Source organism: Diospyros lotus, chromosome 4 (assembly GCF_014633365.1).
Source record: "Diospyros lotus cultivar Yz01 chromosome 4, ASM1463336v1, whole genome shotgun sequence".
In the NCBI taxonomy this organism is placed as follows: Eukaryota; Viridiplantae; Streptophyta; class Magnoliopsida; order Ericales; family Ebenaceae; genus Diospyros; species Diospyros lotus.
The window spans coordinates 729,323-801,411 of NC_068341.1; the positions used below are offsets into that span (position 1 = coordinate 729,323).

At 35.1% G+C, this 72,089-nt stretch overlaps 3 protein-coding genes across 3 annotated transcripts; all 3 read left to right on the forward strand.

The window, feature by feature from the left end:
- The first annotated feature begins 18,984 nt into the window (after positions 1-18,984).
- LOC127799094 (probable F-box protein At5g04010) lies at positions 18,985-19,731 on the forward strand. Its single transcript, XM_052332826.1, has one exon. It carries the CDS (start codon positions 18,985-18,987, stop codon positions 19,729-19,731), a length of 747 nt encoding a protein of 248 aa, XP_052188786.1.
- Positions 19,732-40,164: 20,433 nt separating this feature from the next.
- LOC127800069 (cytosolic sulfotransferase 15-like) lies at positions 40,165-41,560 on the forward strand. Its single transcript, XM_052334476.1, has one exon. It carries the CDS (start codon positions 40,223-40,225, stop codon positions 41,216-41,218), a length of 996 nt encoding a protein of 331 aa, XP_052190436.1. The 5' UTR covers positions 40,165-40,222; the 3' UTR covers positions 41,219-41,560.
- A 4,239-nt stretch (positions 41,561-45,799) lies between these two features.
- Positions 45,800-52,223, forward strand: LOC127799095 (cytosolic sulfotransferase 14-like). The gene is given in 3 exon segments (XM_052332827.1): positions 45,800-45,940; positions 51,361-51,725; positions 51,728-52,223. Coding segments are annotated over 3 exon segments (1,002 nt in total).
- The last annotated feature ends 19,866 nt before the right edge of the window (positions 52,224-72,089 follow it).

Genomic DNA, 72,089 nt, shown 5'->3' on the forward strand with positions numbered 1-72,089 from the left:
GATAAAAACTTTAAATGTAATTAATTCATTGATTACAAATGTAATTATATATAAAAGTTAATAACTGCATAATTATAAAAAAATAAGCCCCAATTTTTTAAGTTAATATTTGTTTGCATCTAATTAAGTTAAAATTCATCTTTAAATTTCCAAAGCGCCTTCTTTGGTTGATTGCCGCAGTTATTCTTGTTTGAATGGGCAGGCAGGCAGGCAGGCATATATGTAGCAAGTCGACGGTTTTCTTCGATCCTATAAGTATTTTATTTATTTATTTATTTCTCTTCGTAATGTTTATTTTAAATAATTGTTGTAAGTATTATTATTCTTTATGTGATGCTATCATTCATTCTATATATTATTTTTTTTTTATGTTTTGTATTTTATTTCTTTGGTCTCTTTTATTGATGTAATAATTGCTTAATACCTAATTATTTGGTTATTTCTTCTGGGTTGTTAATTTGTTAAATTATTTTCCTTTTGTTCGTGATTGTTTTTTATTACTATAATTTGTTTTGATTGAAAGAAATAATTAATATATATTTTAGAAAACAAATTGTTAATTTGCTACATAGCATATATTTTTATATTTTATACTTTAGAAATAATATATATATTTGTTGCGGAAGACAACTAATCCAAAACAGAAAAGAGGTTAAAGCAATATATAATCAAATCAAATAGATATCGAACAAACCAGCCAAGAACATGATAGAGCAAGAGAAACTCCCTGTAAATAACTTGTCAAGGCTCAGATCTGGGTCAGTCCAGATTATACCACTAAGGTAACACCAAAATAGGGACACCAAGCCTCGCGGAAGCTCACAAGGGACAAGCCACACAAGACCCCCAAATCGGAGCTCTAAACCCTCTCGGCCAGACCATCAATCTTCTCCCAAAACCACACAGGTAACGTTCACCACAAGATCCACCAAGGAACAAGAACGATCACAGAGATATGAGACGAAGAACAGTACTCGAGAGTTTACCTCAAACGGATCTGTAGCGCCAAGTAAATAGAGACTACTCACCGACCGACCATGGGCTTCCTAAAGGAAAGGAAGATCACTCCAAGAAGATGAGATCTGACCGAAGAAGGAAAGAACCAGCTTACGAATCTCAGCCATCGAAGGAAAAGATCGGGAGAGCAAAGAGAGGAAGAGAGAGAGAGAGAGGCCGTCAAATGAGGGCAAAGAAGGCAGAAAAGATGCCTTTTATAGGTGGTACTAGGGGACGGTTGTGAAGGGCCATTTGGCTTGGGCTACCTTAAGCCTTGAGCAAATGGGCTCAGCCCATTTCTACTCCAAAGGCCTAATTAAGGGCTTATGGCCCGACTTTTAATGGGCTGCCAATGGGTGGTATTTTGGACGGTACTTCAATCCCGGGCCAAAGCCTATGAAGATAAACCCGAATATTTCGTCATAGCCTTGGGCCTCTTTGGGAAACAAAAAACAACAAATCTCCACCTGATTCCCAAAGAGGCCAGCAAACACAAACAGAAACATGTATAGCAAGATGCAACATAATGCAGATGATGCATAAGCAACTATCAAGTAATTTTGCCAATGTTAAGTAAATCTAGGCAGCTTTTAAATTTAGCCACAGGCAAAATTTTAGTTCCCATATCAGCAGGATTATATTCAGAAAGCACTTTTTTCAATCTAATAATGTTTTGAGATACAATATCACGAATAAAATGCAGTCTCACATCTATATGTTTGGTGCGTTCGCGAAAAATAGGATTTTTACATAAATGAATTACAGATTGACTATCAGAGAAAACAGTCACATTTTCATTAAGAACACATAGTTCATTTAGCAATCCCTTAAACCACAGAGCTTCCTTAATAGCCTCTGTAGCAGCAATGTATTCAGACTCGGTGGTAGAGAGGGCAACAATATGTTGAAGCTGAGACTTCCAACTAATGCATGATTCACACAAAGTAAATACATAGGATGATGTGAACTTCCTATTATCTCTATCACCAGCATAGTCTGAATCAGTAAACCCTTTTAATATCACATTATTAGACTTATGCTTATATATTAATCCTACATTATAGGTGCCTCTTAAATACTTTAATAATCATTTCACTGCTTCCCAATGATAGGGACCTGGGTTTGTCATAAATCTGCTGAGAGTACTAACTGCATAGGCTAGGTCTGGCCTAGTACATACCATGAGATACATGACAGAACCTATAGCATTTGAGTAAGGGATTCTATTCATATCAGGAGATGCCGAACGTTGAAAAAAGGAGACGCCAGACGTGACCCTGCACTTGTGGCACGCCTCGAGCCAAGTGTGGTTGTTGGAATGGTGACTAGCACAGCCCTATAAGAGACCTGTATCTGCATGAGGCAAGCCACACTTCTTTGAGCTCAGTCTTCTCTCCTTTGTGTTGTTCTCCGATCAGGTACTCTCGTTCCTTTTGTAAGATTCATAATTTTGTTTTATTTCTCTTTTACTATAGTTCTATTTTAAAAAAATGGATCTTCAGCTCTTGAAAATTCGCAAGTACTATCCATCTCTCCCACAAAATGATTTAAGAAAGATTTATGCCACTAGGTGTGAAAGACTTCGAATGTTGATGTATAAAAATATCCCTGAGGATATTCGCTGGTTAATTGAAGCAAAAGTTCGATTTCTTGGCGAAACCTCACCTAGTTTTAAGCATTTTCCAGGATTGGGAAAGAGTAGTTTTTCGAAAAAAAGAAGAGCGAAAAGATTAAATGGTTGTCACAAATGTGCTCGATGGACTTGTAACACACGATGCAAATCTGTGGGGTTTACTTCCATAAATCGAGATGATAAAATTTGTTTCATAAAGGATGGGCTGAGTAAGGAGTCTTTGGATGATATCCGATTGACTCTTGAGACGCATCCGTGTGGAATAGTGCAGCGAGAAATTCTTGCTTTATGGACCCAATTTAGAAGTGACCACCAACGCTATAGTCTTGGGAATCTGACTATAATTGACCCTGTTTGCCAATCTATAAGAAAATTGGATGGGAAGCCTATCCCCGCTTCATAGAAGGTGTTTAAGCCGTTTCTGGACGTAAAACCAGAGGAAGATGTGAGCCACAATCACAACTACTTGTATATACGCATGATTTTTGTTTATGTTTATTTATTGTTGAATTTCTATGTAGTTACTTTTGATTGCCAAACCTCTTTAACCAGTTCTACTTTCAGGACATACATAAAGAACTAACATAAATGGAAGGCCAGCCAGTTCGTCGAATCAATACCATATGTGTACTATGTGGCTCTCAACCTGGGAGCGATATTTGTTACACACTTGCAGCAAGCGAACTTGGCATAAAATTGGGAGAGAGAAAAATTAATTTGGTCTATGGAGGGGGAAGTTGTGGATTGAATGGATGTGTTTCACAGGCTGCACATCTTGGGCAATCATATGTGGTAGGTATTATGCCAATCCCTTTGGCTGATCCACAGATTTCCGGGTACACACGAGGTCAACTTATAAGAACGACTTCTATGTCTGAGCGCATGGCTTGTAAGATTTATCAGTCAGACGCCTTCATTGCTTTGCCAGGAGGTTTTGGTACACTTGAAGAAATCTTTTGTATAATCTCCTGGGCCAAGAGCAATCTCCATACCAAACCCATTGGACTTTTAAATATTAACCATTTTTTTGATGGGTTGCTCTCTTTTCTTGATCAGGCTGTGGAACAAAAGTTCATTTCTCTTTCTGCAAGAAATATTCTCATTTCTGCATCCACCATTGAGGAGCTACTAGAGAAATTACACACTTATGTTCCACAGCATGATCCTTACGAGCCTCGAATAGACTGGTCTAAGGTAATTGGAAGCAAGCGCAAAAGGGGTCCGATTAATTTAGATTTATCCCTCTAAGGAGAGCAAGTCTATGATAACATGGCTGAGTAAGGAGTACTTTTCTGTACTCTTGAGACGCATCTGTTTATTTTGACTTGCATGAATTTTTTTTATGTTTTGTTTTAAAGAATTATGGAATGTTGTTAGGCAAGTCTATGATAAGATGGCTGAGTAAGGAGTACTTTTTGTACTCTTGAGACGCATCTCTTTATTATATGACTTGCATGAATTTTTCTTATTTTGATGTGAAAAAGAAAAAAAATATAAAAAATATATGTAGGGTATTCTCACTTGTTTGTTGAAGATTTAGCAGTTCACAATAAACTTACAGACTCGTGGAGTTACAGGTATTCCTAACAAACCCTATTTTATTACTGCAATTCAAGTTGGGGGGAGTAAGGTATATTTATGAATTATCTAGTCCATGTTTAATTGTGAATTTGTAACTGCATGCTTGTAGTTTTATGTGAATTATTTACTTTTATCTACTCCTATTAAAAATTAAAAAAAATTGTGTGTGCTTTAAATAATGTTATCCCTAAAGCTTTGGAGTTATAAACTGATAGCTAGTTGAATTTGCAGTATGAATCATGAATGCATTAATTTCTTATTTGAAAACGTACATGTATGGGATTAGAATAAGTGATTTGCATGCATCAGAAGTTCAATAATTAGAAATTGGTTTATCGGTCATAAAGTCAAAGGCAATGGTAATTAGCACATTGCATGATCCCTTAACAGAAGTGGAGACTATTACCCGAGTGAGTGTTTGAGCCTAATGATCATTAATTCTGAGTGAAATAACACTTATTCTAAATGCGCTTTATTGTTGATCTCATATTTTCAATAGCTTCAAAACATCAATTTGCTTTGAATGTCTAGTATGATGGCGGATGAATTTGGCTGATTTCAAACTCTGAATTAGTTGACTGAGTAACATCGTTTTATAGAAGCATGATCGGGGATCAATTTCTTTCAATTTGAACCTATTAACCTTTTTCTTTCTTCACATTAACCCCCTTGCTAGCCCATTTGAGCTGTTCTTAGCATAATTCCTTTCATTACCCTCGTCTAACCTAGAACCATATGAAGTTTATCCAACCTGGTGTGTTTTTAGGAATCAGTCTATCTCGGTACTTTCATATTAAAAAGAAACAAAAAAAAAAAGAAAGAAAAGGAAAAAAAGAAAAAATGGAAGTTCTCTTAGCTTTTCAGCACGAGTGTTTCAAAATAAATGCTGAAGAAAACAATACGTCCAATTTGATATTAGTGTCAAAAAAAAAAAAAAGAGAAAAAAAAAAATCCCGACACACCATTTGCACACTTTACCCTTTTTTTTGACAACCCGTATTAACCTCATAGCCCCATTACAACCCAGTCCGGTCCCTCTTGATGCTATAAATCATGTGATCTTAGAATTCGAGTTCAGAGTAAAGAATTCTGTTTAAATTCAGAAGTTATTTATCTATGGCATTATTCCAGTCATGAAGCTATGTTAAATTCCCTATTCTTTCATGAAAATACGTTCTTTGTATTTGGGACGACACCGAGTTTGAACTTGTTTTACATTTACTCTTAAAACGGTGGCTCCCTTGTGTGTACACCCGAGGAATAATTTTTTTTTATTTGAGGAAAAATCCATAGTAAGGTTTGAAGTCGAAACTTCGAGGGAATAAGGTAGAATAATGATCATCCTAATTGCCATTCCTAAGATTGTATAACCTTTGACCGAAATCTAATTTAGAATATTCGACTGTATGACAGATGGCTTGTTCTGTTCTATGTATTTCCGTTTTGAATTTGAAATTTTTATATTCATGTGATTATTGTGAATAAATCTGGCCAGTGTAAAGTTTAATTGCTATGGGACTAGCAATGTTTAAGTTGGGGGGTGTGATTAGTGATCAATTTTGTAAAAATTTTATTATAATTTCACCCTTATTTTGATCTTAAAATAGTTTAAATTGAATATTATTATGCATTTTGTGATTTTGTGCATGTTTAAAATATTAATATAAAAATATATATAAAATATATAAAATATAAAAAAAATAAATGTAATATATATAATAATATAATAATATAAAAATATGGAAAGCCCAGGCCCAAGCCCAACACAAGTAAGGCCCAAGCCCAAGCCCAACACAAGGAAGGCCCAAGCCCAAGCCCAACACAAGGAAGGTTCAAGCCCAAGCCCAACACAAGCAAGGCTCAAGCCCAAAAATATGAAAAGCCCAAGTCTCACAAATTGATGACATCATCGCTTACATCATGGGTTGGAGTGACATCATCGCTTACATCATGGGTTGTAGTGACATCATCGCTTACATCATGAGTTGGAATTACATCATCGCTTACATCATTAATTAGATATTTTGTATTATTAAATTATATAATTGAATAGTTTCCATTACATTTTCTAGCCTATAAATAGAGCACTTAGGGTGCATTTGTAAGGATTGGATTTTCTTATAATGAAAGTATAATTTTGATCTTTAGATTTCTCTCTTAAATTTTTAACTTTAGTTTCTATATAGTTTTGTTCTTAGAATTTTTCTCTTAAATCTTTAACCTTTGTTTCCATATAGTTGTATTATGTTATTCATATTGTCTTTTTATTATATACCGCCTATATGGTCGGTTCAAAATAGTCTTTCAATTATTGTCTTTCAATTACATACCGCCTATATGGTCGGTTCAAAATAGTCTTTCAATTATTATCTTTCAATTACATACCGCCTATATGGTCGGTTAAAAAATAGTCTTTCAATTATTGTCTTTTCATTATATACCGCCTATATGGTCGGTTAAAAAATAGTCTTTTAAATACTGTCTTTTAATTCTCGTTATTTAAATTCCTGCCAATTTATTTTAAAATGAAGATGAGTAGCTAAATCCATTCTTGGGTTAAGGCAAGGACAGTGTCCAACGCCAATGATTCCTAAAGAAAGCTGCGCTTAAAATATGTAATATTAATCTGATTCAATTTGAGCAGTGTGCGTATAGTGTATCTTTAAGTTTGGATTAGAGCATAAGCCTAACTTAGAATTTTCATGCCACGTATGGAGATTGCTAGATCTGGAAATGTTTTCATACCCAAGCCTAAATGATTAATCTATATCTATAAATTCTGTCTATGGAATATAGTTCAATTTATGGTAATTGCTTAACTTAGAATTTCCATGCCATGTATGGATATTGCTTAAACAAGAATTATCATTATCTTGAACTAAATTTACTAACAGAGCTGTAAAACTTAATTCAGATGAATATTGCTGATCTTTTCTATCAAATTGGGAATTAATTGGTTTTGACACTGAAATTATCTTGACCCAAGCTACTTAAATTCAGTATTAGTTTAGCTTTAATTATTGTCTTTAGATCATCTTAATTACCTCCTAAAATCAAATATCGTGTGATCTTCATTTTCATCCATAAATAATCTCCTTGTGAATCGACTCGGACTCACCGAAATATAAATTTAAAATTGTACTACACGCACACTCGCACACTGGCGAGTATAATCGCCCTACACTTGCTTTAATAAGAGGATTGACGTTAGATGAATTTGGTTGTAGTTTTGATAAATAAATGTGCAGGGTAGTGTAGCAGTCAGGACTGTTCTATGCCTAGTAATTCCATACTCCTTGCATAGGTTATCAAAATCAGAATTGCAAAATTCTAAGCCATTATCAGTCCTAAGGTATTTTATTTTCTTGTCAGTTTGATTCTCTATTTGAGTTTTCCAGTTTTTAAAACTTTTAAAAGTTTCTGATTTATCTTTTAAGAGAACAACCCAAACTCGCCTAGAGTAATCATCAATCATAGACAAAAAATACCAATTACCACCTGATGTGGGTTTTGACGCTGGCCCCCAAAGATCTGAATGAATGTATTCTAAGGCTCTATGAACATTAGAGGAGAAAGATAGCCTATGATGTTTTCCTAGGACACAATGATCACAGAAAGGGATATCAGACACAAAGTCCTTACCTAAAACACCTTTATCACTTAGCAACTTAAGCCCTTTAACACTCACATGTGCTAACCTGTTGTGCCACTTGATAGTGACATCAGGATTGATTGATGCTATATGGGATCCTAGATTATTAATTACCTCAGCATTTAATACATAGATCCCATTTCTCCTTACCCCTTTACATACTACCATTGATCCTTTAAACATTTTTAACACCCTATTTCCAATTTTTCCAGTAAGACCACTCTTTTCTAATTCTCCAACTGAAATTAAATTTCTAGCCATTTCAGGTATATATCTAACATCTTTTAAATTTAAGACATAGCCATTGTCTAACTTAACAGAGATGTTTCCTACCCCAATGATTTTATATGCTAAGTTACTGCATACTATGGCATGCCCACCTTCAGATTCATGCAAGTTTTCAAACCAATATTTTTGTGATGTAACATGAAATGATGCTCCTGAATCTAAGATCCATTCATGCATGTATGATTTTGCAGCAACATTAATTTCAGTGGAATCAGAATCTAAGAGCATGTAGACTTCACTAGGATCATATGAGGTTACTACATTAGCTTCTTCTTGATCCTTACCTTTTTCTTTATTTTTATTTTTCTCTGCATAGCAATCTTTAATAAAGTGCCCAATCTTACCACACCCATAGCACTTTTCCCCTTTCCTCGGTTTTTGGATTTGGACCTACTTCTACCCTTTTTCTTACTACCTCCCTCTTGATTTTTAAATTGGGACCTACCTCTCATCATATGGACCTCACCATGCCTTTTCTCATGTTTAAGTTCCATTTCTTTACTTCTTAAAGAATCTATAATAATTTCAGGTGTTAAGGTATCCCTACCATACTTAATGGCATTTTTTATTTCTTTATAGATATCTGGAATTGCATTTAATAAGATCATAGCCTTATATTCTTCAGATACTATTTCACCACAATTAGTGATATCTTGAACTAATTTGTTGAAGACATCTAAATTGTCATCTAGATCCTTAGAGGGGTCAATCTTAAAACTGAAATTTTTTTTCTAACAAATAGAGTTTATTTGGTGTAGACTTCTTTACATATAATTTTTCCAGTTTTTCCCATAGCTCTTTAGTTGTGTTAAGTTTTCCTACCTTTCTTAACACTAAATCAGAGAGGTGTAAGATTATTGAAGTGTATGCCAATTCATCAGCTTCTAGTTTTTGTTCTTCTTTAGTACCTTCAGGGTATTTACCATCTATGGCCTTAGATACCTTTTGTTGTACTAAAATTCCCTTCATTTTTTGTTGCCAAATAGAAAAGTCCCCCTTCCCATTGAAAACCCCTAGTTCAAAATGTGTAGTCATACTCACTAAGTATATGAATTTCACACAAAATATGCAGCCTAATTAAATTTAATACAAACACACAGTTTTAAATTAATTCAGGCAGCAAATTCTCAAGAGGTTAATAAAACAGAACTGATCAAGACTAAACAGAGTAGTGAAGACTGATTTACAAAGTAATCAGTATTATAGATTTGCACACAGCCAAGAATAACTGATATCACACACAGTAAATTATCAGAATGCACTAGGAATGTATCGGCAAAAAAAAAATTGAGAACAGTAACAGCAGAACAAATAACTAAAGCTGATACAAAATTTACCGAGCTAGATCTCAAAAGAGAGATCTAGAATGGAATCGGGTCGGATCTCTCGAGCCTGCCAACCTTCACGCGCCAAAGTCTGTCACTACACGCGCCGTTACCAGCCGGAGTGTAGACTGGCACGCGCCGGTCAGGGCGAAGCTACTCGGACTGATGATCACGGATCTGGGGTTGGTTTACCCCGAATCATTCACTGCACAAAGCAATAGGAGTTAACCGATTCGGGTTTCAAGTAAACCCTAGAACCACTTACCGTGAAAAAATCGATCGAAGAAACCAGAGGGCTTTTTCGATTAGGGTTTGATTTTGCACAACCCAAGATCCACACAAGGCTCTGATACCATTTGTTGCGGAAGACAACTAATCCAAAACAGAAAAGAGGTTAGAGCAATATATAATCAAATCAAATAGATATCGAACAAACCAGCCAAGAACACGATAGAGCAAGAGAAACTCCCTATAAATAACTTGTCAAGGCTCAGATCTAGGTCAATCCAGATTATACCACCCAGGTAACACCAAAATAGGGACACCAAGCCTCACGGAAGCTCACAAGGGACAAGCCACACAAGACCCCCAAATCGGAGCCCTAAACCCTCTCGGCCAGACCATCAATCTTTTCCCAAAACCACACAGGTAACGTTCACCACAAGATTCACCAAGGAACAAGAACGATCACAGAGATATGAGACAAAGAACAGTACTCGAGAGCTTACCTCAAACGGATCTGTAGCGCCAAGTAAATAGAGGCTACTCACCGACCGACCATGGGCTTCCCAAAGGAAAGGAAGATCACTCCAAGAAGATGAGATCTGACCGAAGAAGGAAAGAACCAGCTTACGGATCTCAGCCATCGAAGGAAAAGATCGGGAGAGCAAAGAGAGGAAGAGAGAGAGAGAGAGAGAGGCCGTCAAATGAGGGCAAAGAAGGCAGAAAAGATGCCTTTTATAGGTGGTACTAGGGCACGGTTGCAAAGGGCCATTTGGCTTGGGCTTGGGCTCGGCTTGGGCTTCCTTAAGTCTTGAGCAAATGGGCTCAGCCCATTTCTCCTCCAAAGGCCTAATTAAGGACTTATGGCTCGACTTTTAATGGGCTGCCAATGGGTGGTATTTTGGACGGTACTTCAATCCCGGGCCGAAGCCTATGAAGATAAACCCGAATATTTCGTCATAGCCTTGGACCTCTTTGGGAAACAAAAAACAACAATTTTTATTTATAATCAGGTATAAACTATATGAATATATATATTTTTATTTATAATCAGGTATAAACTTTATGAATATATATTTTTCTTTATTTGTTGCTGCTGTGCTGCAAATTTGTTTGAATTATGTTGACTGATTGAAATAAGTCAAAAATATATATTTGTAATGCCAAAAAACCATATATGTGTTTGTATATTCACTTACATATTATTATTACACACACACACACACATATATATATATTATAAAGTTTTGGCAAACCCCAATATTATATATTATTATTACACACACATATATATATTTTATAAAGTTTGATTGAAATACTATATATTTTTATTTATGTTGCCTGCTATTGCCAAATCCACTCGTCAAAGTTTTGACAAATCCCAATATTCGATTGTTGATTTGGTGATCCATCTTGGCCAAGTCACCCTTGCTATCTTTTCCCCACAACGACTATCTCAACGTTAGTGCAAGTTGATTTGTCATTAGAAAAGGACCGTCATGTAACATATATCCACATATCAAAGGTCTAAGCGATCGTCAGGAAGGGAAAATCGGCTAGAGAAGACAACCAATAGACATGGTAGCAGCGGCAACCAGCACAACCAGGCTACGATGATGACTAGCAGATGTGACAGTGGTGATGGCCAGCAAAACCATCAGCTAGCTAGATTGTTTGGCGATAACAATGATGGGAACAAACGCAGCACGATCAGGGTTTGTGATTATTAATTTTGAGATTTTTTTATTAACGTGTATTTAATGAGTGATATTGTGTATTTAATTATTGATCTGTGTATTTGATTATTGATTTTGTGTATGCGTGTGTTTGATTATTGATTTATGTATTTGATTATTGATTTTGTGTATATATATTTCATTATTAATTTTGTGTATGTATATATTTGATTATTTTATGTATTAAATGTTCAAAGATAATTTCACAATTATATTATTCCCAAACAAAGTGTGATAAGTTATTTAAATTAGAGATAACTTTGTTAAATATATTTATAGTTTTTTTTATACAAAATTACATATTAGTGAATTATCTCATTACAGAACCAAATCACATAAAATTTATATCGTATTTTTTAATTTTTTTTAATTTGATGCTTCCGATCGGGTTCTAAAAATGGTTATCAAAGTTACGCAGTAAGATTATTTTAAATAATTTTGTTAAATAATTAAATATTATTAAATTTTAATACTATAATATTTATTGTTAAATTATAAAATAGATAATAATTTTTTATAATAATAAAAATTATAAGTAAAATAAAATAAATAGAATTAAAATTTATTAATAAACTGTTATACGTTATTCCTGCATCGCTCCTTGTGGGCCAGGCTCAGTCCAATGGGCCGACCCAATTACCAAGAACCTAGAAAGTCCAGGCGACCTTGTCAAAGAGAGCTCATAAACCACTGAAATCCAAAACTCATAAAGTAAGCATTCCGCGAGCTCCCAGTAAAACCTATAGCAAGCTCTTAACGATCGACTGACGAGCTAGTAGCAAAACCCTCAGTTCGCTTGATCGCTCAGGTCGCTGGCCTAAAACCGCTAGGTCGCATAAGTGGTAAAACTACCGAAGAGTCAGAGGTAGGGACTATTCACTTTTTCTGCAACAGCCCATGCCCCTCGTAATGAGGATTCCACTCCCGATTTTGTGTAGACGATAAGGGCTGTTTGTCCCCCATTAGTAATCGTTGTATTTCTATATGTTATCTAAATTGTAAAGGCACCTCAATATAAATAAGAATCAGAGATATCATGAGGGGCAAAGATAGAAATAATAATCATACATTGCCATTCTGAAAGAATAATCAGAGTGCGGTAGTGAAATAGGTATTGTTCTGGCCGAACCACATAAAAAATTCTAGTGTCGACTCATGTTCGAGAACTTTGTTTTCTTCTTCTTGACACTTTGGACTTATTCACCGCGGCCCAAAAATAAATCGGGGTCGGCTGAAATTGAACGTCGACATAAACAAATAAAATAGGGATACAAATAGAGGGTAGAATATTGAGTGTGATTGGAGTAACCACAATTTTTGAAATAAAAAAAGAATGAGGAGTGAATTATTTATAATATAATATAGAGTAGAATAGGGAGCGTGGTTGGAGATAACTTAACATATAAGTTAGAAAAACTAGATATAAAAATATTTTTAGATAAAAATATTTTTTATTATATTTATTAAACTTATTTACTAATTCTTAAAAAATTAGTTACATGTTTTCTAATGTATTTTAAAATATTTAATAAAAATTTTAAAATACTTTTTATATTTGTCTTGATTATTTTATATCTTAATTTAAAAAATATTTTAATTTTATTTTAATACAAAATTATGTTGTTGATTTTAATAAATACTACTTAATAAACTATTAAGAAAGCACCACGTTTAAGGCACGGGTATAAATAAAAAATGAAGTTAAATGAAATATCTTAATAATACATAAACCAATTAATGGTTTCGTACTGTACCTACAGCGACGATGCAGCCAACATCGTAGTGGAATCTGGACAGCTGATCAAAGCCTGAAAATGACATACTCTAGGCCGTCGGCATCTCCGACCAGGAATCAGAAATATTGCCCGTATGGGCAGCTCAGTTGCTCAAGAAGGAGGCACAAAATATTTTTCGTGATAAATTTTGGATCAAAACCGATGATTGAGTCTCGCAAGCGGCAATGTGGGGTACCTCTCTCCAAAGTGAGGGGACTCCTTGTACGCGGTGAGGTCGAGTCTAGCCACTGCGTCCGGCTGAGTCACTATGATTAACCTCCCCCACGTCTTGTCGGGCTGGGTGTGGGGGGCGCCCGGAGTGAGCGATTTCACCTTGACCAAGGAATCAGAACTATTTATGGCAGAGTTATGATGTGGGATTGGATTGGAGGTAAATAGATAGATAGGACAGCCGGGAAAGGATAATAAAATATTAGACATGTGCCATTTTGTTTGAGTGCGATTTTGTTCACCCTTTTTAACGGGTGACCATCACCCTCAGTGTTTTAAGAATAAAAAATAATAAAACGACAGTTAAATATTATCTTTCATGCAGTCGTTCTGTTATTTTTAACCCTCAACATACTGAGAGTAATGGTCAACCAATTAAAGAGGTGAACAAAATCGCACTCATTTTGTTCACCATGATTGACTTTAGTCCAGTTCGAAAACGTTATTTTGGTTCCCTATCTTATCCATCACCCTATTTCTCTCTCCTCTCTCCTTTCTTTCTGCTGACTCATTGATCGTTGCTTGCCTTTGCTGCCTCCTCGACCCACTACGCAACAACGAGGTCAACGAGTTGACAGTAGCAAGAGGAAATAGAGAGAGAGGAGAGAGAAACGACGAGCAACGTCACGGCAGCGAGGTGGGATACAAGTACATTAGAATCACTTCCAGAGTACATGAAAGTATTTTACCAAGCAATCTTAGATGTTTACACAGAAATTGAGGAGGAGACTACAAAAGAAGGAAAACCCTACTATGTACACTATTCAAAAGAAGCTGTAAGACTAAGACCTATATTCTTGAGTTGATTGGATTGACAATATATATATTGACATGGATTGCAAGTACCATATAGTTAGATGTGGCTTAACAATTAACATGCCATTGTATTCTCGTCAGATGAAAAAACTTTGTTGTGCCTATCATGCTGAGACGGAGTGGTGTCACAATAGTTATGTCCCCACAGTTGAAGAGTACCTGAAGGTTACAGTAGTGAGTTGCGGCTACCCATTGATTGCAACAATTAGCTCGATTGGCATGGGGGAGTTTGGGACGAAGCAAGCATTCAATTGGCTGTCAGAAGATCCTTTGATTCTTACAGAATCATCACTTCTTTGCAGGCTCATGGATGATATCACGAGCCACAAAGTAAATGATGACCAGAATGATAATTATAATAACAATATTTCTTATAGAACGATTAATTTGTGTGCTTTTTACTTGTTTCGATTTGAGCAGGAAAGGGAACATGTAGCCTCAGCAGTGGAGTGTTACGTGAACCAACATGGGGTTTCAGAACAAGAAGCAATAGATGAATTGAGAAAACGAGTTTCCAATTCATGGAACATCATAAATGAGGAGCTACTCAAACCAAATGCATTCACTTCGATGCCTCTCCTGACTAGATTTTTAAACATGGCTCAAGTCATGGATCTCATATACCAAGAGGAGGATGGTTACACAAATGCTCATCTTCTGCGAGACTATGTGACCTCTCTTATAATCGAGCCCACTATCATGTGAGCAGAATGGGCATTAATAATAACGTGTAATATTAATCTGTTTCCATATGGGACAACTAATAATGTATTCCCATTTTTACTCCGGTAGCTTAATGTGTGGTACCTATATTACAATAAGGTTTTTCTTTCTATATATATATAATAAATAAAGCAACAATATCATTATGCATGTCGTCATAAATTACTAGTGTATTAATTAGTCATGCAGTGTATGGAGGCACGAACTTGTGGAATAGAAACAATGGGACTAACAAGATTACCACGTCCAAATTATTGACTGAATGGGAGCCTTATGACCTCTTATTTGTAGCATTAAGTTCCCCTACTCGAGCAATGAAAACTAATCCTCGTGAAGACAAATTAATATGGTTGCAGTGGTGGTGGGTTAGCTTTAATTTGATGGTAAACTCAGCTGCTGTTAGCTGGTATTTGATTTTTTTTATTTATTATATTTGTCAAATAATTATATTTCTTTTGGTACGTACAAACAATTGAATTTTAAATATAAGAATTCAAATGAAAAAATTTAGACCGTGAATATTTGAAATTATAAATTTCAAAAGACATGATTTGGAAATCCTATTTGAACACTTGGCACATTTCATATTTAATTATGCATTAGGAATATAAAAAATCACATCACATATTTTCGGTTCGCAACCAGTGCTGCTGGCTCAAGGTATATGCCCCTGAGGGCTATGCTTAAGGCCCCTAGAAATGATAAGAGCAGGCAAGCAAAATAAAAATTGGTTTAATTTAATAAAAATTGTATCACATAGTGTATTTATCATATCGATAAAAACTGTATCCTGCCTAAAATTTCTAGGCGGGATCTTTTGGGCATGGCTAGAATTCGAGAAGCTCGATTGGGCTAAAGATCTTGCTTAGCCATTATGCACTTGACCTATATAAAAAAATAAAACTCTAATACGTTGTTGCGGAAGACAACTAATTCAAAACAGAAAAGAGGTTAGAGCAATATATAATCAAATCAAATAGATATCGAACAAACCAGCCAAGAACACGATAGAGCAAGAGAAACTCCCTGTAAATAACTTGTCAAGGCTCAGATCTGGGTCAGTCCAGATTATACCACCCAAGTAACACCAAAATAGGGACACCAAGCCTCACGGAAGCTCACAAGGGACAAGCCACACAAGACCCCCAAATCGGAGCCCTAAACCCTCTCGGCCAGACCACCAATCTTCTTCCAAAACCACACAGGTAACATTCACCACAAGATCCACCAAGGAACAAGAACGATCACAGAGATGTGAGACGAAGAACAGTACTCGAGAGCTTACCTCAAATGGATCTATCGCGCTAAGTAAATAGAGGCTACTCACCGACCGACCATGGGCTTCCCAAAGGAAAGGAAGATCACTCCAAGAAGATGAGATCTGACCGAAGAAGGAAAGAATCAGCTTACGGATCTCAGCCATCGAAGGAAAGGATCGGGAGAGCAAAGAGAGGAAGAGGGAGAGAGAGAGGCCGTCAAATGAGGGCAAAGAAGGCAGAAAAGATGCCTTTTATATGGTGGTACTAGGGCATGGTTGCAAAGGGCCATTTGGCTTGGGCTTGGGCTCGGCTTGGGCTTCCTTAAGCCTTGAGCAAATGGGCTCAGCCCATTTCTCCTCCAAAGGCCTAATTAAGGGCTTATGGCCCGACTTTTAATGGGCTGCCAATGGGTGGTATTTTGGACGGTACTTCAATCTCGGGCTGAAGCCTATGAAGATAAACTCGAATATTTCGTCATAGCCTTGGGCCTCTTTGGGAAACAAAAACAACATACGTAAACACATTTATCTTTAGAGACTACTAAAAGTCCCTTTTTAACTTCTTTCTGATTATTAATTTAATAGTTGGAGATTATACAAGAGTTTGGACGCTCAACAGTCGACATATTTGATGATCATCCTCCCGAGGATCATCACCTATAAACAACACCTGTCCAATAAATTAAGTCCCTTCTCCCCATATAATACTAACAGAAATAAGTTATTGATCAACCACACTTCCACCACTACTATATATGTATGCTTTTTGTTCAAGAGTCTTGTATCTACAGTCATCAAAAGATTAGTGCTCATGTTTCGGCTGTTGATACTTCAAGAACTAACGTGCCAGAGTTTCCCCGTGAAGTAGCAAACTTTTTCCTCCTAGCATTGGGGGAGACCGTTTCTTGCAATGTCTGAGAAACCCAATGGTATAATTGAGGACATAAGGGAGTAATTTACTTATTGAAAACTAATTATTAAATGCCATTGCCATAGCAAATACAGTATAGCCGTATGTGTTGCTTTTCTTTCCTTTTTATTTTTGTTTAATTGTCGACTGTCATTAATAAAGAAAATGAAACAACCAAACAAAGCAAAAGACTGAGGGAAGTGTTAATTATACGTACATACATATATATATATATATATATCTTGCTAGCTAGTTCCTCAGCTGAAGAATACACCTTGGTTAATATTACTTAATGTGGACTAGAAAATCGACACCACCATGCAATAACACTTCATAGGACTAAAAGAAGAAGCGAGGAGGGTGACAAACCTGTACAAAAGCGAAACTTGATTGATACAGCGCAACGGTTGGGCATGTCTTACCATTTTGAGAAAGAGATGGAACATGAGTTGAAGAAAATATATGGTGAATGGGATGACAAGGACAATGATCCGTATGGTGTTGCTCTCCGGTTCCGTCTCCTAAGACAGGAAGGATATCGAATCTCTTGTGGTAATTAATCAACACTTCACCATATAGGTCATTAAGGTGGCATGTCTGGAGCACAAGGTCATATAATAATTTAGCAAGCTCATGGACTAGAAACGAGACATGAATGAAGAGATCACAATACGTTATTTATACAAATAGAGTTTTTACAGGTACTTTGAAGGATTATTTTGTTCCTTTCTCTCCTCTCTCAATGACTATTTTGTTATTTTTTTCTCCCCAGCAACCTCTCCTTTCTCTCTCCCCTTCCTCTCGCTGTGGTCGCCACATCCTCGCTGCTGCAACTGCCGCCGACCCTTTCATTACCATTCTTTGCCTTCGCTGCCTCGCCTCTTTTCTCCACTACAACCTCGTCGTTTCTCACTACTACAACCTTGTTTTCTCGTCGTTGCCACCTCATCTTCTCACCATAATTAATTAGCAAGTTCATTAAGGTGGCATGTCTGGAGCACAAGGTCATATAATAATTTAGCAAGTTCATGGACGAGAAACGAGACATGAATGAAGAGATCACAATATGTCAATGAAGTGTCTAGCATGCATGCTGACTTTGTATGAGGCGTCATTTCTCAAGGCAGATGGAGAAGAGATCCTTGATAAAGCTCTGGCCTTCACATCCACTCACCTTTGACAAGTCAAGGTAAAGCCCAACATCTGCCATATGAAAGTATATTCACGCCCTAAGCAGGCCTATCTGGAAGGACTTTTCATCGAATTTGTTGTAGTAGACTTAAAAGAATTTTTTTTTTTTTATCTGGTGACTCTTTAGTAAATGTACAATAATACTTCAAGAATTTCTGATTGCTTGAATATTTTACTTAAGTGTGTTTGAGAGCATTCGGGTACTTAGATAATACAAACGTCTAGATGTCTCAAAAAATAAGTTTAGAGGATATAGCAGTATCTTAAAGCAGTATCATTTTAAGATATAACAATGTCACTTTTAAAATACAAAAATAAATGATATAATTTAGACAAATTTCAAAGATAACCTCTACCTTATATTTATTAATTCATAAATTATTATAAATATTTAACAAGCTTACACATTATACACTACAATGACATCCATTGTCGTTCGCACACTCTTAAAAAAAAAAAAAAAAAAAAATCTTCATTTTGTCAATGACGCAGGGCCCAGGCAGTCAATTGATAAAATCTTCATTTTATTACGTGGTCACTGCAATATCTTCTGGCACAACGCGTGTCACCATTAATTAATGTGGCATCTTCTACAACTACAACTACATATATATATATATATATTACAGGGTTCTGAACCCAAAGCGATGTCGATGGCTGCAACAATGTGTTGCCGATCAAATAGCTCACCACCGCCATGGCATGTCGTTGTTCTGCTCGCTGGCCACCTTGACCCCGAAACGCTAGCCATGGCATCATGCGTATGCAAATCGTGGTTCCTTTGCATGTCGTCGGACCATCTCTGGAAACCCATTTGCAATTCCCAGTTCCCCTCCCTCTCCAGTCTCCATGTCCACGCCGCAGACTCCGCCGTTTCCTACCGCCATCTGTACGCTCTCGCCCGGATATCAGCCAGGCGCCGCCTTCAGAAGCCTCCGAAGCCCCGTCTTACGCTCGCCAACCTCATCTTCACTATTGACGCCCACAATGAGGACGATTCTTGTATTTTCAACGTAGTAAAACCGGGCGCGGAACTTAATACCGATGCCGACGGCGTATTCCGGTTCGACATAGACGTGGACGATGAGAATCTCTGGGCGGTGGAAGACTTGGATGGGTTGAAGATTACGTGGAACATGGTGTTGGAAGGGTTTAAAGGGATGTTCACAATGATGGACTACTGCAAGGGCAAAGGCAGCTTCTTGCCACGGACCGATGGGTGGTTCTCGGCAGAGCTTCCGTCGCCGGGGTGCTGTTCGAGCCTCTCTGGGAGTGGGTTTGCGGCGGATTTGAGGTTAGGGTTGAGGCGAAAGGGTGAGAAGGGGGGCAAGATGACGGTGGCGATGGTGGGAGTGGCTGTGTTGAGCGTCGTTAGCTGGAGATATTACTTTTAAGTTTTTTTAGATCAATTTTAATTTGTATAATTATTACTTTTAAGTCTAATTTAAATGTATTTTTTTCAATTTTGGTTGCTAATTTTATTTTTTATTAAAAAATTTATTTAATTATTCAATTTATTAAAATAGTTTTGGATAAAACTGTAAATATAGTTAATCCGTTGATTACATAATAACAATATAATTATAATTACTAATTAATGTAAAACCGCGCTTAAGATTATTCTTATTTTTATAATTATGATTATAATGATTTTAAAAATCATAATCTAATGAATAGTGACATTCAAAATGTTTCGCCACCCGCCTTGACCCGAAAACCCTAGCCATGCATGGCTTCTTACTTCTGCAAATCCTGGTTCTTTTGTATGTCTTCCGGCCATCCGTGGAAGTAAATTTCTAATTCTTGGTTCCCCCCTCTCTCCGCCCTCCGTGCCTCAGACGCTGCTGTCTCCAACCGTCGATCCTAGCTCTCGGCTGGGATATCAGCGAGGCGCCGCCTTCTAAAGCCCTGGAAACCCGTTTTCCGTTGACCAATTAATCTTATTTTCACAATTCATGTCCACGACGGTGACGATTCTTATATTCCGAATGTTGTAAAACCAGGCGCCCAACTTCAAATCGATGCCAAAGGCGTATTCCGGGTCAATATTGATGTCGACGATGAAGAGCCCTTGGCGGTGGATGACTTGGATGGGTGGAAAGTAAGTTGGAATGTAGTATTGAAATGGATTGACGAAAGGTGTTAATTAAGAATGATGTGAGGACTGACAGTTGCTTATTGTCGTCTAATTCCCGTCGCCGGGGTGCGGTTGGAGGGTTGCCGGGGGTGGGTTGGCGGCGGATATGGGGTCAGGGTTGCGGCGGGGAATCAAAGGGAAGATGACAGCGGGATGGTCGGAGCAGGTGTATATATTAGCTAGGCGTGAGCATTGAAAGACAAACATGGGACGTATTTTTTCAACAAAATGATTTCCTATTCTGTGTATTATATTAAAACAGTTCTACCTGCGTATGCATGCTTTTGACAAATGACATTATATATTGACAAAATAAGGCCACATGTCAGCTTATGGTGCAGTATTTTTCCGCCCAAAAATACAACACCCCTCCTATCAAGGAGTGAACACGAGTTCACCTTGGTTAAAAGGAGTGAACAAAATCGCAGTCAATTTCTCCTCCATGCAACATACATCAGAATTCATTTAATTCTTCCCTTGGACGACTCCATTAATATTACATTGAAACTACCAACTTTATTTCCTCGAAATGAATGGCTTTCTTTGTTGAAAATTATCAGTTTTGTGGCCAATCAATAAACCATTAGACGTGACTGTCGCACAATTACTATTCATTGTGATTACCAATATATATATATATATATATTACTGTGAAATTATTTACCAATATATATATTACCATGAAATTATTATAGAAAAAATATTTATTAAGATATATTTATTACATACACGTTTTCACGTATTTTGTTGGGAATACGTTTATTTTATGCAATTGTTGTAAGTATTATTCTTTATATGTACTGCTATCGTTATATATTATTTTTTATATTTTGTATATTTTAGTTCTTTGGTGTCTTTTATTGATGTAATTGCTTAATATCTAATATTTGTTTATTTCTTCTGGGTTGTTTGTTAAATTATTTGTCTTTTATTCGTGATTGTTTTTGATTATTATAATTTGTTTCGATCGAAAGAAATAATATATATTTTAGAAACAAATTGTTTGCGACATAATATATATTTTCATATTTTATACTGTAGAAATAATATGTATTTTAATTTATAATTAGGTATGACTTATATGAATATATTTTTATATTATATACTGTGGAAATAATATATATTTTTATTTATTTGTTCTTGTTGGGCTGCGAACTTGTTTGCTTTATGTTGATTGGTTGAAATAAGTTAAATAAAGGGTGAAGGATAATGCTATTGGAAATTCTATTTGTAGCCATCTTTTTTACTCTTCATAATCATTAAAAATTTATTTATTTTTTTATTCTTTGCAACCATGTTAATGACTTTTTGCGGTCAATTTTTTTCAAAAATATCCTCTTCTATCACCACACAGCGATCCCCGAAACACATCCTCAAATCATCTTTTATACACAGATACATATATATATATATACATACCGTAACTAATACAAAAATTCTACAGAATAGAAAAACAATATAAGTGTTTGCTGGCTCTTCAAGAGTCCAGCGCTTCTCTCAAACTCAAGTTGAGCAGGATGCAATTTTTCCTCCCCTTTTATTCAACGGCTTTTATAATTTAAATACAACAAATCTTTGAAGAAAAATAAGAACTACTAAGCTAAAAATAAGGAAAAAAATTACAACCTATTTCCACTATCAACGTTTCCCAAATAATAAGGAAATAAAACAGAAATGGCATCTGAAAAAGTAACAGTCTTATGATCGTAACATACACACACATAATGGCATGGTGGATATATAAATACACACACGCGCAGACATACACACACATATATATATACACACACACAAAGTGGGCATGGCGGCCATAGCCGCCCCATAAATTTTAATTTTTTTATTTAATATTTTTATATTTTAGTGAATTTTAATTTTTTTTTATTTTTTAGCGACGGGGTTGAACCCGTCGTTAAATTTGAATTATTTTTATTTTTTAACAACGGGGTTGACCCGTCACTAAATTTTAATTATTTATTTATTTATTTATTATTTTTTAGCGATAGGTGTGTTCCGTCGCTAAATTTTAATTTTTTTTATTTAATTTATTTATTTATTTATTTTTTTTTTTACTTTTTAGCAATGGGTCAGCCCTGTCGTTAAAAATAAAAAATAAAATTTAGCGACAGATTACTCCCGTCGCTAAAAATAAAAAAAATTAAATAAAAAATTAAAATATGCTAAAAATAAAAAATAAATAAATAAATTTAAAATTTAAAAATTAATAAAAAAATTAAAATTTAGCGACAAGGTCGACTCCGTCGTTAAAAAAAAATAAAAAATAAAATTTAACGACGGGTTACTCCCATCTCTAAAAATAAAAAAAAATTAAATAATAATTTAAATTTGCTAAAAAATAAATAAATAATTTAAAATTTAGATATAAAAAAATTAAATAAAAAAATAAAATTTAAGGACCGGTCAACCCCATCTCTAAAAAATAAAAATAAATAAATAAATAAAATAAAATTTAGCGACAGGTTACTCCAGTCGCTAAAAATAAATAAAAAATTTAAATTTACTAAAAATAATAAATAAATTTAAAATTTAGATATAAAAAAATTAAATAAAAAAATACAATTTAGCTACGGGTCAACCCCGTCGCTAAAAAATAAAAAAAAAATTAAATAAAAAAATTAAAATTTAGTGACGGGTATTCCGTCGCTAAATTAAAAAAAAAATTAAAAAATTAGCAACGAAAATTTCGTCGCTATCCGTCACAAATTAGCGACGGAATAATTCCGTCTTTAAATTCCGTCACTAAATATAATTTTTCTTATAGTGCTAAGTGATTGCATAATATGGGTGGTTAAACATTGAAAATGAAAGGTAAAATTGAATCTTTGCTTGATACTATTTTAGGTATATTAAAAAGTGGTTACTGAGAGTAAAATCGTGGTTAGGAATAGAATTTCCCTAATGCTATTTGTACATCTAAGATGATTTGAAAATACCATTTTTTCCCTTTTCCTTCTTCCCTTAATGATCATTTTGCCCTTCTCTCCTCTTCTCTATCCTCTTCTATCTTTTTCTCCTCTCCTCTTCCTCAAGCACCGTCTCTCGCTACCTCACCGTCGCTACCCGTCGTCTACCCCTCCTAGTCCTCGTCGTCTGTCGTCACCGCCTCACCCTCGTCGCGCTATATCCTCACCTAGCAGACGGCTGATGCATGGCTGACCACCGCTATGAGAGGGAGACGACCAGGTAAGAATGCAGCGGGCAACAAGGGCAAGCGTAAGCGGCGATCAGTGAGGTCAGCGGGTGGTGGCGGTGGGTTAGGAGAGAATGCAAAGGTAAGTGGTGGGCATCGAGTGATAAGTGCGAGGCAGCAACGGAGGTGACGGCAAAAGGAAGGCTATGATAGGTAGTATTGAAGATGAGAGGGGAAAGAGATGAGAGAAAAGAAGAGAATATCGTGAATTTACCGTGATAAGTCCTCAATTTCTCGCGAGAACATCATCTGTAAATCTCTCTGTAAAACTCTTCCAATACGAATAGTGTGACCCTGAAATATCGAAGAGAGTCATTGTAACGCCCCGCTTTCTGAGCGCGTTAAAACTCAGGACAATTCTAGGATAATTTAATTTTTTTTTTCAATACTACTAAAACTAAACCATATCATTACTCTTATCCATCCCAAAATTTTCATACATCTATCTTGAATGAAAATCATCATAAACATTAAATGCGGAAACTAGAATCGAATCTAACATCTTAACATTAATCATAAATCAATTCTTACATTCTCATGAACCATAAATAAGGTACATCATCATTAACTATAAAATGAGACTATACATCATCATTCCCCAAAACGTTCAAAATTCGAAATAGCAGAATTTAAATACATGGATTACATAACATACATTCAACTCATCATGCACTTTACTAAGTGTCATTTCATGTCTCATTCATCGTCGTTTCTGTTACAATCTTTATATGGAACGTTTGAATATTCTAGGGGTAAAGCCAAGTTAGATGATGAATCATCTAAGTAAGGGAACAAAACATTTAATGCTCATATATGTATGCAATACACATAACATCATAACTCTCATGTTTGGGTCGATTGCATCTTAAGATTACCCGTCATTTTTTCAGTCTCCCTGCCAGACCGAGGTGTATGGGTGCACCTTTGGTAAGGTAACGAAGCCAGTACCTAATCCCAAACCCATGCAACGTATGACCGTGAATCTCATCATGCTCATATGCATATTTCATCATCAAAGATGTAAATGCAATCTACATGACATACTCATATCAAGGCATGACAACATGATAAAATCATTTACTTAAAATCAGATTTTGAGATTGAACAACTTACAAACCAAATATTTTCATAAAACAAAATCTAGTTGGGAAGTACCACTTACAAGTCATTTTCATAAACTAAATCTAGATGAATAGCGCCACTTACCTTCTCAAACTTATCGGGCTACCTCGATATTCGTGCCTTGCCTCGAAATACTATATCACCTTGATTTGCGTGCCAACCTCAAAATTCGCACAAGACACTTTAACTTAAGCCTCAAAGCATCCTAATTATCGTATTTATTTAAATAAGTATTAAAACCTATTTTTTCATAATTTCTTGTATTTTCTTCTATTTTCCCTTCTAAAAATTCAAATAAATACCTCCGAATCTATTTTCTCAAATCTTTTTCCACAAAAATTCATTAAAGCCTAATGACATCAAAGGAAAATTACCGGACTTACCTCAAACCCTCATTTGCACGTAAAACAAGGCTAGTCGATGCAGAAACTGAGACATTGGGAGGGTAAACCTCAAAACTTTTTGCACAAACCTCCATAAAATATTTTTCTAAATTTTTAGAAAATTTTTTCAAATTTTTCGGAGGCCCGCACGTGCCCAGGGCGACTGGGCGCGCGTGATGACTAGCGCGTGACCAGCACGCGCCGATCGTCTTCTCCGACGACGGCCTTGCCGGCTTTCCAGGTTTTCGATGCTACTTTGATCTCCTTGCTTAGTCGATCCACATGCACCATCTTGGGACTCCAAAGGATGGCCGATAGGCCTTCAACCGGAGGCTTAAAGCCTTGGCCGACGCCACCGCCTCTCAACTCCAGCGAAGCTTGAAAACCTATCAAACCACAACGAAAATGCTTCTAATTTTCCAGAAACGATCCTCAGGCTATGGGCAACAAAAGCTCCTTATTTTGGAACCCCAATTCGTTCGAAAAAGTCCTCAATTTGAAGGTCCCATTCTTCTATTTTCGGCCATCGAGCAACCCCTATTTATAGGCATCTTCGATACTTCAAATGCCTGAGATCGGCCAACCCATGAGCCCTAGAGCATAAACCTACCTTAGATAAACCTCAACTCGACCTTACCTGACCAAAATCGCCACTTGCAAGTGAGCGACAAATCGACCATCATTCTGGTCGATTTTTTCTCTAAATCCAGCCACCCTAATGGTCTTTGTCGGCCACAACTTGACCCAAAGGTGTCCTCGACCGACCCTCGTGGGTTCCCAGTGGCCAATTTTGGCGATGGAATGGCTGGTCGGCCATGGCTACTTTGGAGGTTTTCAATTATTTGCACTTTGGCCCCTCCATGTTTTGGCTTTCTCATTTTGCCCATTTCATTTTACCCCTGAACTTTCCATCATTGTACTTAAGACCCTTAAGTCCTAAAACATTCATTTGACTCTCGAAAATTCTAAAAAAACATCATTTCGACCTCCTTCCGACAATTTCACAAAACTGCACTTAGGCCTGAATCTTCATTTTGGCCTTAAACCCATCCGTTTCTGCTTGAAACCATTGAAGGGTTGTTCCTTATGAGAAACCAAAGCCCCCTCAAGCTTTCATTGGCTTCCTGAAAGTTACCTATAATAATTCGATTTTGCAGCCTAAAAGACAGTTGCATTTTAGCTGTACCGAAATTCGTTCCGAGTCCAATTTCTTCCGATACCATAAATCATGCCTCGAAATGCTTGATAAAGCCGTATAATTTTCCTTAGATATCTCGGATCCAGGGCACCCCCTGCAGTCGATTCGGTACTTATAATTACTGTCAGGTCAATTTTTCGCTATTCTAAACTTACTTAAATTACGTGGTAACCTCATGAAAATATGGGTTCTTACAGACATCCATTGCAATTAAAGGAATGACCATCAGCATTTAATGCCATATGGGAGAGATGCTGGCTCAAAAGAAAATTCAATCTGCAGCACATAAAATTGCTCTTCACAGCCTGCCAAATTCTTCATTAATTTTAAAATTCTTATTTTATCCCCACAACCCACTATCTCATCCAACCATCCCCTACTGCCACCTCACATTTCTCTTTCTTTTCCGCACCATATACCACCCTCTACCGCCATGGTTGTCGACCCACACACACACACACTCTATCTCTGTGCAATTGCCGCGAGGTAGGTTGGCACCACCATTGCCAAGGTGGGTCAGCAATGGCCGACCCACCGGAAGGGGGGAACTGCCAAAATGCGGGGTTCGAGAAACCCTCGAACCCCGCAATACGGGGTTCCCCCTAAGTGGGTCAGCCACCTCACAGCTGTCATAGAGAAAAAGAGCGAGAAACAGTGGGTCGGCCGCCATGGTCAACCCATACACACACACATATATATACACACACATGATTTCATGGCCGCGGCCATAGAACCCAGTAGTTTGGGAATGCCCAGTCGGCAATTGGGGAACCCAGTTGGGTTCCATGGCCACGACCTTCATGTGTGTGTGTATATATATATATATCTATGTGTGTGTTGGTCGGTCGAGGTCTGTGTATATATAAATGTATGTGTTTGTATGTGTATGTGAATACGGTGTGAGAAAGAAAGGCCATGGCCGACCCAGGCGTGTATATATATATATATATATGTATTTGTGTGTGTATGTGGATATGGTGCAAGAAAAAAAAAAAAGAGATGTGAGGCGGGCGACCAGGGTGATCAGGGAAGGATAAGAAGGTGTGGGCTATGGGGTAAAATAGATATTTTAAAATTATAAAAAAATTTGATGGGACTACTAGATGTGACGAGTAATTTATGCGCTGCGGATAGAATTTTCCCTGCTCAAATAGGGAGAGACCGAATCTGATTTATCTTGTTGCCGAAAAAGCCCACCCCGTCGTTGCCGAGTAATGTCGCCATTTAATGCTGAATAGGCGTTAATAGCTGACTGACGTGACAGTGCGAGAAGCCATCGTGGTAATGGGTCGGTCTCGCCTTTTTTTTAAAGTCCCTACAAGCTCACCTTTTTTTAAGTCCCTACAAGCCCCAGACCCATGTGCAGAGATGACTTAATATTAGGAGCGATGATTTATTATAATATTATTAGATATGTATTGTATTTTTATTAAAAAAAATTAAATAAAAGATATAATAATATATAATTTTTTTAGTTTTTTTTAATAAAGAGATGTTATGTAATTGATGATACTATTATTAATTAATTATAATTTTTAATATTATTCAGAAAATAATCGTTAGTAAGATTTCTAATCGAAAACCGAGATTGCTCTCCAACGTTAATGCATGTAATGCATGCAGACTTAGCCATTCAAAAATTTTTTTTTTTCCGTCATTTAATGGACTGCACAATGAGATTGAATGATAGCTTCCTTTGATACCAGTTGGCAGTTGGACCACCACATTAATGCATTTCTTTCCATTTTCTTCTTCTCTTCTTTTTCACTTCTTTCTTTTGTTCCGTCCAAATTGAGGTAAAAAAACCATTTGGTTTGGAAATTTCAGCGATTTAATTAGTTTATTTATTTATAATATAAAAATGAAATCAAATTTAATTATTAAAATTTTAAAAAAATCAAATTAAACTAAATTTTATCAAAAATTAAAGGATAAATTATATAAAACCCCTTGTGTAAAATAACAACAAATTGTGGTTGATTGTAACATTTTGAAAGTATAAGGGGGTTATTTGAAGCAATTGAAAGCATAGGGAGATAAATTACACATGACCCTAAGTGCAGGGGATTTCATATAATTTACCAAAAATTAAATAATTTGATTCGATTATTTTGATTAAATCAAAATTTTGCTTACTCTTACTTTTAAGAAATATGAAAATAAAAAAATTAAAAATCAACACCAATAATAACCTTTCTAGTTTTACCAATTTTGAACCCAACATGTTTTATATTTAAAAACTATTCATTTACCAATACATATAAATATTAATTTTTTTGTGTAAGAAATAGTTATTAAAATAAATTTATTACATGATTAATATATTCACATTTTTTGTTAGAAATATGCTAAAGTACCGTTTATTAAAATGAATAAGATAAAATTGTATCAAGATAACTTATTTGTATGGTTCAAGATGACTTATCTGAAGGGAAACATAAATAAATTTATCTGAAAAGTTTAAAACAAGAAATCATATGACTTCTTTTAAGATAAATTTAACAATACAATAAAAAGTATTTTTATTCAAAATATTTTTTATATTTTATTTTTTTAGTCTATATCTTACTTAGCAAATAATACTTAAAAAAGATGTGAACGAAACAAATTGATCACTAATAATTCTTTTAATTCTAAAGTTGGTACATTAAATTTATTGTAGAAACGTTTCATTTTCTATCTTGAACTATAAATTTCCATCGGTTTCTGTATTTGTTGGGATTAATATACCAAATTTGTTCTTGTGAAAACTTGTGAGGAAACAAAATAATTAGTCAAATACCAAGTACAGTTACAAAAGTAAAGGAGACAATCAATTTACATAAAAAATCCCCTTAATGTGAGGAGTAAAAATCATGAGATTGAAGCCCACGCAAAAGTTTCAATAATATCACCGAATTCAAATTACAAAATCTCAACAGTTACAAGAGGCAAGAGATAAAACAAAATCAATCTTATCTCAAATCAATAAAATAACTAAAGAGATAATGAAGAATAGACCGAATCAATAGGCAGTACGAAGATGATTCGTTTCCCAAGGATCACAGCCTCCAAAACAGATCTCTATCGTCCAGATCTAAGAACCACGAGTTTAGAATATGCCCTACAAATTTAAGCTCAATCAAACCAAAATAGACCGTCCAATTGCCTATTCGATCACTGCTGTTGGGCAAGCAAAAATAGAAATCCGAGCCAAACCACAAACCAAAAAAGAAAATAGCTCGATTCTCAAGTATCCCGACCACCAAATCAAATTTTCACCGTCCAAATCCTAAAATAAGCAGTCTCGAATATACTCTCAAAATTTCATATCAATTGAAGCACAAACGACTATGTGATCTGCTGTTCTATCAATTGAAGCACAAACGACTATCTGATCTGCTGTTCGATCACAGCTATGCAGGTAAGAGCGAAAATTTGAATTTCTCTAAAAAAATTACCCTTTTTTTTCTATACTTTTATTCTGTTTTGCCCATTTATTATGAACGAATTTTATACTTTAAGAAGTTAAAAAAATTATAATTTATTAAGGTAAAATAAAAATATTAATAAGAAAAACTGAACCATTATTTGATGAAACGTCTCAACCATTATTGGATCATTATTGGGCCATCCTCCAATTAAGATAGAAATCCAATCCAACAGCATTTTCATATTCACCTTCACCATTCTGAATAGAGTATTTAAAAAAAATTCTTATTTTTTAAGAGCATTTTAGTTCCATGAAATAAATATATTAATAAAAAAAATTAACCTGATGAAATGCTCCAACTATTATTGAACTATTTTTTGGGTATCCTCCAACTAGGAGGGAATCTCGACCCAATAGCATTTACACCTTCATCATTCTAAATAGAGGTGATGTTTTGTAGTTTAGAGAAGAAATGTTATTTTTAATTTTAAAATATTTTTATTTATTAATAAAATATTAACAAACACGGCATTTAACCCACGGATATAAATTAAAAATAAAGTTAAATAAAATATCTTAATAATACATAAACAAATAAATGTTACCAACCATGCTGGTAGGTAACATCACAGTCGAATCTGGACAGCTAATCAGAGTATGGAAATGAGTTACTCTACTCTTAGCCCAACCTAACAGCTAATCAGGGTATGGAAATGAGTTACTCTACTCTTAGCCCAACCAAACAGCTAATCACAGCTGAAAATCATGTACTATTGGCCGTCGGCATCTCCCACAGGAATCATAAATATTTGTGGCTGAGTTATGATGGACCAGCAGCATTTGTGGCTGAGTTATGATCTAGGGTTGGAGGTACCTAGGACGCAAGAGGGAGACCATTCCCCCCCACCCGGCTGAGTTCTGATCTAGGGTTGGAGGTACCTAGGACGCAAAAGGGAGACCATCCCCCCCCCCCCCCCCCCCCCAATTCTTCAATTTAATAACTTTTCACAAATAATTTATATGTAAAAATAAAGTTATATAACAAGGACTTGCAATTCCAAAAATTCAAATAATTTAACAAGACTGGATTTATCAAATGACATTTCTATGCTTTTGTTTAAAATTTTGAAGATGGCAGCAAAGAGGAATTAAATTAACAATTAATTGTTTTTAATTTTCAGTTTTAATTTTAAATTTATTTTTTATTTTTTATTTTAAAAATTTATTTTTAAAAAATTAAAAATGTGCTATGTTTGTCATCTTGAAAAATTATTTCTCAAAATAGAAATTTAGAAAACGTATTTTTTTTTTAAATTTTGAGAATAAAGTTTTAATAATATTTTATTTAATAAATTAAAAATATTTAATATTAATATATTATTACAAAAATATATACATTTTAAAGTTAATAAATTTTGTAATATTTTTTTATTATAATAATAAAATATGAATAAATATATAAATAAATAAATATATTTTGAGTTTAAAGTTTGTTTTAGATGAAAATACTTAAAATAATTTTTTATTATTTTAAATTTTTTTATTTTTAAAATAATAAAAAAATATATTTTTATTATTTTAAAAAATTAAAAATAACTTAAAAATAACAAAGAAAACACATATTAAGAATTTGTTAAATCTGAAATTATTAATTAATGTAACAAAATCAGATCTTATCCATTCAATATATATAAAAGGAAATAAAATAAAAATAAGTTAAATCTTAAAATTATTAATTTGGCGCGGGGGAGGGGTGGAGTTGATTTGATTGGGGTGGGATTGGGGGCGGGTGGTTTAAATCTGTTGCTCCACGTGGCTAGTCCACGTCTGCGTCTCTGGCAACATAATTGTTGCTGGTGGAGTCGTTTAAATTTGTTTCTCGACGTGGCAAGCTCAAGTCTGCTTCTGATGACATAATTATTGTAAGTGGGCAATGAATCAATTTTAGTTAACAGAATAATATGTGAAAAAGTAACTTAGGTTATTTGTTTATTAACAGATTAAATGTTTCTTAATAAGTTAATGTATTAAATGTGTTAAAACATATTTAATAGCTTTAACAATCTTTTTATGCAGTCTTTATAATGAGTTTAGAATGGCCTATATAATAAATGAGTTAACGTTTTATAATATATGTGACACAATAAATGAATTATTCGTGTCTAATCGTGTCACTCATTTATTATGTATGCGTTAAGATTGAGAGATTTAATATGATTAATGTAACATTTCGCATTGAGTGATAAGAATGATTGGAATAACTTATCTGGATGGGCTTATGTGAACTTTCTAAGGGGTCACCAATTCTTGAACTTCCCCAGCTCAAGCATGCTTAACTCGGGAGTTCTTTGCCTATATTTAGCCCCAAAAGTATTCAGTTAGTATTGTTTCATTCCTTACTTATTCTTGATATATATTACCCTTCTCTAGATTTTTGGGGTATTATATTCTCCCCCATTTGAGCACATGACGTTTTCGTTATGCGACCTTATAACTGGTCACAAATCTTCTCCCTTTGAAAGCTGTCATCCTAGAAGCCTGTCAGAAGTCGCTCATTGCTCAGGCCCTCCTGCCCCAGCGCTACTCCCCGCCTTTATCGAACCGCCTTCTCCAAGGGTCGGCTCTTGGCAAGCTTTTAGAATGTCAGCCTCCAAAGATGAGAAGATTTGGAACCAGTAGTAAGGTTGGATGAAGAAGATGTCATGTGCTTAAGGGGAGAAGAATGTAATATCCCAAGAGCCTAAATAATGGTAGTATATATCGAGGATAAATAAGGAAGAAAACAACACCAGCTGGATACATTTTGGGCTGAATCAAAGAACTTTCGGGTTAAGCGTGCTTGAGTTGGGAAAGTTCAGGGATGGGTGACCCCCTGGAAAGTTCACGTAGACCCATTAGGGTAAGTTGTTTCAGTCCTTCCTATCGCTCGATGTGGGATGCTATAGGGTTCTGAGCTTCCCCAGCTCAAGCACGCTTAACTTGGGAGTTCTTTGCTTACATTCAGGTCAAAAGGTATCCAGATGGTATTGTTTATTTCCTTACTTATTGTAACGCCCCGCTTTCTTGGGCGTGTTATAACTTGGGACAATTCTGAGATAATAAATTATTTTCATTCCGAACTAATCTTAAATCACATCATTCCTCGAATCCGTCCCAAAACTTCCAATCATTTTTCTCGAAAGAAAATCATTATACACATCAAATGCGGAAACAAGAATCGAACTTGACATTTTAACATTAATCGAAATTTAGATCTTACATCATCGTTTCTCAATATAACTTAATATAAAGCATAAGTTCTCAACTAACATTAACCCTAAATAGAGTTTTACATCATCATTAACCAAATGGTTATATATCATCATTTCTCAAAACGTTCAGAATCCAAAGTAGCAGAATTTAAATACATGGGCTACATCACATACATACAATCCATCATTTAATTCATCATGCACTTTGTTAAATGCCATTTCATACCTCATTCATCCTCGTATTTGCTACAATCTCCATCTAGAACGTTTGAATATTCCAGGGGCAAAACCCAAGTTAGATGATGAATCATCTAAATAAGGGTACAAAATATTTTATTATGTATATATGCAATATCTTACTCATCGTAGGGATCAACTGCACCCTTCATGCTACTCACATTTTTTACGACCACTTCTTTCGAAACCGGGGTGTATGGGGGCACCCTTGGTAAAGCAGCGGTGCTAGTTCGTACTCCCAATAGACAACATGCGCGTGATCAATGATATCAATGTGTGCATATACACACATCATATCATGTAAATGCAATCTACATGACATATTCACATTAAAACATGACAACATGATAAAATCAGTTACTTAAAATCGGGTTTGACTTGAACCACTTCCAAACTAAGTATTTTCCATAAAACTAAATCCAGTTGGGAAGTATTACTTACCTTCTAAATCTTATCAGGTTGTCTCGATATTCGTGTTTGCCTCAAAATTCGTGTATTGCCTCGATTTGCATGTCAACCTCAAAATTCGCACAAGTCACTTCAACTTAAGCCTCAAAGCATCCCTAATCATCATAATTATTTAAATAAACATAAAAACCTATTTTTTCATAATTTCTTACATTTTCTTTATTTTTCTCTCTATTTCTTCCTATTTTTCCTCCATAAATCCAAAGTAAATATTTCTCAATTATTTTCTCAAATATTTCACTATGAAAATTCATAAAATAATATTCTTGAATTTCTGAAATTTTCTAGAGAATTTTACTTACCTTAACTTAGTGTCTTCGGCTTTCTCGGTATGCGTGACATATCCTCGAAACGGATGCTCGGACAATTTTCTCGCCCAAAATTTTTGAAATATTAATAAATATTAATTTTCTATTTTTCCCACATTTCCTCTATTTTTCTCTATTTTCTTTTCTTTTCTCTTCTCATCTTCTCTACTTCTTCCTTCCTTCTTTTTCACTGCAACTCCAGCGTGCACCAGCATGCACTAGCCGCCGCTGCCCCCACCGCGAGCTGCTGCCTCAGCCAACCCTGCCATCTCCAGTTGCTGCCCGCTGCCTCGCGTCCGCCACTGACCCCCGCACAAACCGCCCAGTTGCACACCCAGCCTTACAGCGGTTGCCATGGCCACGACTATGGCTGTTGCTTGTTGCGGCAGCCTCGTTTCGATCGCCTCCAGCCTCTTAGGTTGCCGCGTCGCACCACTGTGCACCCAGCAACCTTTGCTTGCTCTGCTGGGTGACCCTTACTTTGTGGTGCTGCCATGGCCGCACCTCCATCTCTCAATCTCTATTCTCTCGGCCAAAGCCTCACGGCTAAGCTCTCTCTCCCTCGATCACTTGGTTGATTGCTTGTTGCTTTAGCTGCCAACGCTTGCTCTTTGCAACTCTCAGCTAGCTTCTCTGCTTCCATTTGTTCACAACCCATCCCCTTTTATAGCCATCTTCAACCCTCTTACCCATCCCTGTTAGCGTCTAACACACTCAACTTGCTGTCATACCTTTCTGCAACATAGCCACCAAACTTACTCGGCCATGATGCTTCCAGAAGCTTCGTGAAGCCAGTTTGCACACACCCACGATGCATATATATATATTTATATAACTATTATATAATACACCAACATAAGGGAAATTACACTTTTAATCCCCATAATTCATCTTAATATCACTTGGGAATTTCTTTATTGCAACCATCCCTCAAACCTCAAATTAATTTGTATTTTAATATTGAAAATTCAAAATTAATAACTTTAAGGTTACTTGATAATGACGATTTCGCCTCAGTGTCTTCACCGGCCTATTGTTTCATCTCGAAACTACTGAAGGGTTGCTCATTATGGAAAATCGGAGCCTTCTCAAGCTTCCGTTGACTTCCCGGAAAACCCCTACGACAATTCGATTTTGCAGCTTAAGTGGCAGCTGCATTCTAGCTGTACTGAAAATCGTTCCTGATTCGATTTCTTTCGATACCATAAATCCTATATCGGAACGCTTATCGGGACCATATCATTTTTCTTAGACAATTTCACTTCGAGACACTCCTTGCAGTTAATTCGGTACGTATAACTACTATCAAACCAATTTTTCGATATTCTAAACTTGCTTAAATTACGTGGCACCCTCATGAAAATATAGGTTCTTACACTTATCCTCGATATATACTACCCTTCTCTAGCCTCTTGGGGTATTACAATTAATTACTTAAAAAAGTCTTGTTAATTTGGATTAACCATATATGTGTTATCTTTGTGTCTTGACATGACACGAATATGACTTGAAAACAACTATTATCTTATGAGTAATGCTATTCGCCCCCCTGGAAAGCCGCCCTTGGAATATCGTGATATTTCGTGTTTTATCGAGCTCAAAATTTTGCGATATATCGCAATATGAAGAGTAGTCCAAAAGTAAATATTTCAAATTTCTGCCCCTACTGTCTTATTCTCGCTCGCTCAAAGCAACCTTCTTCCTTTCTCCTTCCCAGTCGTTGGTCTCGCTCTCCTTTCCAATTGTTGCTCCCTCTCATTTCTAGCCATCTCTCTCTCTCTCTCTCTCTCTCACATTCTTGCTTGCGCTCAAACTCTTTCTCTTTCTCTCACACTTTCGCTCGCTCTCAAAATCTCTTTCTTTCTCTCACACTTTCGCCTGCTCTCAAACTCTCTCTCGTTCTCTCACACTCTTGCTCGTGCTCCATGATCTCATTCCTCCTTTCTGCTCGTCCCATGTCACAATGTCTCCGACGTCCTCATTCTGGCCCCGATCTACAAAGAGGTAAGTCTTTCTCCCTCTCTCTCTCTTATACGTATATACTTACGATTTGAGTTTGGCAAAATATTTAAACTTAGATCTATGAAAATTCGGCCGTTGGATCTTGCTGGTTTTTGGGTATGTGGGTTGATGGGGATAAAGGTGTCGGGTGGTTACCTCAGATAACTAGAAACCACTGGCCATGATGGCCGGTGATGACTGACAATGTGTTTACTATTTGGGTTTGGCCGAAAGTTTAGACTTATGTAACGCCCCGCCTTTTCGGGGGTGTTATAACTTAAAACAATTCTAGGAAAATAATTTTTTTTTCCTTTCAAACTAATGCTAAACCATAGCATTCCTCGTATCCATCCTAAAATTTTCATACATTTATCTCAAAAGAGATTCATTATAAACATCAAATGCGGAAGGTAGAATCGAACCTAACATCTTAACATTGATCATAAATCAATTCTTACATTCTCATTAACCATAAATAAGGTTATACATCATTATTCCTCAAAACGTTCAGAATTCAAAATAGCAGAACTTAAATATATAGGCTACATAACATACATACAATTCATCATTTAATTCATCATGCACTTTGCTAACTTCTATTTCATGCCTCATTCATCCTCGTTTCTGCTACAATATCCATCTGAAACGTTTGAATTTTTCAGAGGCAAAGCCCAAGTTAGATGATGAATCATCTAAGTAAGGGAATAATAAACATATCTCGTACATGAATGCATTTATGCAAAATGTCATTTTTCATATCATTTCGGTTTGAGTCGACCACACCCAACTGCTGCTTCCCATTTTTACAGCCTCCTTACCAAGCCGAGATATATGGGTGCACCCTTGGTAGAGCAACGGTGTCAGTTCATAATCCCAAACCCTTATGTAATACCCCATGTTCATATGAAGTTGCCACATAATTTTGATGACTTTAGAATACCGAAGAATGGGTTTTATAGCAGTTATACGTACCGAATCAATTGCAGGGAATGTCTCGGAGTGAAATTATCTAAAGAAAATGATATGGTCTCGACGAGCGTATCGAGATAGGATTTATGGTATCAAAAGAAATCGGATCGGGAACAATTTTCGGTACAACTAAAATACAGTCGCCATTTAGGCTGTAAAACTGAATTATTATAAAGGACTCCCGAAAAATTAACGAACCCCTATGGAGGCTTCGGTTTTGTGTAATAAGCAAACCTTCAGCGGTTTCGGGATGAAACGACAGCTCGGTAAGGACACTAGGGCTAAATCGTCTTTTTTTAACTAAGCTTCGAGTTACTAATTTTGAATTTTCAGTATCGAAATGCAATGAAATTCAGTGTTTAAGAATGTAATTGCAATTAGGCAATTGTCCTAATAAATTTAGAATGAAATGGGAGGTTTAAAAGTATAATTTCTCTATTAATATAAGTGTAATATATATATATATAATTATATATATAAGTGGGCGTAGCAGTGCTCGTGTGTGTGATGACCAGCCTCTATGAGATCTTCATGGCCGAGATATTGGCCGCAAAATAGGGGGATTGTGGCAGCGATTTTGCTGAGTGGCAGCGAGATTTGAGGCGAGATTTGTGGGGATTTTCTGATGTGCGTGGCGGGCAAGCATATGCAATAGTGCTGTAATATATATATATATGTAGGTATACGGGTGGAGTGGTGGCCAAGGCAGGAGGTATATAAATTGATGCGTTTTGGCCGATTAAGAGCAGTGAGGAATCGAGAGAGAGAGAGAGAGAGAGAGAGAGAGAGAGAGAGAGAGAGAGAGAGAGAGAGGGAGAGAGCAAGATCGAGAGAGAGCCGGGGCAAGCTGCGGCAACTCGCGGCAGCCATGGCCGCGAGTTTCCAGCAAGTCGAGCAGCCATGGCCGCGAGTCAGGGGTCGCGAGACGAGGCTAGGCGACTCGCGAGCAAGCATCGAAGGCGACCGGTGAAGTCGTAGGAGGCGGGCGAGGTGGTCGGTGGTGGCGGCAGCCGCGGAAATGGATGGCAGAGCTGGAACCGCGGCCATGGTAGCCGCGAAGCTGCGTTGCAGCAGCTGGCCAGCAACGTAGCAGGGATCGGGCAGCGGCTCGCGGCGCTTCGTGCGTTGCGCCGGGGTTCGGCGAGGCCTGGGCGGCCGACGGTGGGCAATGGCAGCGGCGGGAGGGGCAGCTGGTGCGCGAGCGGTGGCGGCAGAGGTTGTTCGGGCAAGAAGAAAAGAAGAAAAAGAGGAAGAAGAAGAAGAAGAAGAAGAAGAAGAAGAAGGAGAAGAAAAAAAGAAGGAATGAGAAGAAGAAAGAAGGAAAGAGGAAAGAAGGAGTTGCAGGCGTGGGAACAGGGGAGGCGCAAGGAAGAAGATGAAGTGGAAAGAAAAAAAAAAAAAGAAGAGAAAGAAAAAGAAAAAAAAAAAAAGAAGAAAGAAAGGAAAAGAAAAGGAAAAATAAATGGAAAAAATGTCGAAAAAATCCCAGAAAAATCTCAAAAGATAGGAAATTATATTTTGGTAATATCTCGGAGATTTTGGAGAGAAAAATGGCCCAAGCACGCATTTCGAGGATGTGGCACGCATACCGAGAAAGTTGGAGATGCTAAGTTGAGGATGCTTTAAGGCTGAAGTTGAAGAGATTCGTACAAATTTTGAGGTTGGCACACAAATCGAGACAAGGCACGGATATCGAGAAAGCCCGATAAGCTTGAGAAGGTAAGTGGTACTTTCTCAAAAATATTTTCATCATATTGACATGTCCTGATATGTATCCATCACATAGACTGCATACATGATTATGAAATGCATAAATACACGTTGATATCTTCGATCACGCGCATTTGTGCCCGTAGGGAGTACGAACTGGCACTGCTGTTTTACCAAGGGTGCACCCATACACCTCGGTCTCAAAAGAGGGGGCCGCAAAAATGGTAGGCAGCATGAGGGGTGTAGTTGACACCTACGATAAAAGACATTGCATACACACATGACATAACATTATGTACCCTTACTTAGATGATTCATCATCTAATTTGGGTTTTTGCCCCTGGAATATTCAAACGTTCCAAGTGAAGATTGTAACAGATTCGAGGATAAATGAGGCATGAAATGACACTTATCAAGGTGCATGAATAATGAAATGTATGTTATGTAGCCCATGTATTTAGGTTTTACTACTTTAAATTCTGAACGTTTTGAGGAATGTTAAATCTATTTATGATTAATGTTAAGATATCAGGTTTCGATCTTTGCTTCCGCATTTGATGTGTATGGTGATTCTCTTCGAGATTAATGAATGAGAATTCTAGGACTGAGAAATGATGTGGTTTAGTTTTTGTGTTTGAAAGAAAAAAAAAATTTATTGTCCCGGAATTGTCCCAAGTTTATAACGCGCCTGAAAAAGTGGGGCGTTACAGAGATTATCGAAACGAGCTAAATGGACTTCGGAGCCTTGGTCGGATGCACGGGAATGAGAGAGAGATGGCCGGAGCGAGAGGAATGGAGGAATGAGCCGAAAGGGAAAGTGAGTGAGTGAGAGAAGGTCGAAAGGAGAAGAAGTCTTGTGTGAGAGAGAGAGAGAGAGAGAGAGAGAGAGAGAGAGAGAGAGGGGGGGGGGGGGGGGGGGGAATGGTCGGATTTGGGCTGGATTAGAATCGAGGGTAAGTTAGGAATTGGGTCAATAGGTAAATTTGTAATTTAGTTGTGGGTGGCTTTCACAGGCCGAATAACATTACTCTTATCTTATATATTTGATAATCAAATATAAATTTGAATCTCTGCACTTGCTCCTTTTTTTTATTTATACATTTGAATTTTTTATTATTTTAAAAATAAATTGAATTGTGCAATTTTATGTCAATTATATTTTAAAATTTTTTATTATTTCAATTACACCACTTAATTCATTATTCTTAATAAATTTGTTGAGGTGTATAATTGATTTAAAATTGTATAATTTAGATATATATGATTGAAATAATAAAAAAATTTAAAAGTACAATTAAATCAAATTTACAAATTCAAGAATGTCTTTCAAATAATAAAAAATTCAAAGTGTGTAAATAAAAAAAGCATACCAGTAGAAGTGTTAAAATATATATTTTGCCCCATATATATTTCCTAGCTAGAACCCATCAACGCACGGCTATGCTACCATCTTTCTCTCCCACGCCTCAATCTGCGCAGCTATGGCAAAGTCAGAGGACATCCAGAACCAGAACCCCACCCTAGAAGAAGGGTTATTTGGAAGCCTTCCCAGAGAAAATAATTGTAGCGGATTCGATCTTCTGTTCTATCAAGGTTTCTGGTGTCCTGAGATAATCGTTGAGAACGTTGTTTCCTGTCAACAGCATTTCCAGGCACATGAAACTGATACGATCTTAGCTTCCTTCCCAAAATGCGGCACCACCTGGTTGAAAGCCCTCATCTTTTCCGTAGCCAACAGAAGCAAGCACCCGCTCATAGAGAGCCCGCTTCTCTCAGCTAACCCCCACGCTCTTGTTCCTTCTCTTGAGTTCCAAATCTACCGAAAGGCTCCTCTCTTTAATCTCCAAGACATTCCCAGCCCAAGAATTCTTTCCACTCACTTGCCTTACTCTGCACTGCCCGCCTCCATCAAAACTAATTCCAAATGCAAGCTTGTCTATATATGCAGAAATCCCTTGGACCAGTTCATCTCCAACTGGCACTTTGCATCCAGTCTACAGTCCAAGAATCACTACTCCATCTCACTGGATGAGTGGTCCAAAAAGTACTGTATGTCTGGGATTACCCCTTTTGGCCCTTTCTGGGATCATATGTTGGGATATTGGAAGGCCGGCCAAGAGAATCCGGGCCAAATTCTCTTCTTGAAGTACGAAGACTTGAAGGAAGATGATGTGTTTTACGTTAAGAAGCTGGCCGAGTTCTTGGGGGTTCCATTTTCAACGGAGGAAGAAAGGGACGGGATGCCTGAACAGATATCCAGGCTGTGTAGCTTTGAGAATTTGAAAGATTTGGAAGTGAACAAGAGTGGCAATTATATTGATGATCATGCTCCCTTCAATATCGATAACAAAGCATTTTTCAGGAAAGCAAAGGTTGGAGATTGGTCCAATTATCTTTCTCCGTCCGTGGCCGAGGCCCTAAAGAAGCTTATCCATGACAAGTTTGAGGGTTCTGGTTTAACCTTCAAAACGTCCTAATATATAATATTTAATTCCTTATATTTATCTTCTTCAAATAATATGGGTTCAGCTTGTGGCCATTCATGAAATTCTTAGTTGAATTTCATATGTATACGGTCATTTCCCAAGTTTCTACTACGTACGTCGTCTTTGTTGAGTGTGCGTCGCTCAAGAGTTTGGCAGTCAGTCTAGCCCTGTAAGATTTTTCTCAGTTCTCATGTTTCCCAGCCAGCATTAAAGGTGTAATGTGACCAGTTGTACTCCGCCTACTTCATATTAATTTCTACGCCTCAGTGTTCCAATGTAAGGTGCAATAATACATGCACTTGCTCGCATGGGCAGCCCAGTTAGTTAAGAAGAGGACATAAAGTGTCTTTCGTGGTGAATCTTGGATCAAAATTGAGGATTAAGTCTCGTTAGCGACAGTGTGGGAGTTTCCTCCAAAGAGGAAGACTCCTTATGCGCAGCGAGCCTGGGTCTAGTCATTGCGTCCGGCTGGGCCATCATAATTAACCCCTTCACATTCTGTCGGGCTAGAGTGTGGGAGCGCCCAGATGAGCGATTTCACCTTTTGGACCAATAATACATGCACTTCAATCATATCCGACGACCACTGAAGTCATGGTCCGAGTGTGTCTCGTAATTAACATCACATCCTACTTCTAATGCTGTTTTTTCCTGTTAGAAACATGAGAGACAAGTTGAGATAATATCATACTCACCAGACTGTTTGATCCTTGCTCTAACCTTTTTTATTTAGCCAAAACAATAATTAGTAATGCAATTAGTGGACTATCTTTAATTTATACTTAACTAGTGATGACCTCGTGTGATATATGGGAAAGTTTAATTTAAAAATAAAAAAATTAATTTATTATCTTAAATAATTTTAATAGAATTAATAATTATAATTTCTTAATCTTTAATTATTTATCAAAATTTAAATTTAATTAATTATTCGTTATTCAATATGCTAATGAAGAAAACTTTTAATTCAATATACTGCTATTTAATGTGTTAAAGAATAATTAACATATTAAATAGGTCATTTGATAAAATATTTATAATTTTTTTATTAATTATATTATATTTATTTATAAATAAATATTATAAAATCTATAATATATCCACTCAAAAGCGTTCGTTGTTTTCTATTTATTATATTATAATTATAAATATAAATTAAAATTCTTCAAAATGAGTAAGAATAAGTATTTTCAATAATAACAAAATTTTAAAAATATAAATTTTGATTTCTTTCAAAATCTTAAAAATATGATACCTTAAATATTAATTAGCATTCAAAAACCCTAGCATTTGACAACTTTAAATAATTTTTTATGAATTTGTTAAGATATCACATTTTAAGACTATAATATAATTATTAAAAAATTAATAATTAATTAATCACTACCTTTGATTTAATGCAAGTTTTTAAGAGAAAAAAATCACCACTGATTGACATTTGGCAAAATACTTTATTTGACTATCATATTTTAATATTATATAAATATATATAGAATAAAGATATAAAGATGATATTTTAAATAAATGGACAATTTTCTATGATTTAATTAATAGTTTAAGTTGTCTATTAATATTTCTCATAAAATTCATGTAAATTTAATACAAATTTTAGAGGCAAAAAACAACTTGGCAGATTTTTGGAGGGAACTAAAATTTGCAAACTATTCTACTTTAATATAATATATTATATATTATTATATTATACAAAGATAAGATTTTATTTAATGGATAATTTTTCGTGACTTAGTTAATACTTTAAGTGTTTATTCATATTTTTCATAAATAATATTTATTTTTGATTGATTGACGAATTAATTGATGAGAAGATCTAACAAAAAATATTTATTTTTGATTAATTAATAACATTGAAAAATTCATGCAAGTTTAATACAAATTTTAGATGTAAAAAATAGTTTGGCAGATTTTTTGAGGGAAGAAATATTTGCATACTATTCTACTATATATTATATATAATATATAAATGAACAATTTTATATGACTTAATTAATAGTTTAAGTGTCTATTCATATTCTTCATAAATAGTATTTATTTTTTATTGGTTGATGAATTAATTAAATATTTAATATTCACATAATAATGTATTGAAAAATTCATGATTAGTATTAAAAAACTCGAGTATTTAAAATTTATTATTAATTTTACAATAATTAGTATATATTATTTCAAAACAATTGAAAGATTTAAATTATTAATGCAAATTACAAAATGTAAATTATTAATGCAATAAGTACTAAATGCAAATCATTAATGCAAGTTTTGGGGGAAATTTTATTACTATTTATTATTTCAAAGGAATTGAAAGATTTAAATTATTAATGCAAATTACAAAATGCAAAAAGTATTAATTGAAAATCATTAATGCAAGTTTTGGGGGTAAATTTCTTTTTTCAAAACTATTTTTTGTGACTTAATTAATAAAATTTTATATAAATGAACAATTTTTGTGACTTAATTAATAGTTTAAGTGTCTATTCATATTTCTCATAAATAATATTTATTTTTTATTGATTAACGGATTAATTAAATATTTAATATTCACATAATAATGTATTGGAAAACTCATGATTAGCATTGAAAAACTTGTGTATTTAAAATTCATTATTAATTTTACAATAATTAGTACATATTATTTCAAAACAATTGAAAGATTTAAATTATTAATGCAAATTACAAAATATAAATTATTAATACAATAAGTACTAAATGTAAATCATTAATGCAAGTTTTGGAGGAAAATTTTATTACTATTTATTATTTCAAAGGAATTGAAAGATTTAAATTATTAATGCAAATTACAAAATATAAATTGTTAATGCAATAGGTATTAATTGTAAATCATTAATGCAAGTTTTGGAGATAAATTTCTTTTTTCAAGACTATCCTACTTTTATATATATAAAGATAAAGATATTGACACTCAAAGAATTAATAATATTAATTTTAAATTATTAATAAATTACTTTTCAAAAATTGTAATTTTTTTTTTGCCTTTTTGAAATATAATTCAGTTCAAGTAAATTGGTGGAGATGCTAGGCAAGTTTCTAAATGCTAAATTATAAATAATTTTTAGAAATATTTATAATTTTTAAAATTTATATAAAAAATATTGTTAATTTCTTAAAAACATATTATTAATTTTTTGAATGTGAAAATTAAATATCATAAAATAACATACAAATAACAATAAAACAAACCACGCAATATATAAAAGAAAATCGATAATTATTGTCTCCACCAAAGTTGCACGAACGCAACATAATATGACATAGAATGTTGGCGAGTGAAAAATGGGGTTTATGGGGCTTTAGAAGGACAGCTGGTTGATATCCTGACTAAGAGTGTAGATCCGACGGTTGAATATGGTGGCGTCAATGATACAGAGGCGGAGAGATAAAAACTATTCAAGGTGACTAGTTAGTTGGACTTAATTTTTATGAACAATATGCTCCCTACCACAATAAAAATGATTATTGCCGACAATTTCTTCTTAATTATATAGCTAATGAAGTATTAGACTATTTTATAGAGATCCTTAATTTGTAAATTAAAATTTTATATTAACAAAGATAAACAAGATAAATATTTTGCATCTAAATATTTTTCTATGACTAAATATGATCCTTTTTAGTACACCAAACTCTCTTATATAACCCATAATCTCTCCCTTCTTGTCCAAGAAGATTGTTTTAACCTTGCAAGCTGTCATGTTAAATAGTTTTTACTCTTCCATTCTGTTCTCTTCCCAGAAAAGCTACTTTGACACTTTTTTTTTTGTTACGCTTGTATATTATTGTGTTATATTTTATGTTTAATGTCATTAAAAGTGTCACCAATGCATGCTCAAATAACATTTCTGTTTCGCAAAAATGCTCGTTAAAATAAGGTATCATGAATAGAAATATTATTTGAACACTCAATTTTAACACTTAAAATAACACACATTCATTACTGCATTAAGTGGTAAAAGTATCAAGAATGATTTAATAAAATTTGATGAATGAAAACTCACCCGTATATATCTAAACTCATATTATGTCATTTGTATACAAGGTAATATATTTTAAGAATAATAATATTTCACTTGAAATGATCACCTATAACACACATTCATATATTTTTTTATAATGATCATCTATTAAATCGAGTGATTATTTCGATTTAATAGGTATAGTTTAGTTTAATTGATCAGGCAATTTCAAAATCTTTTTTTTTTCCTTCTTAGAAGAGAATAAGTTGAAAATTTCATCTTAATAACATTTTCAATAGATATGTATTAGAATTATTAGTTGGAAAAGATCTTAATTATTTAATAATTTGATGGAGGAGAAATCTTAAGAGAGATAGTCTATGCCTAAATTGCACAAAAAAAAAAAAAAAAGATATGATACGAAATAAAAATGAAGAAATAATATTTTAATTTTTAAATAAATATTTTATTAATAAGATTTTATAATCTGTAAATATAAAAAAAAAATGAAATTATACACCCATAGAAAGCTTGGGTAAGAATGAAAAATGTGCATGCACATAAAATAAAGGCAATCCGGAAGATGGCAGAGGAAGGACAAAATCAGTGGATCAGTAGAAGAAGCAGCCATAATTTCTTATCTTTAATAGACCATCCTAATATTAATAGGCTCCACAAGACAGAAGGCCGTTCTCGGTTCTTCCCCCTGTCAAGGGCGGAGTCAGTAGGGGGGACGAACAACGATAAGAAAAAATAAAACTTAAAGTTATATGTATATAGACAAAGTTTTGTTAATTTGTGTTTGTGAAATAATTTGTTTTCTAACAAGTCCATGGGATTAGATATATATGACCACTCAATTATGGCTTGTCTCTGTTATATCGGAATAGTGAACTAATACATACATAAATATATATAATGGTTGTGGTTGTTGCAATGTAATATCACTTTCGGGGCAATATAAAGACAACAATATGCATAGGAAGTAGGAAATGAAGGCTTTAAGAGGGCCATGCAACAAGTACAATTAATGTGTGAAGTGATCTTCTTTGTTTCCTTTGAAATTCCCTCTACCTAACTAATAATCGAGTGAAAGAATAGGGTGCACAATGGAACTAATCTAGGCTTAATATCAAAGTCCCTATTATACCTCTATATATAAGCAATAACAATACACCACAACGATTATAAGTCTTATCTCATTAAATAAAGTTAATTATCAAAAATTTGATTATCTGATTATCTTTATCTGTGATCATATCTTCTAAACGAGCACTATATCTCATATGTCTAAATATTTTTTACTAATTTTTTTTTTTAATCCTCCTCTATCTCATATGCTACAAAATTCTTTCATTTTGTTTGTTCACTTGACTTACAAATGTGTTTATTAATCTTATTCTTCTATTTTTAAACTATATTAATCATGAACCCTATATGTTACATATTTTTAATAAAAGCAACTCTAACGTATAAAATTCGATGAAACTAACACCAAAGAAAAACCCTAAAAGAGCATCTTGGCATCCATTACAAAATAGAGTGTGGCAGCATTACATATATATATATATATAATTGTATGTAGAGAAAACAGATAAGGAGAATGTCTGGTTATTAAATCTTCTATAACACACTCACAAAGAGACAAATTAGCAAAGAGTAATGTACAATGTTTCTAGTTAAGAAGGCTATGAAATTAGAGTAAGAAATATGTTTATTTGGGTGATAATTAAAAGCATGAACTGTGACCAAAAGCAACAAATCTAGTTGATCCACTAATATTAATAGTCAATCAAACTCACATATTAGTTTAAAAAAGCATGATGAGAAGCAACAAAAAATGAAGAAGACCATACTAAGGACTATAGTTGTTAAAATTGAACCAATCCAACATGTTCGTTAAAAAAAAAAAAGAAGCAAACCATTGATGTGCATAAATTGATTAAAACTACTCAAATTCATTGGTTAGTTTTATCGATTCAGTTGATTATTTCTACTAGTTCACAAAGAATCAGTTTAGTTTTTATTTGAAGCATTAAATAATCGTAATATTTCAAAATCTATATTCTTTAATAGATGGACAAATTAGTCTAATTGAAAAAAAAAACTTTTAAAAATCCCTAATCTTGGTTAGCTTCTTTTTAATTCAATGAGTGATCATTCACAATTTCATAGTCTGCATTAGTTCATATTTACATATGCATGGCTTAGTCTTTGAGGTAAATATAAATATGACTATGGAGACTTGAGAAAATTTGCAATGAGAAGCAAAAGGGCAAGTTAGACACGAGTGAAGGGAACCTTATCAGGGAAAATAGTCTTGCATGGCAACAAGACCACCCCTTTTATAAGGGAAATTCTATTCAGAACCCGAAAATTTACTCTTTAAAACCCACGTCCCATCAAAATTTTCAATAATTTTAATATACCTCTTTTACCCCCACAATCCACAGCAAACTCTCTTCTCCGATCACCTCTCATCCCCAGCCATCACCTAAATATATAAATACACACTCACACACACTTATATATATATATATATATACCTACAGCATGGCCGCGGCCATGGCAGCCGCGAACATGCAACCCAGCACACACACACATATACACTCACACACCTATATAAATATATATATACACACTCACACACACTTATATATATACAAGTTCCATGGCCGCAGTCATGACAGTTGCGGCCATGGAAACCCCCGCACCTCGCGGTGCGGGGGTTTCTACAATCCCCGCACCATGAGGTGCGGGAGTTTTTGAAATCCCCGCACCTCGCGGTGCGGGGGTTTCAGCAACTCCCGCACCGTGAGGTGCGGGGATTTATAAAATCTCCGCACCTCGCTGTGCGGGGAATCAAGCCTTCCCCGTCTGCTGGGAAGGCTTGATTAAATTTGTTTTATTTTAATTAAATTTGTTTATTATAATAAAATAAAATAAAAAATAATATAAATAAATAAATTCTAAATATCTGTATTTTAAGTAATTATAAATTAACTAATTTTAAATTTTAAATCATTGTAATTAAGTGTTGAATTTTTAATACTTAAAAAAATTTAATAAGATAAATTTAAATATATATATCTTTACCTAATTCAATAAGATAAATTTAAAAATCCTATTATCATTTAAAATATATTCTTTTTAAATATATGTAATTATAAAAAAATATATTTTAAATGATGATAGAATTTTTAGATATGTGTATCTTCAAGTAATTTAATAAGATAAATTAATTAATTTTAAATTCTTTTAAGTATTAAAAATTCAACACTATGATTTAAAATTTAAAATTAGTTAAATTATAATTACTTAAAATGTAGAAATTTAAAAATTATTTATTTGTATTATTTTTTAATTTTATTTTATTATAATAAAAATTTTAATTAAAATAAAAATAAAAAAATATAAAAAGTCTTCCCGACTGCTGGCAGTCGGGAAAACTTGGCTTTTCCAACTGTTGGCAGTCGGGAAAACCTAGCTTTCCCAACTGCTAGCAGTTGGGGATTTCAACAATCTCCGCACCTCGTGGTGCCGGGGTTGCTGAAACTCCCGCACCGCGAGGTGCGGAGATTGCTGAAATCCCCGCACTTCACGGTGCGGGGGTTGCTGAAAACCTTCGTGTGGTTTCCCATTTTATAAGTTTATTGTTGTAATCGTGTAACAACAAAAAAATTAATAAATATGTTCATATAATTTAAACAATGAAATTATTATACATGGGATCTAAGTTTATGAACCAACCATTTGACCATGCCCATAAAAAATAAATACATAACTATTCGACCATAATCTGCCAATTATAAAGTAGTGAACCTATTCCCCGACTAGTTTGACGACCAGTTTGAATTTTAATAAGGATACCCCAACATAATCTATTATTAATAATGATAAAATTAAATAGTTAAAGTACTGAAGAACTGCATCAATCATAAAACTTAGTGATTAATTAAATCTAGTTGATCACAACAACGCTAATTTATCATCACGGAAGCACCATTTTAGAAGATTAATTAGTGAGGATGATTATTTAAGGATTGATGACCCGTGAACTTAAAAATTTTGGAGGGTTTTGCTAACAATCGAGTTTTTCATGACATTTATTAAATTGTGTTTAATACACGTCATTTTTAATATTATATATTTTTATTGATTGATAATAAATGTATTTTATTTTAAAATATTTTATCAATTAATAAAATTATTCCAATATTAAAACTAAAATATATTAAAACAACCCATTAAGAAGCCTAAATTCAATCCATTTATACTCATGCGATGCTCCCAATTCTACTTAAAACTATTTATTTGTCTCATCATTACTATAATTTTTATTTTGATTGGACCATCCTCCACCTAGCTTTTTCTCCTACTTTTGGGTGGGTAGAGGAAATTCTTCATTTTAAAGGGGTGTTTGTTAATCAAGATAAGAGGGAGGAAAAGTTAGATATGGGAAGTATTCAGCATGTTTGGTCTTTCTAACATATTTGTTAAGCTTATCTGACCATTTCTGTAAAAGGTCTCACGTGACCTCTTATCTCCCTCTTTCAAGATAAATTTATCTGATCTCTCATTTTGAATAAATTTATTTGACTCTTTCAAGATAAGGTTCAATTACTTATATGTCCCTTGTAAGATAGTTAATGCCATTTAATGCATTTTAAAGATTTAAATTTATTAAAAAAATTTATTTATTTAACTCTTATAATTAATATTATTTAATATATTTTTAAATTATTATATGTTTTTGATAATTTTTAAAATTTTAATGACATTATTCATTTAATTATTTTTTAAAATATAAATTTCTCTCTCTATATATATTTTATTAACTAATATAATTCCTTTCATCAATTTTTAAATTATTTTATTTAATTTTATATTTTATTATCTATTATGAAAATATGTTTTGACCATTTTAAATTATCTAGTGGAATTATTTTAATTCTAACAATTATTATTTATACTTTTCAACTCTTTTTAAATTTATTTTTGAACATAAATTTAGAAAATAAAATATTATTTTTAATTTTAATCTTAATTTTTTTGACAATTCATATTAATCATAAAATACTATTTTAATCATAAATTTGGCAATAGGGATATTTTGTTAAAAAAAAACCCTTATCTTAGTACTTATCATATATATTAATAAACACATGAAAAGAAAAAGTACAATTATCAGTGGATTATAAAAAATTTAACAAACAGTCTGATAGAAATATTGAAATGCTTTCCGATCTTATTTTGATAATTTCATATCTTAATTCAAAAAATATACTAATCTTATTTTAATACCATTTTATCTTATTTATTTTAACAAATATCCCCTAATCAAAATGATGCTTAAAACCTTATTCAAACTATAAAGACTGACACTTGGGTCCTACCGTGGAACCCAATAATTTGGGCTTTAGTTACTATCATGGATTGCTATTACCGGCCCTAGCTGCTACTTTATATATTTCAAAGTCACAGAACATCCAGAACCAAAACCAGAACCAGAACCCCACCCCAGAAGAAGGGTTATTTGGAAGCCTTTCAAAGATAACATGACATTGCATGTACAACACACATCAGGCTCATAATCATAAAACTCATATAATTTAAGTAATTTTATAAAAATTAAATACGTATCTAAATTCATAAGAGATTATATCGTAATGAAAAATATCAACTGAAAACAAAATATCAGAATCTGATTTCTCCTCTTTTACCTCAATCGTAATGATAGAAACAAAATTTATAACTGTAATTATTTTGATAGTGTTAGATAGGGAGATGATCAAACTCCTATTTATAATAACAGAAATAATCTCCTATCAAGACTCATAGAAGTTATCATCATTTTTTAAATCAAATAGAATTAGGATTAACCATTATCTTATCAGATTAAATCCTTAGGAGTTATCACAATCATATATGATATTGAATTCGATTACTTTATCAAATAAATATCATAATATCTGATAAATATTAATTATTAACTATATTATAATATATCTGATAATATTATTAATTTATCCGATAACATAAATTCTTAATTATGCAGAAGAAGATAATTCTTGCAGCCTTCCCAAAGAAAAGAATTGTAATGGATTCGATCTTCTGTTCTATCAAGGTTTCTGATGTCCTGAGAGAATCGCTGAGAACGTTGTTTCCTGTCAACAGCATTTCCAGGCACATGAAACTGATACGATCTTAGCTTCCTTCCCAAAATGCGGCACCACCTGGTTGAAAGCCCTCATATTTGCCGTAGCCAACAGAAGCAAGCATCCGCTCATAGAGAGCCCGCTGCTCTCAACCAGCCCCCACGCTTTTGTTCCTTCTCTTGAGTTCCAAATCTACCGAAAGCCTCCTCTCTTTAATCTCCAAGACATTCCCAGCCCTAGAATTCTTTCCACTCACTTGCCTTACTCTGCACTGCCTGCCTCCATCAAAACTAATTCCCAATACAAGCTTATCTATATATACAGAAATATCCCTTGGACCAGTTCATCTCCAACTGGCACTTTGCATCCAGTCTACAGTCCAAGAATCACTACTCCATCTCACTGGATGAGTGGTCCAAAAAGTACTGTATTTCTGGGATTACCCCTTTTGGTCCTTTCTGGGATCACATGTTGTTGGGATATTGGAAGGCCAGCCAAGAGAAGCCGGGCCAAGTTCTGTTCTTGAAGTACGAAGAATTGAAGGAAGATGATGTGTTTTACGTTAAGAAGCTGGCCGAGTTCTTGGGGGTTCCATTTTCAATGGAGGAAGAAAGGGACGGGATGCCTGAACAGATATCCAGGCTGTGTAGCTTTGAGAATTTGAAAGATTTGGAAGTGAACAAGAGTGGCAAAATTGATGATCAAAGTCTCTTCCATAACAAGCAATATTTCAGGAAAGCAAAGGTTGGAGATTGGTCCAATTATCTTTCTTCATCTGTGGCCGAGGCCCTAAAGAAGCTCATGCATGACACACCTGAGGGTTCTGGATTAACCTTCAAAACGTCCTAATAATATTTAATTTCTTGTCTTTACCTTCAAATAAGATGGGTTCTGCTTGTGGCCATTCATGAAATTCTTTATTAAATTTCATACATACATGCATATATATATATATGGTCATTTTCCCAAGTTTCTACCCCTTCTTTGAATGTGCTTTGCTCAAGAATTTGGCAGTGTTGTAAGATTTTTCCCAATTCTAATGTTTGGAATGGTGTTATTTAAATTATGGAATTGAAGAATTCAATTACATTTAAAATTAAATCTTTAATTATGGAATGGATTTCATCTATCAAATTTAGTCTGATTATGTGACTCCTAATTAATTACATGGCTAGAGCTAAGAAAAAAAAAAATTCAAACAAGTAAGTTCGAGGGATTTGATTTAAGATTCAAAATGTGTAAATGAAATTATATTTACCATCAAATAAGATTGAGTTCTGTTTTAATCATAATAAAATTTATTATGATTAAAACATAATAAATTATTAAGGTAATTATAGTAATGTGAGATTTCTACATCTTCTCTTTCACTGTGTGATGTGAGATTTCTCCCCATTCTACTTATTAATATAGTTTAGACATTAATGGTAGGAGATACGTCACGTCACACTTACTTATTTTCACATACAATTGTCACTATTCAATTCGTGCAACAATTGTCCTATTTTTTTTTTACTCTCCTTAAATTTAAGGTAATTATAGTAATTCTAAGTTTAAACTTATTTAAATTAATTTTTTCTACAAAAAAAAAGTCGGGGCTTAGTCTCCTTATTAATTCCTCAACGTTCAAGTTAATCACTATACTTGAACACAACATAATAATGATATAATAAATGCATAATATATATTATATTAATATAAGTAAGCTGAAAAGTTAATATAAACCGAGATGAGGTCACATAAATGGTTAGATTAAATCATCTAGATAGACTAGGCGAGCCAACTATAAGTGTAAGTTTGGACTCGAGCCTTCCTAATTAGTACTCCTTGATCTGATAGCCTTGGCCAAGCTTTTGAGTAGACCCAATCGTTTAGCCCTCGTCTTTGTTGGGGTCTCAATTAAATATGAACTAGTGTGGACTTAGGATTTTACCTTTACAAATTAGAGATTTCTTCATCAAATACAAAATATTATTACAAATATGAAACTTAAGTGTTCAAATAATATTTTTCATGAAAACTTCATATTTTTGACTTATAAAGAGAAGATGTATTTGAATATTTACTAAAAGAAGCCTTAATTACTCTTTTAAAATTAAAATAAGTGTGAAGATTCATATTTAAAGGATATAAATATAAGTCATATTTTGAATATTCAATAAATAAATAAATAGACTACCCATTAGCGTCCTAAGTGACATGGATGACATGCACATTTTTTTTATTTAGAAATTTAATTTTTTTATTATTTTAAAAACACCCATAAATTCGAGTCAATTGTATCTCTGAATTTTTTATCATTTCAATTATACTCTTAAATTTATTGTTCTCAATAAATTTGTCAAAATATGTAATTAACTAAAAAACACATAGTTTAGAGGTGATTTTGAAATGACAAAAAATTTAGAAGTGTAATTAATTCAAAATTACATAATTCAAAAGTATAATTAAAAAAATAAGTTATATGACTTATCTACTAAATTCTTAAAAAATAAGTTATATGACTTTTTATTTGAGATTTTTTTAAAAAAATGAGTTATATGTCTCCAATGTATTTTAAATTATTTAATAAATAGTTTGGTGAAAATTTTAAAATATTATCTTATATCTTAATTTAAAAAATATATATTTTAATTTTATTTTAATACAAAGTTATCCTTGTTGATTTTAATAAATATTACTTAATAAAATATTAAGAAAGCACCACGTTTAAGGCACGGGTATAAATTAAAAATAAAGTTAAATAAAATATCTTTAATAATACATAAACCAATTAATGGTTCCGTACTGTACCTACACCGACGATGCTGGCAACATCGTAGTGGAATCTGGACAGCTAATCAAAGCCTGGAAATGACGTACTCTAGTCTAGGCCGTCGGCATCTCCGACAGAAATCAGAAATATATATTGTGACGCACTGCCTCCACTAACGGTACCATCATAACTTACATTACAATCTCGACCTATTTGAAGGATGGTTATGTCCCTGTCAATATAAATTTTTAAAATAATATGGACACCCTGGGTGGGGTCCAGGCTTCGCCGCCTTCGACCAAACGAGAGCTTGGGAGTTAATTGCGAAAATAGCGGAAACTCACCCGAGCCTTGTACCTGATTAGGCCCTTGGAGCGTTAATCCAATTTCAAACGAATATCAACAAGCCTAATAAATTACTTCAACCACCAAACATAATTAAACATATCTCAATTTTCGGCCGTAGCTAACAGGTACAAATTCCCTATTCTACTGGGTTTACTCATAGTGGAAACCTTAACTTGGTTTCAGCTTACTTTAGGTTAAACTATAACCAACACCCATAACTAACACACAGTAGTTATATTACAATATTAATATTTGGGGTTAACCCACACCCCCACGGTTAACAGTCGCTGCCAATTGGCGGCTCCTCTATGAGCACTGTCTTTCCTTTCTCGGATCCCGAGCCACCTGCTGGGTTAGTGGGAAAATACGGGGGTGAGTCTCGAGGACTCAGTAAGAGTAATATGAGTTGTAGTAAATTAAAATGCATAGCAATTATAGAATAATGTGGAGTGCATCATGCATGTTGGCCTGTCCACCTCACCCTAAACCGGATTTTGGTGGCCCCACTGATTTCATTTAGGACCCCATCTCGAGACTCACACGGCCCAAATCTACAGCCCCATTCCTAGACACTTCTCCCACAGTCTAATACAAGCCATGCCAAAATAAATTTACACGCAAACCATATTAAACCTTACCACGCGTTAATCTCGTGCTGCGCGTTGGTTTCACGTTCTAATTTCTTATACAATCGTAAAATAAAAATTATTTAATTAAACACGTAGTCAACTTTAATTATCGCCAATACGTCGCTAATTAATTTAGCTAAACATGCGACTGATTCATAAATAGCATTATTAAATAAATTTAAAACATTTTTATACCTCGCATACACACACGGGTAGAGTTTCGGCGCGTTAAAAATTACAGAGCATTTCAGCAGTGAAATCACTACTATTTATAGGCGCCGAGAGAGAGCAATTTGGCTAGGGAAAGTGAAGAAATTAGCTGCCAGGCTCTCCCACACACTGCCATGTGGCAGCAAGGGGGAATGGTGGGTGGCACATGGCCACCCACGCGGCACGGCCAAGGGTGCGCGCTTGGCGCCCTGGCTGCGTGGCTGCGGGCGACCTTGCTGCGCGCACAGGTGCATGCATGGGCGCTGCCTGGCGTCAACTGTTACAGTCTCCCTTCCTTATGAAATTTCGTCCTCAAAATTTTGTACACTTTATTTCATTAAACACAGATCCTTAACATTAATTGTGATTATCAAACAGGTAAGGATATTTCTCACGCATCTCCTCTTCCATTTCCCAAGTTGCCTCCCGTTCTGAGTGCTGACTCCACTGCACTTTTACCATAGGCAGAGTTATTCGTCTTAATTGGCGGTCCTGATGTTCCAGCACTCGTACAGGTTGCACCTCGAATGTCATATCAGGTTGAAGTTCAACATCCTTAGCACGCACTTCCATGTCTAGATTGTATATATGCTTCCGTAACTAGGAAACATGAAATACATCATGCAGTCTAGTTAACGCAGTTGACAACTCCAAACGGTAGACAAGCGGTCCAACTCGACCCTTGATTTGGTACGATCCCAAATATCGAGGTCCCAATTTTCCTCTTCGTTGATGTCTAAATGCTAGGCGTATTGGAGTAGTTCGAAGGTACACCAGATCTCCTTCCTCAAACTCTAAAGGTCAGGTTCGGCGATCTGCGTACTTTTTCTGTCGGTCTTGAGCCACTTTCATGTTCTTACGGACTATCTCTATCTGTTGCATTGCTTTCTCCACAAGATTTGTCCGGGCAAGCTATTTTTCCCCTCCTCAAGCCAGCACACCAATGATCGACACCGTCGTCCATATAACGCTTCGTATGGGGCCATCCCTATACTTGCTTGGTAACTGTTATTATAAGCAAACTCCGCTAAACTTAGATATTCGTCCCAACTGCCTCCAAAATCTTGCACACAAGCTCGAAGCATGTTTTCCAAGATTTGATTGACCCGTTCAGTTTGACCGTCTGTCTGAGGGTGATAGGCTATGCTAAAATTCAGCTGGGTCCCAAGTTCTTCCTGCACAACTTTCCAAAAGTTTGACATGAATTGACTATCTCTATCCGATACAATGCTCACAGGAACTCCGTGCAAGCAAACAATTTCCTAGATATAGAGTTGGGCAAGTTGCTCAGCACCCATAGTGCTTCTTATAGGTAAGAAATGTGCCGACTTTGTTAGTCAGTCCACAACAACCCATATAGCATCAGCCTTTCTCAGGGTCCGAGGTAAACCCATGATGAAATCGGTTGTTACATGCTCCCATTTCCATTCTGGAATTTCCAAAGATTGCAAGCTTCCCGATGGTTTTTGATGTTTGGCTTTTACCCGTTGACAGGTGTCACATGCTCTTACGAACTCTGCCACATCTTTCTTCATTCCTGGCCACTAGTACACTTGGTTCACACGACACACAAAACTCAAGATTCCCTTATTATCATGCTGACCACGTCCCATCATATCAGACAACTCTTGCTCCCACTGCCACCATAATAGATCCACAAGTGGGAGGTTCGGGTCTGGACCCAGCACGCTAGGGCCTGCCTCACCAAAATTCATGATGGTATTTTATTATCTGCACATAAAATCAAGGGTCAGATCAATAACCAGCATAAATTTCCCTTCCCCCACGAGGCCTAGATTTAGGGATTTACACATCCCTCTGCTCGCTATCCTGGGAAACACAATTCCTAAGCAAGCCCACAATACAAATTATGCCTACCTGGGGAGTACCTCAATTCCAGTTACGACCTACCCAATCCCAAATGTGCATTCCCAATCCCATCATCCCCATTTCGGTGTCTCCATGTTTTTTTTTCCTAATATTTGGCCCTAATCAACACATTGTGCCGACCACAAACCTCTCTCTGATACCACCTTGTGATGTCCCGGCCCTACTAACGGGTGCCACCATAACCTACATTACAACCCCGGCCTGCTCGAAGGATGGTTATGCCCTTGCCAATATAAATCTTTAAAATAATATGGGCGCCCTGGGTGGGGTCCAGGCTTCGCCGCCTTCGACCGGATGAGAGCTCAGGAGTTAATTGCGAGGACAACGGAAACTCACCCGAGCCTTGTACCTGATTAGGCCCTTGGAGCGTTAATCCAATTTCAAACGATTATCAACAAGTCCAATAAATTACTTCAACCACCAAACATAATTAAACATATCTCAATTTTCGGCCGTAGCTAATAGGTACAAGTTCCCTACCTTACTGGGTTAACTCATAGTGGGAACCTTAACTTGGTTCCAGCTTACCTTAGGTTAAACCATAACCAACACCCATAACTAACACACAGTAGTTATATTACAATATTAACATTTGGGGTTAATCCACACCCCCACGGTTAACAGTCGCTGCCAACTGACGGCTCCTCTATTAGCACCGTCTTTCCTTTCTCGGATCTCGAGCCACCTGCTGGGTTAGTGGGAAAATACGGGGGTGAGTCTCGAGGACTCAGTAAGGGTAATATGAGTTGCAGTAAATTAAAATGCATAGCAATTATAGAATAATATGGAGTGCATCATGCATGCTAGCCTATCCACCTCACCCTAAACCGGATTTTGGTGGCCCCACTGATTTCATTTAGGACCCCATCTCGAGACTCACACAGCCCAAATCTACAGCCCCATGCCTAGACACTTCTCCCACAATCTAATACAAGCCATGCCAAAATAAATTTATACGCAAACCATATTAAACCTTACCACGCGTTAATCTCGTGTTGTGCGTTGGTTTCACGTTCCAATTTCCTATACAATCGTAAAATAAAAATTATTTAATTAAACGCGCAGTCAACTTTAATTATCGCTGATACGTCACTAATTAATTTAGCTAAACATGCGACTGATTTATAAATAGCATTATTAAATAAATTTAAAATATTTTTATACCTCGCGTACACACACGGGCAGAGTTTCGGCGCATTAAAAATTACAGAGCATTTCAGCAGTGAAATCACTGCTATTTATAGGCGCCAGGAGGGAGCAATTCGGCCAGGGGAAGTGAAGAAATTGGCTGCCAAGCTCTCTCACACACTGCCACGTGGCAACAAGGGGGAAGCGTGGGTGGCACATGGCCACCCACGCGGCACGGCCAAGGACGCGCACCAGGAGCCCTGGCCGCGTGGCTGCGCGCGGCCTTGCTGCACGCACAAGCGCTGCCTGGCGCCAGCTGTTACATATATATATGGCAGAGTTATGATGTGGGGTTGGATTGGAGGTACATAGATAGATAGGACTGGCGGGAAAGGATAAATATTAGAGAAAATTCTATTCACAGTCGTTTTTATTCTTCGTAAATATATTTTAATATATCTAAAATATTTTTTTTTAAAAATTTATTTTTATCTTCATACCCATTTTCTCCTCAATCAATTACTATTTGTAGATCTTTCACCCAACAAATAGTATCAGAGTTTTGGTAGGCTTTTGTGTTGTGCACATTTGAAGGCAGAACGAAAAACCCCTTTTGTTTTCACACCTAATTTCACGATAAGCTTTGTGCTAATCGGGTCTGTTTGACTTAAATTACATTGTGCAGATCTTGAGTTGGAGCGAAATAACCCCATATTCGGAACTAGTGGCTGGTGGGCTTTCGACCAATGGGGTTCGTGTAAGCCCACTAGCTGCCGGCAATAGCGTATGGAGCAACCAGTAGTGGTGCATGCGGTGCCTCGTGGAGGCTGTTGACAACCTTCAGATCCGACTCGTTTCTTTTTTTTCGTCTTTCAAATCTCAGATTTGATCCCTATTGGTAAAATTTATTTTGGTAACCTGTGTGGTTTTATATATTATATTTTGTGATTTAATTGTAATTATTTAATTACTTGGTGCCTTTAATTAATGCTAAGTAAATTTGTGATATCTTTGTGATATTTGTGAAACCTGCATTTACTGGTTGTTTTATTACTTGGTGCTTCATTATCATACCTAGTAAATCTGTTAGATATCAGAATTTGTTTCTGATCTTTATCCAGTATCAACTTGGTATTTTGTTTGATATATGTTATTCTATACCTATATAGCTTGTTGTGTGCAATCAGTTTCAAAATACTATTTTTGTTAGCAAAATCAGTTTATCTGTCTTTGTTTAATCATGTTCTTATTTTTTGATTTGATTTCCCTCTGTGAATTTGTTGCCTTAGTTAAATTTAAATCGTGTGTTTGCATTAAGTTAACTAGGCTACATATTTTGTGTAGTACATATACTTAGTGAATATGACCACACACTTCGAATTGGGGGTTTTCAACAGAAATGGAGATTTCTCTATATGGCAATAGAAAATGAAAGAAATTTTAGTACAACAAAAAGTCTCTAAGGGTTTAGATGAAAAATATCCTGAAGGTACTAAAGAGGAACTTAAACTTGAAACTGATGAACTTGTTTATACTTCTATAATCTTGCATTTCTCTGATTCAGTGTTAAGGAAAGTAAGAAAACTTGACACAACTAAAGAATTTTGAAAAAAATTGAAGAAATTATATGTTAAGAAATCCACCCCTAATAAACTTTATTTGTTAGAAAGTTTCTGTAGTTTTAAGATTGACCCCTCTAGGGATCTAGATGACAACTTAGATGTCTTTAACAAGTTGGTTCAAGATATCATAAATTGTGGTAAAACAGTATCGGAAGAATACAAGGCAATTATTTTTTTAATTAATGCCATTCCTAATACTTATAAAGAAGTTAAAAATGACATTAAGTATGGTAGGAATACGTTAACGCCTGAAATTACCATAGATTCTTTTAGGAGAAGGAATTGGAATTAAGGATTGAGAAAAAATATGGTGAGATCCACATGATGAGGGGTAGACCTAAATTTAAGAATCAAGAGAAAGGTAGTAAGAAAGGGAAATGTAGGTCAAAATCCAAAACCCAAAGGAAGGGTAAGAAGTGTTATGATTGTGGGAAAATCAAACACTTCATTAAGGATTGTTATGTCAAGAAGGGCAAACAAAAAGAAATGGAGAAAGATCATGAAGAGACAAATGTGGTTACCTCTTATGATCCAAGTGAGGTATATTAAGGGAAAATGTGGTAGATCCTAACCTAAGTGGTAGGATGAGTGTGAGATCCTAGCCTAACATTGCAAGAAAAATATATTTTAGCGACGGAATTTATTGACTGAATTATTCCGTCGCTAATTAGCGACAGATAGTGACAGAATTTCGATCACTAATTGTTTTTAAATTTAGCGACGGAATTAGCGACAGCAGCCCCGTCACTAAATTTAGCGACGGAAATCCCATCCCTAAAAATAAAAAATACTAAATAAAAAAAATTAAAATTTATCAATAGGCTCAATCTTGTCTCTAAAAAATAAAAAAAAATTAAATAAAATTAAATAAAATAATTCAAATTTAGTGACGGGCTCAACCCCGTCGCTATATAATAAAAAAATTAAAATTTAGCAATGGCTCAACCCGTCGCTAAAAAATTAAAAAAAATAAAATTTAGATAAAAAGAATTTAAATAAAATTAAATAAATAAATTTAGCGATGGGGCCAACCCGTCGCTAAAAAATTTTAAAAAAAATTAAAATTTAGCGATGGGCTCAATCTTGCCGTTAAAATATTAAAAAAAATAAATTAATTTAAATTTAGTGATGGGGCCAATTCCCGGTCACTAAAAAATAAATAAAATAAATAAAATAATTCAAATTTAGCGACGGGCTCAAACCCGTCGCTAAAAAGTAAATAAATAAATAAATAAATAAATAATTTATATTTAGCGACGAGCTCAACCCGTAGCTGAAAAATAAAAAAAATTAAATAAAAAAAAATTAAAATTTAGCGACGGGGCCAATCCCGTAGCTAAAAACTAAAAAAATTAAATAAAAATAAAAATTTAGATAAAAAGAATTTAAATAAAATTAAATAAAAAATAAAAAAATTAAATAAAAAAATAAAAATTTAGCCAAGGGGGAACCCATCGCTAAAAAATTAAAAATTTTACAATTAAACATATTATAATAATTTTTAAATATATTATGTAATACCCCGAGAGCTTGGAGGAGTTAGTATATATCGAGAATAGTGTAAGAAAATGAACAACACTATTTGGATACCTTTTGGGCTGAATGCAAGTAGAGAACTCCCAAGTTAAGCGTGTTTGACCTGGGGTAATCCAAGGATGGGTGACCCCCCTGGGAAGTTCGCGTAGGCCCATCAGGATAAGTTATTCCGGTCTTTCTTACCGCTCAATACGGGATGTTACAGGTGGTATCAGAACCGACCCTTGGAGAAGGCGATCCGATGAGATGGGGAGTGGCGCTGGGGCTCGAGGGCCTATACAAGGAGTGGCTTCTGGCAGGCTTCTAGGATGGCAGCCTCCAAAGGGGAAAAGGTCTGGGACCAGTTGTAAGGTCGCATGACAAGGACGTCATGTGCTCAATGGGGGAGAATGTAATACCCCGAGGGCCCAAAGGAGTTAGTATATATCGAGGATAATGTAAGAAAGGAAACAACACCAACTGGATACATTTTGGGCTGAATGTAGGTAGAGAACTCCCAAGTTAAACGTGCTTGACTTGGGGTAATCCAAGAATGGGTGACCCCTCTGGGAAGTTTGCGTAGGCTCATCAGGGTAAGATGTTTCGGTTTTTCCTATCACTCGATGCGGGATGTTACATATTACAAATTAAAATCAAAATAAAAACATAATTTTTCACTACTAATATAATAATTATAAAATTTTTTTTGAATTAATAATGAAATAAAATTAAAATTAATATTCATTTCCCTTTACTAACATTAATATTAAAATTAATATTATTAAATAAGTTTGAGAAATTTTGGTGTATAAATATAATTCTGAAATATTTGGAAGAGAATACTATGAATATTTCTTATGTATAACAATAAACATGAAGACTTTCAGATCGGCTGGCTCATGCGCAAAACTTGGTCATGAGAGGTTGGGGGTTCGAATCCGGTAGAAAACTTGAGAATAATAGATAGGGGAGTAATATCCCAATGCTGCCACGTAGCGAGCAGAGGTGCAGCCACGTGGCGCACATGAGGGGAGGACAGGGCCTGGCAAACGTTGAATTTTGAATTTTAGGGTTGAATTTAGCCACATAATTTTTTGTTGCTAAAACGCTGATTTTTTGTAGTGTAAGTGGGAGGATTAAAAAGATTCTTAGTCTAAGTAAGAGGATGAGTTAATGAATAAGAATTGTGTGTCCGTCATTCCATTTTAGAGAAATGTTAAGTATCCTTATTTCTGTTGGAAATGTATGCCCTAAAGACACGTTTTGTTTAATTTATGGTAATGATGTTTCTTTTATTCAGTTTATGGCACATATATTATTTGCATTTAATTGTTGGAAAGGTGTCCATGCTATTAAGTAAGTGATTCATGTGATGGGTCGTTCTTCACAGTTAGGCATGAATCATGGGTACTTAATAAGCAAGAAAATATTACTCTTGATCTTTTGATAGAACTGGGCATTCTATCATGATAAGATCATTGTGCAATAGATCCTAATGGAGGATGGCTTGCCTTAGCCAGTAAACAGTCCGTTTACTCTAATTGTACAAGCGCATTTGGAATGCGTAGAGTGGACCTGTGATAGAAGCTAATGACAAAGTACTAATTATCATGGAGCTAGTCTATCACTGCTACTACGTGGACGAGTACTCTAATACTTGAGTATTAGTTGGTGGTCTAGTGAACCTAGAGCTATATTCTTAGATTCATTGTAGGTGAGGTCTATCAAAGATCAATATCCTTTTGAGTTGGGAGTATGGTTTCTAATTAGCTAAGACAGACTAATACAAGATAGTTTCTGTGATTCACCCCCTTGTGATTGTCCAAGAATAATCGAATAATCCAGGGCCCTAGGAACGTGACTTAAGAGTGTGTGCTTCTGGGTAGCTCCCAGTGATAAGCAAGTACATTCGAGTAGTCACGGATTATTGGACTAGTGATCTAAGGATGGTAGAAGTCATTTAGAAAGGTGTTAGTACATTATTCCTTTCTAAATGATGGGTGTTACGCAGAGGGGTATTTTCGTCATTACACTAGTAGGTCAAAGACATGGCATATGCAAAATTATTCGTGGGGTCAGTGTTACCATATGGTGATAGTTGGAACAGTACTTAGAATGACAAAATATAGCTACTAGGTAGCAGGGATATTTTGGTCATTTTAGTAGCCGTGAATAATTTGTCTTTTGGTCCCCGGGGTAACTCGATGTAACTCATGTATTTTTTAATACATTTGGCTTGTTGGATGAATTACATTGAGAGAGAATTATTTTATTCAGAATGGTCCATAATTAATTGGGCTAGAATAAAATAATAGTTCATTAGGGTTTTTTAATTAATTAATTGGGCTAACCCAATTAGATATTAATTAAATGATCTTGGCCCATTAGGGTTTGGCCCACTAGGGTTTTAACCCTAGGGTTCTCCCTATATATATCTCTCTTTGGTTGTTTTTTCATCCAAGTCGTTTTTCATTCTTCTTCACCAAAGAGAGGCCACGAGTTCGAGTCATACTCCGGAAGACCGAAAGGGTGCGTTTGAGTTCTGATGCGACGGAGCCGAAGGCTAGCAGGACAGCCGTCGTCTCCACAACGCGAAGAAGCTCCCATCGCTCCATTCCGTCCGGTAATCCGCCGCAAAAGTAAGTCTCTTAGATTCTAATCAATACGAGGAACGGTTTTGATTTTAAAACGCTTCCGTTGCATGCTTTGTTTCCTCATGTATGATCCTTCAATTTCCACCACCTCGAGCAAGGTGGAGAGTCAATCCTAATCTAAGTGGGAGGATGAGGTAGATCCTAGCCTAAGTGGGAGGGTGAATCCTAACCTAAGTGGGAGGATGAGAAAAATCATAGTTTAAGTGGGAGGATGAGAGAATTTTACACTAAGCGGGAGGATTAGTGAGATCCAATCCTAAGTGGTACAGAAAAAGAGCTAGCTCATGTTTATGTATTTGTTACAAGATTATGCATTTGTTGCATGTGTTTGTTTCTTGTTGCTTGTGTGTGCTAGCCTTATTAGGAATCAAGGTAGAGATTGTTGGGTTTGTGTTTACTAATGAGGCCCAAGGCGATGTCGATGTTTCGGGTGAGTATAATCTTCGTAAGGTTCGGCCCATGAATGAAGCATCAACCCATATCATCACTTATTGGCAGCTTAATTAAGAAGATGGGCCATAAGCTCATTTATCATTTCTTTGGAGAAGAAATGGGACTTAGCCTATTTGCTCAAGAGATGGAGAAAACTTAGCCCATTTGATGTGTGAGCCCATTGTTTTGTGCAAACCCATTTCTCCTAATGGCCCGTTTGTCTTGAGAGGCTCATTTGTGATGCCCTAAGTTGCTCTCATTTAAATACCTCTCTTTCTTATTGTTGCCCAGAAAAATACCCAAGAGCGGGGTGAATTGGGTTTTTTAAAAATTAATAATTTTATCTCTTTTGAAAATTCTTAAATTTGTGATCTTAATATGTGATGATTGCAGTAGGATTGAAATTAATAAAATCACACAATCACACAGAACAAGAGAAATTTATAGAGTTTCATCTCTAAAGAGCCTAATCCTTTATCTCAAGACTTAGTTTGAAGTTCCACTAGGGAGAATCAATACTGTAATATCTCGAAATTTTGGAGACAATAATAATTATTAAATTTCGGTATTTGGGTCCGTAATGAAAATTTGAGGATTTAAGGTAATTAGATAATAGTAAAAATAATACTAATAATAATAATAAATGTGTAAATTATGTTAACTTAATTTAAAATTAATGAACTAATATATGAATACATATATATATTGTCAATGATTATAAAGATAATAATATAATTATAATGATAATAGAGTAAATCAAATTAACTTAAATAAAATAAAATTAATGATATATATGTATATTTATGTGGTGCTCGTGAGTGGCTTGGAAGCCAAGCTTGAAACAGTAAATGGAAATCAAAATGGGTGAAGTAGAGGAGAGTGAGATTGCGAGAAAGTGAAAGCATGAGAGAGAGAGAGAGAGAGAGCTTAGCCGAGTGGGAGAGGGAGAGAGATAGAAGAAGGGATAGGCTCGGCGGCCATGGAAGCTGGCCGAGCTTTGCTCGGCTATGGTAGCCGAGCAACCAGCAACGACAGCGACAGACGGTAGCGGAGCGGCCGAGGGTGGCAGCGCCGGTAGCGAGGTTGGCCAATGGTGCTGCTGGCCGGAGGTGGTGGCGGCTAGTGTTGGTTCGACCGCGGGAAGAAGAAGAAGAAGAAGAAGAAGAAGAAGAAGAAGAAGAAGAAATGGAGAAGAAGAAGAAGAAGAAGAAGAAGAAGAAGAAATGGAGAAGAAGGAAGGAAGAGAGAAGAAGCAAGGCGCAGGAGTAGGGGCGGGAAGAAAGAAGAAGAAGAAGGAAGGAGAAGAAAGAAAAGAAAAGAAAAGAAAAGAAAGGAAAGAAAATAAAAAGAAGGAAAAATAAGAGAAAAAATAATAAAATTTTGGGATTTTTCGGCATGAGAAGTGATCAGGTACGGGGGTAAAAATTAGTAGAAGAGTGATATGTTTAAATTATAAATTTTACGCGATTAGAATTAATTAATTTAAGTCCCGATTGTGTTATTTACTAGGAAATGATTTAATTCGCATTGGGAGTACAAGAGAGGCTGAAAGTAGCTATTTTCAGGTAAGCTCCTAACCCTCTCCTCGCGTTATTTATTTCCCGTGAAAGTCTTTGAGGTTTCTTGTACTCTAAACCCTCCCTCACCGTGACTTGGTTCAACGCATTAATAATAATAATCCGCATGGTAACCATTTTATAACTTTTATTTTATTCATGGGTTTATTGTTAATGGAAGGAGCTAAGCAATGACGTCTTTGTGTCTTTCATTTCAACAGTTACGGAGCTTTGTATCGCTCCATTTTTCTTGGGAATGATGCCGTACCCGTTGGGCTAGGTTCTTAGAAAAGTTGTTTATGGTTTAATGGGGTTATATTAATAATTTATTATGTATGTTGAGATGGTTTTATGTGAATGAGAATGAGAATGATATCACGATGTTATGCGGTTATGTACATGAAGAGTTTTGGAGAAATGTTGTGTAAAGTTAAGCTGGGAAGATATAAAGTTAATAGTGTCTATGTGTGTCTAAGGGTATGGGTACAAAGCCACTGACTGTCGACCGTGGGTCGTGGCAGTTGATGGCTGGATGTATGGGCATCAGTCATCAGTTGTTACGATAAGCGCTAGATGGCCAGAAGAGCTGGTACTCCAGATTCCTGCCTTGGTTTGTGTGTATCATGATCTGTGTGCTACAGGGGGCTGGGTTGCATTCACGTGGGAACATGCTTTGTGTGTGATGGGATGTGTGAGCATTTGCATGACCCGGTTGGTCTAAGAGCCAACTTGGGTATCCTAGGTGAGCATATGCATTTAAAGCATGCCGCATGTATGTATTCCTATGTGGGCGTAGCAGGGCCTGATGCTTGGTTATGGGGGCCTTGTCATCACGTTTATGCTACAAAGGCCATTGCATTTCTTATGTGTTGCATTGCATGATTTTACTGTTACTGTTATTCTGGACGGGAGTACTGTGCCAGGTGTCGGGAGTACTATCTCATGTGAGCTTCGGCTCGGCTTAGATATTAGCTTGGGGTTAGCCCGAGGGAAGACCAAGATCGCGGAAGTATATGATTATGTGATGTATGACAAGAAGAGCATATGAAGGCATGATGGGTATCAGGAAGAACATGTAATGAGAATCAGGAAAAACCAAATGTTGAATGTCAGGAAAAGGCAAGTCTTTATGGATAATGAAATGTCAGGAAAAGCCGACCATGTCAGGAAAAGCCAGGTCTAAGAAAATAATGAAATGGTAGCCTATGTTAGGCTACAATAGGTTTGTATGGGGGACCCGGGTGCTAATGTGTGACTTATGTGGGCCCCTGGTTCCTTATGTGCAGTTAACTTTATGTTATGCATGTAGAAGTAAGGCACGTATGGATCATGACATGGTGTGGTTGCATTGGCATGAATTGCATGGGGTGTCATGGGAAGAGTCTTATCCTAAACCTATAACCATTCTTTCATGAGCTTGCTGAGTCTCGCGACTCATGTTTGCTTTCCATCATTCCAGGTAAGAATCGCCCGAGATAGCAGGTACGTTCAATGAGGTTTGGGTCCAGACCGTCGTGTCATGATAGCAAGTGCAGAACTCTCCCAAAACTAGATCCTGGGTGTCATTGTACTTATGTTAAGGTTAATGTTTACGTTTTTTTGAGATTGTTGTATGTTATGTAAGCCCAGGTGGGCCCAAGTGATGAATGGTTTTGTAAAGATGTTTATGAGATGTTATAATAAAAAGAGATTATGATTTAAATAAGAGTTGTATTATTGTTCGGTATCATTTTAGTAATGACCCTCTCACAGATTCTCTATGCTAGCGGGGGCTCCGGGAAGCGGGCCGTTACAAACACAAACTTTTAATTGGAGCTAGAACCAACATACAATCCCTTGTCTAAGTAAGGACCACTAGTAAATACAATCCCCCCACACAACAAGTGAGTAAAAATAACAAACTTATAATCAGAGACAATTACAAACAAGTCACCAACGGTCGGGAATTCCACCAGCCAGCACACTTCCAGCACTTTGAATCTTTTCATTCTTATTTGAATGCTTTATCAAGTTTGTTCTACCTTGATCCTCCATATTTACTCTCTCTCTATATATATATCTTCCAAACACACTAGGCATTAATGAAAAGATTAATATAAAATTTTAAATTCAAAAAATATTTAGACTTTTTCAAATAATAAGAAAACATGTCTCACATTTAATTTAAAATAAATTTATTTTTTACACGAGAAATCAAGATTCGAAAATTCAAATATAAATTTTTGAGACATAAATGATTAAAACAAGAAAATATGTCTAAGAACAAGTCTCATTTAATTTAAAATAAATTTACTTTTTGCATGAATAAGAGAAAATATGTTTAAAAACAATTATCCTTTAATTCAGGATTTGAAAATTCAAATATAAGCTTTTGAGATATAAATGATTAAAACAAGAAAACATGTTTAAAAATAATTCTCCTTTAATTCAAAATAAATTTACTTTTTGCATGAGTAAGAGAATACATATTTAAAACCAATTCTCTTTAATTCAAAATAAATTTTCTTTTTATATGAGAAAGATAAAACATGTCTAAAAGTAATTCTCCTTTAATTCAAAATAAATATACGTTTTGCATAACTAAGAAATGCATTTATCAATAAATGAAAATTCAAACATAAACATTTGAGACATAAATAATCAAAATAAGGAAACATATCTAAAAATAGTCCACCTTTAATTCAAAATAAATTTACTCTTTGTACCCACTTTTAATTCAAAATAAATTTACTTTTTATATGAGAAATAAATATATTTATATTATAAAAATATTTTTGTTATCATCAAAATTGTATTTACTTACCCTTGAACTTAACAATCTTTCCCTTTTTGATGATGACAAAAATTTCATATTTTACCATATATAAACATAACTCCCCCTAAGGATATGCTCTCCCTGATGTTGTGCATAAATTTTTTTTGATAAAATAGTTAACTAGTAAAATATTTTCTATAAAAAAACATATTAAACTTATCAAAATAAGATACTTATATTTATTTTGCATAAGATAGACAAATGTGAGAGTACATAAGATCAAGACAAAAAATAAAACATGAGGTCTTTTCTCTCATTTTTTTGTCATAATCAAACAAAAATATACTCATGAGTTGGTCCTCAACTCGGGTAATCCACCCTCGAATTGTCTATACTTTGGTCGATTGAAGATGTATAGCGAAGTAGGGAAAATAAACTTAAGATAGCTAAATGCATACATGATAATAAACTTAAAGAACCATATTACTCAGAAAGTTTCAACATTTCCAATTCTTTTCTAATTTTGCAAAATTGATCATCTCCTAAGAATTTTGTAAAAATATTAGCCAATTGATCATTTGTACTTACATATTTTAATTCAATGTCTTCCTCTTTTACTTGTTCTCTAATAAAATGTGTCTAATTTCAATGTGCTTTGTCCTAAAATAAAGAATGAGATTTTTTGTTAATTGAATTGCACTAGTATTGTCACACCTAATGAGAATATGATTGAACTTAATTCCATAATCTTTCATTTGATGCTTTATCCAAAGGATTTGAGCTCAACAACTCTCAACCGCTATATATTCGGCTTCAACTATTGAGAGTGCAATTGATGTTTGTTTCTTACTAAACCAAGAAATAAGTGAGTTTTCTAAGAATTGGCAAGTCCCACTTGTGCTTTTTCTATCAATCTTACTTCCAGCAAAATCAGCATCTGAATACCAAATTAATTTAAAAGAATATCCTTTTGGATACCAAAGTTCTAGATCTTTTATTCCTAAAAGATATTTAAAGACCAAATCATTGTAAAGGACTTCCGGGAAATCAACGGAACCCTAAGGAGGATTCGATTTTTTGTAAGGATCAACTCTTAAGTGGTTTTGTGACGAAATAAAGGTCCGGTAATGGCACATGCATGAAATTTGTAAGAACCATATTTACGTGAGGTTGCCATGTAATTTAAGCAAGTTTAAAATACCGAAAAATTGGCTTGATAGTAGTTATAGGTATCGAATTGATTGCAGGGATTGCTTCAGAGTGAAATTGTCTAAGGAAAATGATGTGGTCTCGATGAGCGTTCCGAGATAAGATTTATGGTATCCAAAGAAATCGGATCGGGAATGATTTTCGTTACAACTAAAATGCAGCTGCCATTTAGGCTGCAAAATCAAATTGTCGTAAAGATCTTCGGGAAAACAACGGAAGCCTGAGGGGGCTCCGATTTTTCGTAATGAGCAACCCTTGATTAGTTTTGGGAAGAAATGATAGCCCGGTGAGGATACTGGGACAAAATCGTCAATATCGAGTAAGCTTTAAGTTATTAATTGTGGATTTTCGGTATCAAAATGCAAATTAATTTGATGTTTAAGGGCATAGTTGCAATAAAGAAATTGCTCAAGTGAAATTAAGAAGGAAATTGGGATTTATGTGTATTTTTTTTAGTTTAAATGTGTAATTTAATAGTGTTATATATAATTATATATATATATACATAGGTTGCGTGCTGTGTGTGCGTGTGCGATGGTTACCTATGCTCTGCGTACTCCAAGACATGCCCTGCAAGATTTGGAAAAATTTACACGCAATGAGGTATTGCTAAGATAGGTGTGGTTCGCCTATAAATAGCAAGCAAGAGGAAAAGAAATGGGGAGAAGAAATGGAAGTCGCGGCCGAGAGCTTGAGAGAGGCCGGGAGTTCACCTCAGGGAGAGAGAAAGAGAGAGAGCTTGGTCAAGAGAGAGATGGCGAGACCGGTGGCTGGTTGGTCGGGTTGATGGCCTAGATGACGGTCGGAAACGACCACAGCAGGTCGCCAGCAGCCATGGCCGCAAGGAAAAAGGCAAGCTAACGAGCAGGGGGCAGCCAAATGCCCATGGTGGCGAGTTCACTAGGCTAGACACGAGATAGGGGAGGCTGCCGCGGGCGATGGCGGGCGTAGCGCAGGCGGGAGGAGGCCTGCAAAGGGCGGAGTGGAGGCCGGCGGAGGGCCAAGTAGCGACGACCTCGGCCAAGTAGCGAGGACCGCATGGCTGGTTTGCACGCATGTTTAGCGCATGCGGGAGGAGGAAGAAGAAGAGAAGAAGAAGAAGGAGAAAAAAAGAAAAAGAAGAAAGAAAAAAAAAAGAAAAGGAAATGAAAAAAATAAAGAAAAATGCCGAAAATTCCTAGAAAATTCAAGAAAAATAGGATTTGGAGACAGTACACGAGAATCGAGGTGGTGCACCAGAATTATGGTGGTGCATGAGAATCGAGGATTGCATAGGTTTCAACGATATGACATGCATACCGAAAAAGTCGGAAAGGCTAAATTAAGGTAAGTAAAATTTTCTAGAAAATTTCAAAAATTTAGAAATATTATTTTATGGATTTTTATAGTGAAATATTTTAGAAATATTTAGTTTAGATTTATTGAGAAAAAATAGGAAGAAATAGATAGAAAATTAAAGAAAATGCAAGAAATTATAGAAAAATAGGTTTTAATACTTATTTAATCAAACATGGTGATTATGATGCTTTGAGGCTTAAAGTTAAAGTGATTTGTACGAATTTTGAGATTGGCACGTAAATTGAGGTGATGCACATAATTCGAGGCAAAGCACGAATATTTAGGTAACCCGATAAGGATGAGAAGGTTAGTGGTACTTCGCAACTGGATTTAGTTTTATGGAAAATGCTTTGTTTATAAGTGGTTCCACGCAATAACCTGATTTTAAGTAAATGATTTTATCATGTTGTAATATTTTGATGTGAATATGTCATGTAGATTGCATTTACATGTATTGATGATGAAATGTGTATATTTTCATGATGATATTATTGATCATGCATCGCATAAGGGTTTGAGATTATTGACTGGCACCGTTGCTCTGCCAAGGGTACACCCATACATCTTGGCCTGGAAAGGAGACTGTAAAAATGGGGAGCAGTAGTTGGGTGCGGTCGACTCAAACTGAAACGATATGAAAATGACATTTTGCATTCATGCACGAAATATGTTTG

Bases quoted from the DNA above. Each gene is read 5' to 3' on its own strand.
- LOC127800069 (XM_052334476.1), top strand. From the start codon at position 40,223: ATGGCAAAGTCAGAGGACATCCAGAACCAGAACCCCACCCTAGAAGAA.
- LOC127799094 (XM_052332826.1), top strand. From the start codon at position 18,985: ATGTCGATGGCTGCAACAATGTGTTGCCGATCAAATAGCTCACCACCG.